This window comes from Phyllostomus discolor, chromosome 10 (genome assembly GCF_004126475.2).
Source record: "Phyllostomus discolor isolate MPI-MPIP mPhyDis1 chromosome 10, mPhyDis1.pri.v3, whole genome shotgun sequence".
Taxonomy (NCBI): Eukaryota; Metazoa; Chordata; class Mammalia; order Chiroptera; family Phyllostomidae; genus Phyllostomus; species Phyllostomus discolor.
Genome location: NC_040912.2, coordinates 76,580,175 through 76,634,548, shown reverse-complemented (window position 1 = coordinate 76,634,548; position 54,374 = coordinate 76,580,175). Strand labels below are relative to the sequence as shown.

Here is a 54,374-nt window from a genome sequence, read left to right as displayed (position 1 = left end):
CGACACAGTCACGTTGGACTTGGTGTAAATCAGGATGAAAAGCGCAGGAACGCTGCTCATTGGTTGCCGAGGGATTTGTCCTGCGCTGCTGTCGAGACCAAAACATTCTTAAGACTCTAGACCACTCACCAGAACACAGAGCAAAACAAAAACTGTCTTTCCTCGAATTCCCTTGTGGGATATAAGTGAAATCGGAGTCCTAGACTAGGAAGAAATATGTTGGTAATTTTTCTCGTTTGATTTTGGTTTCTGTCATGTTGTATAGGGGTTATGGATTCTGCCTTTTATGTTATCTGACTTCTTTAAGAGGGATAATTAATTTCTGTCCACCTAGATTTAAATCCACAACTCCCTTCTCGCTCTGCTCGGAGGATAATCATTAAGAACTTCTCTTTCCCCAGTTCCAAAATGTTCTCAGTGTCATTAATGTGCCTTTATTTTCTTCACAATTCTTTCCAAGAATTAACTCCCATAATACTCTTCTTTTTTTTCCAAGAAACATCAGAAACATGAATTCTGTGGTAATTCATCAGTTTAATTATGTGAGCATGATGACATGCTTACTTGCAGTTCAATTACTTTTTTGATTAACAAATATATTTTCCCTGTAAAAACAGTAAATAAGACATGCTGTGCTTCCAAAGTGTTCAGAATGCATTTCGCTAGTAACACTTTCCCACAATCGTAGTAATTATTGAAATCGTCTATTGTGGTGTTTGTTCTTAAATTGGTACACAAGTCAGCTACAGTGTGAAGTATGTAATGGAAATTTCTCAGCACTGAATTGTGACAGAGCAGGGTTCGGTGCACAGCGTCCATGCATTTACCAAATGACGTTGGTCACACCACGGTCCCCTGCCCCTGGTGGTCTGACTCTCCCATGCTGCTTCTCTCTGTTCCCGGGGCAGGAGCAGCGTCCCTGTGCTGTCCCTTTGCGTGCCGAACACCCTGAGGCCCTTGGTAAAAGGTGGGGCATACAGGGGTCCCTTACCAAATGCTCTCACCTCATGGGCTGTATTTTTCTTAATTATTTGAAATTTTATTTTGCCTATCAGCTCCTAGGGGGTGAACATCAGCAACGATATGACAGTGGCCCTTAATAAGGGTGTGTGACTAGATGGATTGAAACTGTCAAGACCGAAGTCAGGGATGGAATGCCCATCGTGGTGGCCACTCAGTGCTGGTCGGCCATTCTGGGCATCCGGAAAGCGCTTTATCTTTCATCCCCGTGGGCCTGTCCTGTTTTTGTGGGAGAGGCACTCATACCCCTGAGGGGTTTAGATCACCCTCCGCAGGGGGTGCCTGAGTGCCTTGGGGCGTGGTTGTGACCCTGCCGTTTGCATTCCCAAGGCCTGTTTCCATGTCCCGTAGGGCTGAAAGTGGCCTTCAGAATTCACCACACACGGCTCGCACACCATCCCCATCCGAGAGTGGGTTATTGCCTCTCTCTCTTGTTTGCAGTCGTGATAACAATTTCCAGATAACAATACCACCACGCATTTGGAGAGCTTCCTGTGTGTTGGGCGGTGCTTCCAGATTCTTTGTTTCATGTTCTTACTCATTTAATTCTCGCAGCAGCCCTCTGAGGTAGGCGCCCTCATTTTCAGGAAAAGAGACAGAGGGTCCAGTGGCGATTCAGCACCTCGCCCCCAGTCACTGCGCCAGGAGGTGGAGAGGCCGGGATCCGGCTCGAGGGTTATGGCCGCGCAGGAAGTTCGATCCTCCGCTCTGCTCCGCGGTTCCCACTCGTAGTGGGCGGGGCCGTGGCCTCCCTCGGGACGCCTTCAGTTCACCAGCGGAAATGTGACTCTCCCTGGCTGTTGGCTTTCCTCCTCGTCCCTGAGATGCCAGGGAAGCTGCCCTCCCCTGTCTGCACAGAAGGCGACGGAAGTGCAGGGGCTGAAACATCGGCTCCCAGGACCGTGTACGCGTACTTGCACACCTCCGCCGTCCGGACCTGGGCACCCGGCTGGAAGACCGGTGTCCCAAGGTGTCTGCGGTTTGTTTTGTTCCTCAGTGAACTCCTCCTGGGGCATCACTTAAGGAATGAGTTACAAACTTTCCAGTAGATCCTAGGGAAAAAAGTAGGCTGTTTTCCCAAGAAGTTGAACTATTCATTCAATAAACCATATTGATATGATTTGTGTCTGGTCTTTTCTCTCCTTGGTGGTGATGTTTCTGATTTAGGCCGAGACACAAATTTTGTGAATTGGCTCGCGGCCTCAGGCCCGGGTGGGAGGAAGGGCAGCAACCCCCTGCGCCTCGCGCGGGGCGCTAGCAGCGGTCTCGTTCCGCCGCGCTCGGCTGAAATGTAGCTGAGCGCCACTGCCGCGGGTAGGCGGAGGACTTTTCATTCTCCCTCTCAGTCTGGCAAGGAACACTTGGCAGTCTCAGCCTCTGGGGCTGTTAGATGATGCTCACAGTTTGAGTTCCCAATTTAATGCGGATCCTGAAAGCTTTAGGGAGCATTCCTTACCCTTTGACAGGTTTTCCGGAGTTGACACATGCTCTCAGGGGTCTTCCTTCACCTGGCCAGTTTGGATGTTGTAGTTGGTCTTGTCAGTTCCCTGAAAGTGGTATCTGGGTCTCAGTGTGTTCGCAGGGTGATGACCATCCTTAGGGGCCCCGAGCACGAGTCCGCCTGCACCTTCAAGTCCACCGAGTCCCATCACCCTCGCACACCCGCTGCTGAGATGATGCACAGCCCTGCACGGGATGAGGGACCAGTGAGGTCATAGCTGGACTGTGTTCAACCACATCTCAATTTTAACTTCAGGCCAAAGCCAGAAAGCTGGATGTGGAAGGGACCACCCAAAGGATTCTCATGGACCACCAGTGGCCCACAGGCCATATATAATGGTCTAAGAAAAAAAGTAAAATGAGTTCATTGAAAAACAAGGATTTTTTTTTAAAGCCCTGGAGGCTAGACATAGTCTCTTAGCGTAGTCAGTTCCCCAGACTGCTATGGGAACAGAGTGTGGGCAGAAAGGGCACTGGGGAATTTTCACCCGCGCTCCGGCAGAGTGCTTGGGGGTGGTCCCCCGCGGGGACATGAGTAACCCCTTCCCCGATACAAATACTGCTGCTTCCAGCCCTATCTGGAGTGTAATTTTTTCCAAAGGTAAGACAATTACATTGTTCCAAGCAATGGATGGTGAAATATAATGCCAGAGCAGGAGAAATGACAAGCGATAAAAAAGAAATTAAGATGGCTGATGTCTGGTGTTGATAATGAGTTGCTACTAAATAACTTTACCCACAGGTTATATGGCATGTTTGAAACAGCTTCGCCCCTCCTCCCGATTATTGAGGTTCACTTGAAAGAAATTCAGAAAGATATCAAGAGGAATAAAGAGGAAAATCACTGCCACTACCCTGGGCAACCGTAATTATTGCTGGGGAATACATCCTTACAGGCGGCGTGCGTGAGTGTGCGTGTTTCAGACAAAACTGAGATTCATGCTCCACATACTGTTTTGTAACCAGCTTCTTTTTTTACAATAACAGCATGGAAACGTGAACCGTCACAAAGTCCACCCATTTTAAATATGCAATGTCATGGTAAAGTTGCAGGGCTGTGCAGCCAGCGCCGCAACCCTGTGTCAGGACATAACTGCCTCGTGCAGCCAGCTTCTTCCACTGGGGATGTCGTGGCCGTGGTTCCACGTCGGCAGGCACCACCGCGGCTGCACGACGCTCCCGGGTGTGGGCGGGTCCCATCGGCACCAACGCTGGTCTCCACTTCAGTGCTCTTCCTTTCTGTTTAAATTCTGATTATAACCATGTATATGCATGGATTTGAACTCATCTGGATATTTTAAATTCTTCCAAGTGGACTTTCGGGGTCAAAGGGATAACACATTGACATTTTCATGTGCATTTCCAAACTGCCCTCCAGAAAGGCGGTATCAATTCCTCCTCTTCCTCCCCCCAAGTAGGACACGACAGGTCTCATTTCATTGTGCCCTCGCCTATCTTTTTATTCTTTGTCCATCCGATGGGAGAAAAATGATACATTTGTTTTTTTTAAATCCTCATCCGAGGATATGTTTATTGATTTTTTTCGAGAGAACCATCGATCGGTTGCCTCCTGTCCACCCACGGCCTCTTGGTGGACAGGATGACGCTTCCCCTGAACCGAGCCACTGGGGCCGGGGCCTGTTTTTCTTCAGCGAACGAAAAGATTACTCAGAGGGTCAGTATGTTTCATACATTTATTGGCTTTTTGTGTTGCTTCTTTTGGGAATTACCTGTTTTTCTTTTGAAATGTTAGTCTATTTTTCGAGCCCCTTTTACCCATAAGAGCTCTTTTTCCCCTCAAAGTTTTTCATATACGCTCCAGTACTTTCTAAAATTATTGTGTTTTTTTAGCTTCTGTTTTTATATACTAAAGTTTTTACCAATAGATTTTTAAAAATATGTATCTACAAACAAAATGTCATGCTCTTTCTACACTGAACATACAAAATAAAAGCATCAACGACTTTCATGGCAACACTGAAAAGGCATTCGCTAAGCGCCTACTGGGTGCCGAGTACCTGGCCACCCAGTGGGGATTAAGTGTTGAAGAGAACAGAGCAAAGCCCGCCCTCTGGACTCTTACTTGTTCAGAGCCTTACTTCCTAAACCACAACTTGGAGACTTCAGAATAACGTGCAAGCCTGTAATATGCAGATCACAAAATGCACGAGTTCGTCAGTAAAAACGGAGAGCATTTCTTCATTCCACAAAACACGTACTGGGTGTCTGCACTATCGATGGTTTTAGAGATTGGATGTCAAACTTCCTACCATCAGAGAATGAAGTTTATTTTAAGCTAGGTGATTTAATTACTTGAAATCATTAAGAGTATTATTTTTTACTTATCGGTCTTTAGTAAACAAAAAAGATCAATTTTTTCCTTGCCCAAATTGAGCCATTAAAATGGGTTTCAGCTTAACCTTCGTGGGTTGAAGAGAAATGCTTTTCAAAACATGACTCGAAGGAAGTGTTTTAGAATTCTTAGGTCACGTTTCTGTAGAGACTGAAGCATTGTTTTACCTCGCCTTGTGTTTATGTATACTGCGTGCATAGTCAGCCTCATTCTTTTTGTTTTTTAGAATGTTTTGTAGCAAATATATATATAAATAAAAACATATTATATATATTTTCTATATATTATATATGTATATAAAAATAAGAAATGTCAAAATGAAAGTTCCCCAAGGGTCCCTTAAAAAAACATTTGAACTTCAGCCCATTTTGTGTGGCAAAGACAAGATTTTTGAGTCAGCGGAGCTGCAGGAGTTCTAACACCCCAACCTGGCTGATGCAAGAAGAGGCTGCCATGCCCACCCCATTCCCCTCTGTCTGGGGAGCTACCAATCCACCCCCCAACTCCCCAACTCCCCAGCGTGCTCTGTGGGAACCCATCTTCGGCAGGTAGAAATTATGGCCGCGTGAAAGCGTTGGCTTTGTTTGGAACGTGGGAGTAGTTCCCTGCTCTACAGGCAGGCACATCTTAAGAGATTTGGAAGACAGGTAGATTCTTGCTTCAAAAAATGTTGAGAGACCCTAGGTATGGTTGTGCCCGCCACTAATGTAGTGTCACAGCCGTGAGACTCACCAAGCCAAAAAGGAGGGAAGACAAGTTCCAGACTCTGTGGAGGAGAGGGGAGGGGAGGGGAGGGGAGGGGAGGGGAGAGGAGAGGAGAGGAGAGGCTTAGGTGTGAGAAATTTTGTGAATGATGAGTGGTGGTGGGCGAGACAGGAGAGGGAGCAGAGACGGTGGATCAAAAGATGCTAGAAAAGGCCCTGGCTGGTGCAGCTCGGTGGACTGAGTGCCAACCTGCGAACCAAAAGGTCACTGGGTTGACTCCCAGTCAGGACACATGCCTGGGTTGTGGGCCAGGTCCCCAGTAGAGGGCGTGTGAGAGGCAACCACACCCTGATGTTTCCCTCTCTTTTTCTCCGCCCTTCCCCTCTCTCTAAAAAATAAATAAAATCTTAAAAAAAAAAAAAAGAAAGAAAGAAATATTCTAGAAAGGAGGTGCAAATATAAAGGAAACTACTTTTGTCCTCAAGGCAAAGTCTGGGTGATGCACTACAATTAATAAATGGTCCTGAAATCGGAGTTCTTCATCTTCCGAAGATGATCCCATTTACCCTCCTTGCTCTCTTCCAGTTCAAGACTGGGAGACCACGTTTGCCTTATAGAAGTTTCCTTGCCAGGCTGCAACATGTACTTGGGACCTCGGTGGCCACCACGATTACTCTGCCCCATATCAAAGCTGTTGCTGCTGTAGACAGATGGGTCCGACCAGCGAGGCCATTGTATGAGCAGAATTCCTCGCCACAGCGGGGTGCCAGGCATTTGGCTAGCAGCTGTGACTGCTGCTTGCTACTACGGTATGAACAAATCACCCCACTGACGAGCTGAGCTCAGGGTGGTCTAATTAAAACAGATGCCACTTGGATACAACTTCACAGGACCTTGGAATGCAGGGGGATTTAGGGGTCAACTGGTCGAACCGCCCACACATTTGCAGTGAGGCCTGCAGGAACTAAATCACTCCTGCCCCCGCTTGAAAAGGCAGGCGCGCCGCACGCGTTCCCACACGCATGTCCCAAGATTCTGTTCCATGTGCACTCAGACTTTATTTGGTTGTCAGGGAGGCTAAGGAGGTGGGGGCCGAAGGGCGGGTTCAATAGGGGTGATTCAGGGTGTGCTCCATGATGGTCTGGAGTGCCAGCCACGTCTCCTGGGCCGTGGGGATGATCTGGGAGGCTGGCAGCAGGAAGCCGTAGCGCCCGGTGTCCCGGAGCTCGAAGGTATAGGAGTATTTGATGCCCTGGTTGTAGGTCCAGTCAATGGTGCCTCCACTGGCTCGGTCTGGGGCAGGAACAGACACAGGAGAGCTAAGGTCAAGCACTTTGAATCGTTTGCATGGCCCAGGCCGACGGCCCAAAGCCCAGGGTCCCTGCAGTGTTGACTGGAGTAGCATCTACTCAGCCCTGCTGTTGACCGAGCGGCCTGGCTTTCTCCCGAGAAACCTCCCTGAAGGTTCCCAGCCCAAGAGGCTCGGAGAGGTGGGCCCGCAATGGTTCTCCTCTCCCTGGGGGTGCGAGAAGGTTCCTGCCATTGCCAAAGTCCCACTGAAAACTGTCTCCACCCTGCAGGAGCCGCTTTGGTCTAGCCTCCAAATACACCAGAGTTGCCCACTTGGGTCACCAGCATTTGTGTCCCGGGGCTGTGGTCTGCAAGGGACAGTGCAAAGGGCCAAAGTCAAAGCAAAAGCTCCTTGTCTGTCTTTTCAGAAGAAACTTTGTCCAGGTGTGCAGTTACCAAGCAGTTAGGGAGGCGGCTGCATATCGGAATTTAACTTGACAACACTGAATGAAGCAAAAATGTTGACTCAGGGTGGAAGGAGTTCCCAAGGAGGGCCTGGAGTCCCAAAGCAAGGCCAGCCCCGGGGGAGACTGTGGCCCGCACAAACCTGGGCGCCCCAGGAGGGAGGTATGTGAGAAGCGTGTGCTGCCCTCCCACCCCGGTCTCCGTCCCCTGCTTTTCCTGCCCCCTTGGCCAGTGGTGAACTTGGCGCATTCCCTCAGGGCCGCAAGGATCTGCCTGCACCCCACCTGTTTCTCCAATCCTGTGTTCTCTCTCAGCTGCAGCCACGAGGGGTCTGTGCCATTTCTGCTATTCCCACAACCCTGGACCAAACCACACAGTAGGGCCTTTGCTCTAGAAGCTTCCTCTGTGTGGCAGCGCCTCTCGGCTCCCTCATTGCCTTCAACACTTGTCCAGGGCCTTGCCTCTGCCTCAGCGTGCCTGTCCATTCCCAGCCCCAGGGTTCCTGAGCACCCCCCCCCCCTCCATTCTAGTTCTCCTCTCTCTCCCCAGCACTGGTCACCTGACACATGGTACCATTTACCCATGTTCATCATCAGTCTCCTTGGCTGGAATGTAAGTTTTTCAACCTGCGCTTTTTATTCCCAAGCACGTTAAAGCAAGGCCCTGTGCATAGTAGGCGCACAACAAATAGACATTTGTTGACTTGATTCCATTCTGTGTGGCAGCGTGCCCCCCCCCCCCGACCCACAGGTGTGACATGGCTGAGTAGGCTGGGGAAAGAGAGGGTAGCGTCTCCAACTGAAGGCCACGGCAGGAGAAGCAGTCTTTACGTTGAATTTCCTGGCTATCTACAAATGCCAGCAGAACACTCCACCTTCTACGTGCGGGAAGCTACACTTAACCCCGAGACATGGGGACAAGAGTTCTCAGAGGAACTGACATGTTTGCTGGGAGGTGTCAAGGCAGAGAAAGGGGACCCGGCACTGCCCCCGGGGACCAGCAGTTCTCAGGTGGGACAGGGGCCGTTCTCCCTGCGCATGTCCCCAGATCTGGGCCCTCTGGGCTACTTCCTCCAGGAGGGACACTCCCTGGGGTAGGAAAAGCCAGCTGAGCTTCCTCCCAGGCTCCCCCCCCCCCACAGAGACCGTGCACCCACTTACAAATGGCTTTGATGATGCTGCCATACTTGAACTTGGTCCCATACAGAGAGGACAAGGCCTTCACAGCAGACTCAGCCAGCTGATCCTGGAGAAAACACCGAGCAGGACCACGTGTCATGGCCAGCCACACCGGGCCCCCAGAACAGCAGGGCCGGGGAAGCCCAGGGCTGGCAGGGTGACCCCGGAACCTGTACTCTGCAGATGCAGGTCCCTAGCAGGGAACACGGGGCCTGCTGGGGCCTGCAGGGTCGGCCTCGGAGCTCCGACCCTGCAGGATGAGCAGCTGGCACTTGACTGGATGGCACTTGCCCCGCCCTTCGGCCGCACTGCAGCTCCAAGTGTGAGCTTGAGGTACCAGCTCAAAGTCCAGCCCCTCCCCTCACCCTGCCATGTGACAGAAGTGACCCAACCACTGTACGCCTCAGGTTCCCAGGCCAAAAGCAAGGCCAGTCTGTCTTGCCAATCTTCCCAAGCCATCAGGGGTCCAGGGAGGAACAGGGTGCTGGGCATTGGGCAGGCCCTTAGTGCCTTAAGCGGTTCTGACGGGTGAAACCCTATGCCGGCCCAACGCGGCCTCCGGGACAGAGGGCACTGGGGGTCAGCGCGTACCAGCTCAGCCTGGTCGGCAGCTGACTCTGTCGTGTAGCCATAGGGATAGAGGAGGAGCTGGGAGTAGCTGTGGATGGAGATGAAGGCCTTGATGTTCCCATGGTTCTTCACAAAATCCACGATGGACTTGACCTCCACTTCGGAATTGGCAAACTTGCCGTGGTAAGTCTCCGAGCAGGGGTTGCTGCTGGCTCCGGCCACTGCGGGAGGAGAGGAGGGGTAGTTGGCTTCCTTACAGCGAAGCGGAGTGTCCTTGCACAGTCGGGGGTGAGGTGGGGTGCTGGAGGGCTCACCCCCACCCCTGGATTAAGGAGAGACCAGAGGCCTTTTACAGCCTGGGTGTCCCGCCTCCCTCCAGCCAGGCTTGGGCAGACAGGACAGACCTGCCCAGGGAGGTGCAAAGGGAGCCTCAAGCCAGACTTCACTTGCAGTGAAGCGGCCACAGAGGGAAGGAGCTGAAAACCCCTGGGCAGGCGTCAGACCTTAGATCCATTGGGAGGCATTTTCTTGTCACAGACAAGGGACAGCAAGCCTCAGAGTGCCACCTTCCTCACTGGGAGCCCCAGAGGCAGGGCTGACATTCCTGCCACTCCCCCACCCCCCAAGCCCTCCCTGCTAGGGCAGGACTAGGACGCAGGTTGGGGGAGGGGGCAACAGGACAAAGCAGGGTCAGAAGGCATTCCCGGGGGCCCCATCCCTGCTCCTCGGACCACACTGGGTCTTACACCCAAAGCCGGCATCCCAGTTCCGGTTGGGGTCCACGCCGACACAGGAGGAGCCTGCTGTGATGGAGCGAGTCTTGCGCCACAGGCGGTTCTGAGGAAGGAAGGAGACACGTCACCATCCCCGCCCTGGCCCGGGGTTCAGAGCCCGCAGGGAAGCGTGTGGGCTGCAGAGCCTCAGTCAACACACGGCACCCCATCCGGAGCTTGGGTGGGGACGCAGCGTGGGGTCAGCGAGCACTTTGGGCTAGTTGTTAGGGAGGGAGGGGGATCTGTGAAGGGGGCTCTTGGTGACAGGAGGGTGGAGGAGACCATGGATGGCATTTGGCCAGAGGTTTCTACTGGCAGAAGGTGAAAAGGGCACTCGGTGCGCCCGCCCCATGCACACTGGATTGACGGCATGCTGTGCCTACCTTCAAGGTAAAAGCAGGAAGGAAGGGCTGGGGCAGTGGGTCTCCCCTGGGGACAGTTTTGTACCCCCCACACCCAGACATTGGTCATGTCTGAGGACATTTTGGGTGGTCTCAACTGGTGGGCTGCTGCTGGCCTCCGGTGAGTGCCCGTCAGGGTGCGCTAAACACCCCGCATGCGCAGGACAGGCCCCACCGAGAAGTACCTGCCCGAGATGCCGAGACCGCCGGAGCTGTGAACCCTGGTCTAGGGGGACGGGTCTGTTTGCCCTTCCCTTGACTTCTGGGGATTGAGAATGGGGGTGAGGACCTTGTCGGGCTCCGAGGCCAGAGGCCCACCCCGCTTTCCCCAAGAACAGGAGAAGGCGCACGGCGCACCTTGCTGTGGGTGAAGGCAAATCCGTCAGGGTTGGTGACGATCTCCAGGAAGATGTCCATGTTGTCCAGAATGGAGGTGAAAGCTGGGTCTTGGCCATAGTCCTGTGTGATCTGCAGTGCGGGTGGGGGGCAGAGAGGCAGAGCAGGCCAGGTTGGGCATCGGCCGTGCTGGGGAGCAATGTGCAGACAGCCACCCTCGGCCTCCCTGTGCTGGCACTGTCCCCGGGTGCAAAGGGCCTCTGTGGGCCTTGGACACCCATGCCCCCTCGACTCCCCAGGCTTACCTTCTTTGCAAACCAGACCCCACTGGCCTGCGTGACCCACTCGCGGGAATGGATGCCCGTGTCGATCCAGATGGCGGGACGGTTGTTTCCTCCGGTACTAAACTGGATGAGAGGGGCAGACAAATGGGCCGGCTGGGCCTGGTCCCGCCTCCTAGAAGGGAAATGCGCCCCGGGCCAGAGGCCACCTGCTCTCTGGGTATCAGGCTGAGGCTCTGTGTGTGGGGCCCCCACTCAGGTGGGAGGCTGGGGGCTGGACAGGGGCCCTGCAGAACTGGGCCTTCTGCCCTCAGCCTAAGGTCGGGGCAAATATAACTCAGCCCGGCTTCCAGGCCCCGCCCTGTTCTTCTGTTGCAGTTCACAAATAAAACCTTTTATCTGGGTTACCCCAGCCCAGGATACTTCCCACAGTGTGACACCGGATTGGAAACACTTGGGTAACTTGAAAGTTTAAACACCAGATCACACGAGACAATGGCCAGAGCTGTGCAGGGGGGCACACGCCTACACCAGCATGGAGACTCAGACCTCCCCAAACGTCGGCACGGGGAGCCGGTAAACAGCGTGCTCCCAGCGGCCATGGGCTCAGCCGGCACACAGACGTGGGTGTCCATTCTTGCACGCGTGCCCGTGTACACCCATACGTAAGGCACCCATTACCTTCAGCACGTAGATGGGACGGCCTTCGTAGGTGTTGCCGATCTGGAGCTTGCTGACAAGCTGTGGGTGCTCGGCCACCAGCAGGTCCATGAAGCCGTAAATCTGGGGAGGGAGAGGACGGCAGGACGGCTCTAATGGTTTCCAGGCGCCCAGATGCCTATCTTAACTGCTCCCTTAGCGGGCCAGCTGTGAGCCCTGCAGTGTGGACCAGCCACATCCCAGAGCCCCTAGGCCATGTGGAGACAGAGCCGGTGTCACGTACACCCTGGCCGAATTCTGCCGGCCTGTTGCGGGGGCCTGTGGACGTGGTCACAGAGGCCCCTCACCTCCTCCAGGGTGTGGTAGGTGGCGTAGTTGAAGGTGTCGGTGGAGGCGGCCCGGGCCTGGAAGGCGAACATCTGCTCCCGCTCCTCATCCAGCAGCGACTGCACGTCCTCAATCATGATCGTGTACTCAATGCCATGGGCCTCCAGGAAGACTTTGACAGCCTGGATGCTGGGGAAGGGCACTCGGACATCGATGGGGGAGCCGGGCTGGGCAGGGCCGCGCCAGAAGTCCAGCTGGGGAGGACAAGAACCGGCACCGTCACAGCGGGCTGGGGAGGGGCCGGCCTGGGAGCAGGTGCTGGTGCCAGAACTTCCCACATAACTGGGGACATTAGGGGCAGAGGACAAAGGGAACCCCCAGACCCAGGACAAAGACCAGTATGGTCAGAGACATGGCCCAGGAAGCAGAGTGGGGTGGGGAGACTTTGAGACAGCAAGGGAGGGAAAAGTACCAGAACAGGGGTGCCCCAACCTTTGCTCAGATGTTCAAGTGCACCGAGATTCAGGAACTGGGGCGGGGGCAAGGTTAATTAATCCCTTCCTAAAAGGGATCGGTCCCATGTCTCCCTTCTGGGGGGCTCGGGAGAGAGAGCCCAGGCTCCGGGGGGGTGGTGAGGGCCCAGGGTGAGCCCAGCTGGCCTGAGAGGTGCCCTGGAGCCTCAGGGAGGGCTCCTTTGTCCTCTGACCTGCAGGTGCTCCAGCTCCTCCAGCTCCGTCACCTTCTGGACCTGGGCTTCATCGGCCACAGAGATTCGGAGCACCTGGTGCCTGGACGGGGGCAGGGGAAGCTGAGGGTCTGAGAAGGCCCTACTGGCCACTCACACTCCCAGGTGGGAGGAGGGCGGGAGGCAGCCTGGGAACCCCAGGCTGGGCCTCGGTCCTCTGGGCTGAGCAGCGGGCAGCATGAGGTGTCTGAGCAATAGAGGGTCTGGGCTCTTCAGAGCCTTCTGGCCACCGCTGCTGCCGCCCCCAGGCCCAGTCCAGACCCCGTCTCTCTCCAAAGCCCGCCAGGCCTCCTCCCACCTCCTTTCCTGGAACTTCCTCCCCAGAGCTCAGATTCTCCAGGGCTCAGGAGGCTGCCCTGAGAGACGGACCCCTTCGCAGCCCTGGTCCCCAGTCAGCCCGCCTCCCGGGGCGCAGGCTAGCCTGCTCCTCGCTGGCCACCTTCCTGCATGTCTGTCTGCTCGTCTCCTCCGGGCAGTGGCCTGAGGCCGAGTCCTCCCAGGCTCCCCTATGGGCACCGCCTGCCCCTCTCCACACCCTTACCCCACAAAGTCCTCGCTGGCGAGGACAGCCCCCAGCAGGACACTCAAAATCAGCAGCCCCTTCATGCTGCACCCAGTTGGGAAGGTCAACTGAGACTGGGAAAATGTCCTGGGGCCTTTTAAGCTCTCCCAGGACAGAAGTCGCCTAGCTGTGCCCAAGAGTTGTCCTCCCCCCTTGCACCTGGGCGCTGTCCCACGGGGAGGGCGGGGTGGGGGTTCTAAACTCTGACACCTTCTCGCCCTTTCTGATAAGGTGGCGGGAAACAGGGCAGCTGGAAAAATAAGCTGGGTCTCCATCCCTTGGCCATGAAGGACAGGCCTGGGCCTGGAGGTCAGCGGGGGCTTAAGGCCTCCCAGCTGGAACCCTGCTCCCCCACAGAGCTGCAGCCCACAGCCCGGGGCACCCACCGCTGGCCTGGGAGGCGGAGAAGAAACCAGGCTCTGGAGTAACCACACCGGCTGGGGCCTCTTGCGAAGCATCTCCTTCTCCCATGTCCCTGGGCGCCAGCTATTTTGTCCTTGTGACGGAGCAAGCCGGGACCGCTGCTCCATCCAGCCTCTGTACCTGCTGGCTCGTCACACTGGCTTCATCCAAGGCTCTCCATACCCTGGGCCCCACCCTGGGGTACGGCCTTTTGAAGGGCACTTCCCAGCCCCATTCCTAGCAGCCTCAGTGGCTTTGTGGGAGTCGGCAGAGACAGGCGCCTAGTTTTTGCCAGCATTTCCCTCCACCCCTGCCGGCCGGTACCAGGCTCCAGGGTCAGGATTGGCCTTGGTGGGAAATGTAGACTGATGTCACTGGAGTAGACAGTGTGGTGGCGGGAGCAGGCCCAGGCCCCTCTGGGACTGCACAGAGCACCAGAGAAACTGGAACTTGCCCAGGGGAGTTCACTGTGGCTCTGGATGCCGACCTCCTGGTGGAGACATCGATGAAAATCTGCCCTGACTCATGGGGGCGCCCCAGGGCTTCCTGGCACCATCTGGGGCCCTGCTCTGGGTCAGAGCCTCAGGCTTGGGTGCAGAGGACAGCTGAGGAGGCCCTTTCTGGTTCCCATCTGCTTGCTCTGCCTCCCTGCCCCACCCCATGCCGAGGCAGGGTGACCCCAACATAGGCACCCACAGCTCTCCCCTGACCCCAGCTCTGGGAAGACAGTAAAACACTAAGTCCATCCTCCACAGATGCCGAGCCTCTGCGAAGACTATTGTTTTCCACGCCGGCAGCCTCCAGGCCAGGCAAGGCTCACTTGCCCCCTGAAGCTTCCTCTGGTCTCTCTCTCTCACTTATCTGCCCCTTCTCTCAAGTCTCATCCCTTCGTTCACTCGTGCTGCTGGGCCAGGAGCTGTGCTCCACTCGGGGACGATGCCCAGCACACACTGGTCCCCGATCTCAGAGAGCTCACCGTCTAGCAGGAAGACAGAAGCACCCAACCCACCCTGTTCTCTCGGGTCCTCCAAGAAGCTGTCACCAAGACAAGATCAGACATGCAGGAGACTCACAGGGAGAAATGCCCGGGAAGGGTACAGAGCAGGGATCGGGCGAAGGCAGGAGAGCCTTCACCAGGTGCCAGATCTCACACCTGGGAACGGAGCGGGGAAGGAAGGAGGGTGGGCAGGAAGAACTCAGACAGCAGCGCCGCTCTGAGAACATTCCGGCAGGGCCGACACGCAGTCTCTGAGCCAACACCGTAATCAGGGTGTTGATTCCGCACGAACATGGGCCCCAGTGTGTGCTATGCTCGGTCGCCAGCTGGGAGCAGCCCGTGGGAAGTGCGGCCTCATCACAACGTGGCGATGGGACAGACCGTCAGTCAATGGTGCTCCCGCCACCAACCCCCGCTGACTGGTCCTTGATCTCAGAGAGCTTGTGGTCTGGTGGGAAAGACAGAAGGAACCAACTAGCCTGCTGGTTCTCTGACAGGTGTCACCAGACACTGTCACCAGAATGGAATTAGACGCGCAAAAGACTTGCCGGGGCTGCTCTCCTTGACGCAGAGGACCTGAGCGGTGTGTCTTCTGTGCTGTGGCATCACAGGTACCAGTAGGACAAGCATCCTGGCTCAGTTGGTTGGAGCGTGGTCCCGTACACCAAAAGGTCGCGGGTTCAATCCCCAGTCAGGGCACATACCTAGGATGTAGGTTCTATCCCCCGCAGGGGCTTATATGGGAGGCAACCGGTGTGTGTGTGTGTGTGTGTGTGTGTGTGTGATCAATAAACATATTATTGGGTAAGGATTAATAAAAAACAAAAGCAGTACCAGTAGGGCTATGGACTCAGCACTATGGGTCCATACAGGAGGTTCCAGGGAAGACTTTACCGAGAAGGTGACATTTCATCTGTGGCTGTATGACAGGATTTTGCCAGGTAGGGAAATGAAGGGGTCCTTGCCACACTATTCAGTGCTTGACCACAAAGTCACACCTATATCTCCTTAATCGTTGCTGGAGTCCTTTTCCTGTCCCCAGGGGACCATACTCTTCCTCAGATCAACAACCGGCTTCCCCATTCCTCACAGTCCTGCGGGCTTCCCAAGCTTTCTAATCTGCCCCCTCCCCATCCCCCCCCAGCCAGTAAAGTTGGTTTTGCAGAGCCCTTCTTCAGTCTGCATTACAAAAACAAGATTTATTTTTCTATGTCTAAATCTGAAGCTGTCCTACAATCTGGACTCTGTCCCACGTACAGTACACATGTTCGGGGTGGTGGCTCATTCTTGGGCCTTCTACGAATTCCAGAAAAGACGAGCCCATGGGAAAGGGGGATGGGTGGGAAAGGCGCAGCCCCCGAAACAGGGCCCCTTGCAGCCTCAGCCAGCAGTCTGCGCTATCCAAGAGTCTCAAAAAGTTAGAAGAGATGAATTTCATGCTGTAAACTGAAATGAGAGCCTGCACTGGCAGGAAGCGGGGAAACTGGATCCCAGGTGGACGCTAAACCTAGTTCCCCAGGTTTTTTCCCAAAGCACCCCCGGAAGCTGGGTGTTGCCTCCTGATAAAGACCAGTTTGCTAGAACGGAGCCCGGGGCAGAGTGCCACAGCTCTGCCCTCCCGCCCCTGCACGTGGGTCCAAGGCAAGGGGGAAGGTGGAGGCCATGAGGCTGAAAGCTGGGGAACAGGCAGGGAACCAAGATCTAGGAGCATGAGAAAGAAACCACCAGGCTGCGGTCTGGGTTCAAGGACAGGTGACCGGGCAAGTGCTCGAAGGCAAACAGACAGAGAGGCCTGCTGGAGCCACACTGACTCAGGTCACAGTGTCCCTCCCTCCCCCCACCTCCTTCCATCCCTCCCTCCCTCCCTCCCTCCCCTGACCAAACCCAGGTTGCCTGCAAGAACGTTACCCCATTCCCAGCTCAGGGGCTACGTCTAAGAGCAGCCTCAGACAACTGAGGAATCCCATTCTCTTTTGCAAGTGATTGGTTTAGGGAGGGCATGTGACCCAGTTTCGCCAATGAGATGTGAGGGGAAGCCAGGGAGGAAGTTTCTGGAAAACGTTTCCTCACTCTTGAGAAGGAGGCATCTTTCTCTGGATATTGTCGAGTCTGTTGCCCCTCCTTTGGGCTATATAATACAAAAGAATATACCTTTCCTTTGTACAAATTGGGATTTCTGTTGTTGCTGTAGAAAGCATTCCAACTGATGCACTTATTAAGCTTTTAAGTGCTTGTATTGTCAGAAGACGACACAATTTTAAGCCTAGAGAAACTGTATGTGCAATGGGGAAAGGGGCCCCTCCCCCTCTGGGGAGAGGTAGTCCCGCCTCCTCTCAGCGGAGGCCTCTGTTCCGGGCACAACCTGGACCATTACCCATGACAGCCCTGCTGCCAGAGAATGCCGAGCGTGGGGACAGAGGGCCTACGACACTCAGAGACCCTCCAAGCAAAACCTAGAGAATAAATAGGTTGTTACAGAGGCAGAAGAAGAACCAGTGCGTCCAGATTAAGGATCAAAAAAGACAGTGGACGAGACCCCCGCGGAGAGCACAAACGGGCCCACGCAGAATGGCTGGCCCCGCAGCTGGCGGCCCTTAGAGGCCTCCCTTGGCCAGTGTGCGTAAGCCTATGTGTGCACAGCTGTGTGTGTGGTGGGGGGGAGTCTATGAGGATGTGCGGCAGCCGAAAGGTGGGCTGTAGCAGACCCCACACCTCCCGCTCTGGCATTCGCCTCCACCCTCAGCAGCACCTCCTCCGTCCGAGGACGAAGCTGGATGATTCAGGTGGACCTATCCATCCCGCCCATCCCAGCTCCAGGAATGAGCCAACAAATTCCTTTTTTTTTTTGCTTTAGGCCTTTTCAAGTTGGTTTTCTGCCACATGTGACTGGAAAGAAATTGCACAACTAACTCAAAGACATTGTCTAACTTCAGAAGAGAGCAAAATGGAAGAAGGGGTGCCTTCTAAAAGTGGATGGCCACAAACGCATTCTATGATTTCGGGCAGGGCCCTGCGGAACCTGGGCCTCAGCTTCTCCGTCTGTGAAATGACGAAGTTGGTCAGAATGATCTCCATGGTCCCTTCCAGCTGTGACACTTTAGATTCCAGGACACTTGTACTTTCTACCCTGCCCCCCACACCCAGGCCCCTCAAACTCACAGCAGTGGCGACCAGTCGGGGCAGGGCGGAGAGAGGCATTCCACATTTGGGGGAGATAGGGGAGATCCATGGGGCCCCACTTGCTTGCAGGATAAGTGTTCCCAGGGTCGTGGAGGTCAAGGGGGGCCACATCCCGCTGAGGGTCAGTGGGGAGGTCACCAGGCTTGGGGGGGGCGCAGCTTGGAAGGCTGGAAGGAGGAAGTTCTGACCGTTTTGCTTTCACGGCGGCCGGGGGGCCCAGAGCCTGTTTGCATGTTTGCTGTGAAGCTACAGGGCTGCCACTTTGACGCCGCCAGGGGTGCTGTTTGCGGGGGGGGGGGGGGCAACGTTTTTCCATGGGGGGGCAGCCACCCAAAGAGAGAAGCGCTCCTCTGGTGGGTCTTTAGGAATTTTCAGGTCAGAGCCCAGATCCCAGGACAGAGATGTGGAAGAGAGAGGACCTGAGCAGGAGTGTCCCACACTGTAAAGGGAAGAATGGGGGGGTGGGGGGAGGTTTGCTGCTTACTGCGCCTGAGAGAGACACTGGGGAGGGATGGTTCTGGAAGGAGGGGGAGAGGGGCGGGGGAGCCGGCTGAGGGTCCAGCAGAGTGAAAGCGGGTCGGAGGGCTTGCCGCACGAAAGGTCAGGAACCAGTTCCAACGCCAGTGTCTAATTCAGGCATTTTATTTTCTACGTTGTCTTTCCCTTCTGTATTCCCAAGCAAAAGTTTCTGGAATGTTACCCTGTGGTTGTAGCTACGATTTGGGGGATCCAGGGAGGGGAGCCACAGGGCTTGGCGGAGCTGGTCAGGGAGGAGCCAGAGGCCAACTCCAGACCCTGGGCCAGAGGCCAAGGAAGGAGGAGCAGAAAGAATGATCTGCAAACGCGTCCTCACTCCCGAGGACTGTCCCAAGTACTCGGGGAAGGAGCACCTCCCGAGGCCCAAAGGCTGGAGCGGTCCTTCAGAACACCCCCCCCACCACCACCACATACACACAGAAGACAATTATTTGCCCCCCAAGCTCGAGGCGTGCTGTGGCTCCACCAGCCCGTGAGGCATCGATGACCGTGTTCACTGCCTTCTCTCCCAGCTTGCATGTGCTAAATGGCTGGCTGGGCCTTCTTGTGTTTCTAAAGACGCTTTTTTTAGAAGCTTTTTTAAATTAAAAAAAGTTTTTTGGTAAAGTCATTTTCTCCCTGGCCGCCCCCGCCCCACCCCCGGGGCCATCAGCGGGGAGACAGGAGAGTGGGGGGCGCCCCTCACGGGACTCGCGGCCCCGCCCCGCGCCCATGGCCCTGGGCCCCCGCGCCCGCCCGCCCGCACACAGGACTCTCACATTCCAAGCCCCGGCCGGGTTTGTTTTTCTAAGAAAGCAATAACCGCAGCACATTCACTGTGGTTCTTTATGACTTTCCATATGTATAATCGCTCTTTCTCTCTTCAGTTTTTCCAGTGTTTTTTTTTCTTTTAAATAAATGCTCATAAATTTTACTGGTGAAAAGGATGAAAAAAAAAACCTAAAAAGAGCAGCCTGTTGGGAGAAAAAAATAAAAATAAAAACTAAACTGAATGTAGAAAAACTGAACTCCTGTTTAGCATTGTATACCTGAGAAGTAAATTGTGTTCAGGTTAAGGTTCTATGAAAAAGAGATTATTCTGTAATATTTCTCAAACGTGAGTGTCTAAGACCTGAGCTTTTATTTGATGAATTTAACCGCCCAGCCACCCCCTCCCTTGGCGCGCTGAGGAGACCCCTCAGTCCTAGGAGGAAGACCCCTGGCTTGAGTGCTCTCAGCCATTCACTTCATGTCGGCCCTGCAGTAAGCTGGCCCCTGGTCTTTATAACCGCAAAACGAGGGGGCTGGACTAGAAGCTTTTAAAGGACCCTTTCATCTGGAGAGTTCAACGGCTTTATAATCAAGTCGGTCACCTGATAAACTAGAGCAAAAAACTGATTTGGAGACTCCTTCAGAGAGGCGGCAGCAGACTCCGAGGGCTGCCTTCCCCACAGCCATTGTCCCCTTCCTGCTGACCAATGGGAACCCCGATTTTTATTGGGGGCAGCTGGGTGCCCAACTAGGAACGATCTGCCAGCCTCCCTTGCACCTGGGTGTGGCCACCCCAGGCAGCCCCAGCCAATGAGATGCAGGTTTAAAGCCTCGCAGGGGCCAACGCAGCTGGCTCCCATTTTTTGCCCCTTGCCTTGCTGCCTGGAATTCAGTCCTACAGTGGAGGTAGGCTAGGGGTCAAAAGGTCGGCAGAGGGGCAGAACAGAGCAGGCCAGACAGGTCTGGGTCCCAGTGCTGAAGGAGTCACTGAACAGGCCTAGGACTGCCCCACCTCTGACAACTTCTCGTCCTCTGACAAAAGTAACCCCTCGATCTGGTTAACCCACTGTAAAGTGGGTTTCTGTCACATAATGCTAAACCTGGTCCTAGTCTGTACCAGGCTGAGGAGAAACAACCCTTCAACAGATATTGAGTGCCTACTGTGTGCCTGACAGACCTGAGGGTGAATAACCCCGACATGCTCCCTGACCTGCTAGAGGTCTCAACAAGTGGTGGAGACAAACAGTACACATAATCAAAGACATCGATTAATTATTATCATTGCTATCGAGGAAACAAGGCAGGCCTTGGAAAAGAGAATAATAGATCTGCTTCCAGTGGGTGGGCCTGGAAGGACGAGTGAGGAAATGGTATTGGAGGCAAATTTAAGGAGTGGGCTGTTTGAAGGAAGAATGAGAAGAAAGAATATTCTGGACCAGAAAAACAGCTGGGAAGGAGTGGAAGGAACCGAGAGGAAGCCGGTGAGTTGGGAGCTGGTGAACGAGGGATTGAAACAAGACAGAGAGAGGTGGGCAGGGCGGGCCATGCAGTCCCTGGGGCGGGTTTTATTTTAAGTCATTGAAAGATCTTTAAAGAGAAAGCTGCACTCATCTGAAAAGCAATTTCAGCCCCAACTTTTGTGGGCTACCGGCTGCACGAGATCTTGCCAACATGGCCCACCGTCCTCAGGGGCTTTGGCTGTAGGGAGTGGGGTTGACCTGGAGGCCGGTCCCAGGCTTGCCGCACAGTAGGTGCGAGCCCTTTCAGGACTATCCCCTCTCGGCTTCCTCGTCTCAACACAAGGACGGTGACAGTCCTACCCCTAAGAGGAAGCAATGTGTTGAGTCCTGTGATGCGTTCAGAACCATGCCTGGCACATAGTAAGTTGCCAGAACAGGGTTTATTATTTTCACAGTTACTCAGAAACCCACTGGGGTCCAGATTCTCCTGCCTCTAGGGCAGTGCTTCTACAATGTAGCATTAGCGTCACCTGGTCCCATCCCCAAAGGCTCTGATTCAGCAGGTCTGGGGTGTCCCAAGACTTTGCATTTCCAACAAGCTTCCAGGGGATGCTGATGCCCGTGGCCTGAAGACCACACTGCAAAGTCCAGCCCTTTGGGGACATTTTGGAGGAGGATAACTACGCGCACACGCTGTAGCCATCTTCGGCCCTGGTGGACCAGGCCAGAGGGTGGGAGACCCAGAGCCCAACTGCCCCTGGAAGACTCAAACGCGTTCCCGCTGGGAGTCAGGACAGCAGAGTCCAGTGGTCCTCGGTCTTTCGGGGACCTCAGAACTCCGGGGGCAGATGGTAAAAATGCAGATCTGAGGAGTCCACCCCAGAGACTCTGTTTCAGCCGGGGTGGTGGAGCCCCAAAATATTCATGTTAAATGACTCTCCATGAATTCTGCTGCAGGGGTGGCCCAGTGGCGGTTTTAGGACAGTGGTTTTGCTTTTAGACAAACCCAAGTTCAAATGTCCTTCAACAGCTTTCCATCCACCCGTGTGGCCTTGTGTGGCTTTTAAAACCTCTCCAAGTTGGGCTTTCCTTATCTGAAAAATGAGCTTATTAATACCAATCATATCCCCCCATGAGGATGAAATAACAATATTTATGCAGAGGGCAAAAAAGTTATAATCACAGACTCCAGTGTGCACAGGTATAACTTGCTTTATTTATCTATAGTTTCTATTAACTTAGCTCCTGACCTCATATTTCCTGCTAATAGCAGAAAACTAGCTTTGGAATACTAGATCACTCACACAACTTCTAGCTTAAAAAAGAAATCTCAAGTCTCTTTCGGGAAGCCACAGCCCGCATTGGGTTTCTCTCCTCCTCTGTTGCCGGCTCACACTCTGGAGATGATCTGGGTTCTTCAGGGGCTCATCGCCCTCACTTCCTCAGGCCTCCCCCCATGGCCCCACTGGTCCTGGGCGCGGGCATCACCTCCCCTGGTCTCCGTACCTGGGTGCTTCTCATTTCTTTGCTCAGAGCCCTCACAGCTGCTCCGCTGAGCTGGACCCAACCCCGCAGCTGCCTCTGGTCACCAGCGCAGACGCCTTGCTCAACCATTGTTAGACTGCCGCTCAGACGCCATGTTGGAATGGGCCTCACCTAGAGTTTCCATCGCTGCTGATCACCTCCGTCCATTAACTGGTCCAACATCTATGTTCTTTTTACAGGTCGGGTGGAAAGCAGGGCTTGTTCTGGTTTCACCCTGCTTTCCTCTTCGTGATTTATAGTAAAACCCTGGGCTTTGCGTCCTGCAGGGGTCGACTCACAGGTACCCACAATCCTTTTCATTTACAGCAGCAACAACAAAAGTCTGGCACCTGTGAGTACTAGTCCTGCTTTCTGCCACAGGCTTACCCAAATCCGTCAGACCTCCAGTTGACCTCTTGCTTCTTGGGGGTAACTGCCCTCCCCCAAGCAGGAGGCAGATCGACCCATGACCCTGCTCCCCGGTGGTAGGGGAAGTCAAAAGGTACAAAGAGGCCTGAGGATGGGGGAAGACACCTCATTTGTATCTCAAAACACTAGCCCTTTCTCTCCCCTAGACGAAGTGCTTACTGAGCACACAGCGCAGCCTGAACTAACTGCTCAGTGTGTGACCGCCACGATGACTTGGGTGAGGAAGAGGAGCAAGAGGATTCCCCCCCGCCCCCCCCCCCCCCGCCCTGGACTGTGTGCTGCTTCGCTGAGCTGGCTCTGCCTGCCTGTGACTCTGTGCTCCCAGACTAGGGGAGCCTGTGAGGGTGCCCAGGAGGAGCAGGTCCCAACGGGTGACTTGTTCACTTTCACTTCCAGGGCGGGGGGGGGGGGGGTCCTGCTGACTGGGGCCTCGGAAATGCGCCGTGGGAAGTGAAGCAAGAAGGGAAGGAGGCTGCCCCTCTCTGCCCACCTGTCCCTCGAGGCGCTGGAGATGCCACTACGGGAGTTCCACTCCTAGATCAAACAGTGTCCCCACCAGAGTCATCTTCAAGATGGGAGCACCACCAAGGATCGGTGTATGTGTATGTTAATGGTTCCCGGGGGCGCGTTGTCTGCTCCAGGCCCTGAGAACACTGCAAGGGTGAGGCCCGGCGGCCCCTCATCCTCCTGAATACCCGGGGAGAGAAGGGGCATTGGGAACTGCCTCTGTCCCCTCCTCAAGGCTGAGCTCAAGGGGGTGGCCGCCAGTGCCAGGGGCCACCAAGCCTGTTCAAACTTGCTTTTATTTTCTAAGGAGTCAGGACAGGGGTTTGAGGAAGGAGGGGGCATCTGACTCTGGGTTCAGGAGGAGGCCCAGGCCTTGCGGAAGAGGATGAGCGCTCCTGCTCTGCACGCGGCCGTGCTGCTAGTAGGGGTGATTCAGGGTGTGCTCCATGATGGTCCGGATGGCCATCCACGTCTCCTGGGCTGTGGGGATGATCTGGGAGGCCGGCAGCAGGAAGCCGTAGTGCCCGGTGTCCCGGAGCTCGAAGCTGAAGGAGTACTTGATGCCGCTGTCGTAGGCCCAGTCCAGGGTGATCCCACTGGCCACGTCTGCACACAAAGGGCAAAGAAATGCCCCTGAGTGGAAAGTGGGCCCCGGAGGCCAAACCCCCACTCACCCCAGACCACACCAAGCCTCCCAACCCAGGCCTTAACCTGGGCCACTGCCCGCCCACTCAGCCCATTCTCTGCCCCAGCAAAAGGAAGGCTCCTTGAGGCCACTAGGTGGAGGATCTTTGCCCTCTAGAAATGCCACCGAAAGCTGGGCACTGGGACCTGGGAGCTATGAACACTGTGAAGCAACAGCTACCTAGTGAAGACATCGGCCCTGGCCCAGCCCAGCCGGACCTAGGGCACTGCCCTGTGGCCAGCCGGGCCTGCCAGGCAGCAGAGAACCTGCACCCGCCCCTCTCCAGGTGGCTGTGGTGCCCGAAGAAGCAGCCAGGGGAAGGCTCACTCACAGAGGGTGGTGCTGATGCTGCCATAAATGTACTTGATCCCGTGGACCTTGTACAGGGCCTGCACCGCTCTCTTGGCCAGACTGTGCTGCAAGATGACATCCAGAGGGTGAGAGGCCAGGGCTCTCCAACCCCGCACACCCTCACCAGCTGCCGAGAAGGAGGAGCTAGGAGTCTTGGACGCTGACTATGTAGATGGCTCTCATGAGAAGGGAACACAGCACCTCCAACTTTGGACTTAATCACACATGAAACCAAGCTCCCCCTCCTCCCCACCCTGGCATGGCTGGGTCCAGACTCTTGTTTCAGACTGAGGGCCTGAACCCCCTAGGAGTCTGCCAGATGCCTCCCCCAAGCCCTATGTGGCCAATCTCACCAACTCCTCCTGGTCTGCAACGGGCTCCAGCGAGTGGCCGTACGGGTACATGAGCATCTGAGAGTAGCTGTGGATGGAGATCAGAGCCTTGACGTTCCCATGGGCTGTGATGAAGTCCGCAGTGGCAGCCACCTCTGGCTCGGAGTGAGGGTAGGGCCCACGATAAGTCTCTGAGCATGGGTTGTCATTCGAACCGTTTCCTGGAAATAAAATAAAACCATCTAAAGGGTTCAAGTTCCCAGGCTTGGGAAAGACACTTAATGCTCACAAAACAGCCATGTATGCCTCTCTACATTTCCCAGCTTCCTTTGCAGTTTGGTTGAGGCCATGTGACTACTCCTGACCAATGAGACTGTGTGCAGTAATGACGTGTCCCCTCTAGTTTGAGGCTGTAAGAGCAAGCACGATGTCTCCACACTCTCTTCTGTCTGTGTGGTTGGAAGAAAAAAACTTTAGATGGAGGAAATATCCTGGGTCCTTCCATCACCAGGGATCCTTCCGTCACCATTGGGAGAGCCCTGCCAAGGGCAGCCACCTGCCCACATTGGACTTTGTGTGCATGAAAAACAAAGTTTTATTGTGTTGAGCCACTGAGATGAGGAGGGGTATTTGTTACTGCCGCATACCCTAGTCTAATACATCAGAGGGGTGTAGCCGCACTGGGACTCAGCAACTCTGTGGGCCTGTAAGGAGCTCCCTGGGCTTGTCCTTTGGTTAAGTCCTGACTGTGGCTCCATTACAGAGGTGGGTCTGCCTCGGCAGTTGCCTCCAGAAGAAACTCTAGGTCTCCAACCCCAGCTTCCCCTATGAGCAGCGACCCCTTCGAGCTGACCCTTCATAGCCGATCCCCCGCTGCCATGGGGAAGGCTTGGGTCAGCAGAATGCTCCAACTCTGTGTCTGCTCAAACCGTGCCGCAGCCACCACCCCAGGAGCAGCACGGATGGGGGTGTGGAGCGCCAGGAAAAGAGGGAGTAGAGCTCGTGGTTGCCCAAGCCTGGTCTGGAAACCGCAGATGTATCAAGTCTCTGGAAATTCTTTTTGGGAACTTGAACTGGGGGAGGGAGTAAAGAGGAGCTGTGTCTCTGTTTTGGTCACAAATTGAATTCGTTCCCATCTCCTCCTAGATCCTTTGCTCCCCATCTCTTTCCCTCCTGTTCCGTTTTCCTCCCTCCCCACGGGCCACGTTGCAGAGGCCTGGGCTGGGCTGGTCAAGGTTTGTGGGTTAGGGACACACTTGGAAAGAGTCGTGCCAGCCCCTCCTCTCGCTCCTCCTCCCTCCAATGACCACACACCAGGCTGCCCCAGAGGCCAGGGATCGCCTGATTCCTGAAGCCTCCTGCGGGTGCCACAGCACCCCTCACCCCCCAGGGCAGTGGGCTGGCTGGAGAGCTGGGCATGGGCCCATGGCCCAGTTCACACGATGCCCTGGGGTTTCGGCAAACTGCTCCGCCCCACGAATGCAGGTGAGGGCTGCGTGGGTGGGAGGGACAACAGACAGATGACTCATTACGCAGCAATTAAATTAAGGCAATAATAAAACCATAAACAAAACCTTCCTGCCTGAGTCACCAACCTCCACACTCCTTGTTATTCCTGGCCAGAGGCACTTCTGTCACCCGGAAGCACCTCCCCTCTGGATCTGCAGGTCCTCACCTGGGGTGGGGACCCAGGTTGGAAGGGGATGTGCCCGCAGGGAACCGAGGGGTGCAGGGGTGCAGTGGGGAGCAGTCCCGAGGGAGGGAGTCAGCCCAGCTAACAGTGGCCCGGGTTGTTGTGTCTGCCAGGAGCTTCTGCACCTGCTACACTTGATGAATGACAAATAGCAACAGCCGAGCAGAGCAGGGGAGGCTGAAAGCTTTGTCCGCGTTTACAGCCCGCGCTTAGAAAGTGGTTCCCCTGCCAACGGCCAGGTGGCTTTGCCCAAATATGGAGGAACACTTCAGGCCATTAGTTCTGGTTTGAGCTAAGCAGAATAAACTAATCTCCCCCGACCAAATGGGAATTAGCTGCCTGCCTCTCTCCGCCCGTTCACAAAGTCCTCTGAGCCTGCCTGCTTCACGAGTACCTGCTAATGGATTCATTAGCTATTTATTTTTCCTCCTCTAAAAATGTAATTTGTAGCAAGGGGAAATCTCTGGAAGGGCATGGTAAATTATTAAAAGCAGTAATCTTTGGGTAGTGGGATTATGGGAGCTTTTTGTCCCCGCTGGGCTTTTTCCCCCATATATATTTTTTACATTGTTTGTATACTGACTCTTTTTTTTTCTTGCAGTGAAACCACAAACGTTATTTTCTTTGAGAAGTAATTTGTCTTTCTGCTAGCCAGCCCATCTCCGGGTCTGTGGGCACTCACTTCAGCCAGGTCTGAGGGGCCCGCTTGGATGGCCACTTGGGGCCGGTGTCTGGCCATTTGGAGGTGGAAATGTCTCCTTTTACACAGTTGTGTTTCTTTACACAAGCAATTACACACGCAGCCTCCAACTCTCAGGAAGCCCCCACACTGTGGCCTGGTGGGCTTCTCTCCGGGTGCTTCTGAACTGTCCTTGTTTTTCAATGAGAAAAAACAAGGGGACTGAAAAGAGCCTGAATTTCAAAGCAACAGGCAACCAGATCTAGAATGTTCCACCTCTTTGGTTTAGCCGCCCATCTGTGGATCTGCTTTTCAGCAGCAACAGCACCGTGTCCTGTGGAGCCAAAGCTCGATGCCCCGGCACCCAGTGGGTGCTGCATCCGGGGATCAAGGATGGCGCTCATGCAGCCCTCTCCTCTGGACACTGCGCTGTCTGGACCCAGCATCCCACCCATTAAAGTGCCAAGTTCCCAGGTGCATATACACATCTCTGGGCTTTTGGGGGGCCTCAGTTTCCTCATCTAATAATCCCCATGACCCTGGGGTGGTAAAGGAGACGATTTGGAAAGACACCAAGGAACTTGGGAGGAAGCTGCCCACCCCTCCCCGGAATCATACAGCCTGGCAGATAGCCAACCCCCACCCAGCAGCCCAGGGTTACAAAGTAATTAGTCAAAACTAAAAACTAGGCTCAAGGGGTACTGATGATAAGGAATCAACTTATTGATAATATTTGAAGTATTGTTCTGGCCTCCCCAGAGGGCAAACAGCAGGTCCCAGGTCTCAGGAAATGAGTTTGGAGGCCTTTCCTTGTGGCCTGCCCCCTTCCAGGGGGGGCTGGGGGGTTACTGCAGACCCCGGACTGTCAACAACCAGCAGGATCACCTTGCACCTCCGCCAGCCCTCCTCTGCCCTGTTTCGGATTTCACCCTTGCAGTCAGTCCCCACGCAAGATGCTGTTTCCATGTTTCCTCTGAAGGCTTAGCGTACGTCTACATCCCACACACATGTGCAACCTGTCCCCACCTCCCAGTCCTAGGCACACGCGTGCCTGCCCCTGGCCACGACTTGCAGAACTAACTACGTCGCCTCCCAAGTTATGAGTCCACACAATGGGCCTGTGGGAGACGTGTCCAGGACCAAGTCCTTCTCCCGCCCCGCCCTCGGGCCCAGCAGACCGCCATACCTCCAAAGCCTGACCTCCAGTTCCTGTTAAGATCCACACCGATGCAGGAGATCCCGGGTCTGCTGGACTTGTTCTTCCGCCACAAGCGGTTCTAAGAAAGCCGAGGACAGAGGACCTTGGGACTGGGCCCATTTCCAGGGCTGGGAACCCCTGACTTCCTAGCCTAGGAAGGGGGCTCTCGTGGGACAAGCAGGGGCAAAGGGAAGGAATCTCCAGGGCAGGATGTGGCTGGCGTGGAACTGGACCAAGGCTGCAGATCAGACTCTGTGGTGAAAGCTGGGGTGTGGGCAAGGGCCCAAGCACAGGCTGCCAGCAGTGGCCTTCCTTGGGCAGCAAGAGGGAGGTCAGAGGACAAGAGCCACAGCTTCAGGACTGAACAGCCTCCCTGCCTCAGTGAGACTCGGCAAGGAACCCGAGGGACGAGCTTCCCAAAGCCGAAGTGACCTTTCCTCCACCCCCCCGGAGCTGACCCCTGGCCCCTGACCCCTGACCCCTTCCTTCCCGGGGCCCTCACCATGCTGTGGGTAAAAGCAAACCCATCGGGGTTGGAGACGATCTCCAGGAAGATGTCCATGTCATTCAGTATGTTCGTCAGGGTGCCGTCTTTGCCATATTCATTGACAATCTGCAAGAAAGGACAGAGCGGGGACGGGGTGAGGGACAGGAGGCCCTAGTGGGCCCTCCTCCGGGGCTGAACAGGACATCTGCACAGCCAGTGGCCGCAGGCAGAGGCCATTAGGCACATCCTTTGTGCAAAACCAAAAGCTTGGATTTTAAGCAATTAGAAGGCAGAGGCCAGATGTGCGCTCTGTGCTGCGAAAGGCCAGCTGGCAGCTGTTCCAGAGGGCAGGAGGGTAGAAGCACCCTGAGTTTAAAAAACCAAGTGTAATGTTTCAACTGGAGGCTCCCTGAAACAGCCAAGCAGCCCCCTCCCCTGCCCCAGCCCCCATCGCCCATGCTGACCTGCTTGGCGGTCCAGATGCCTGTGGCGTGGGTGATCCACTCCCGGGAGTGAATTCCAGAGTCAATCCAGATGGCCCGGCGCTGAGAGCCTCCAGTGCTGAACTGGGGAAAAGCCCCCGGACCCAGACAAGTTTGAACCAAGATGGCTACAGCACTGTCGCTAGGCTGCCTGGAAGGAGGCCCCGGGTGTATCCTCACTGCCCGGGGCGGCCCTAGGTGCCCAGGAGGGGGGCTGTATGCACAGGTACCTATGCATGAGCCCACAATGTGCACACGTGTCGGGGCCCTGGAGAGCAAAGTGATCCAGCCAGACACAGAACTTCCCAGGTCTGAAAGTATCTCAGATGCTTCTCGTGCCTCTCAAACTTTAAAGGGCACGAGACCCTCTGGAGAGCCTACTGAAATGCAGATTCTGATTCAGTAGGTCTGAGGAGGGCGCCGAGGCTGGGCATTGCTAACAGGCTCCTGGGGATGCTGCTCCTGCGGGCGCGTGAGGACCGCGCTCTGAGCGGCAAGATCTCAGACCACATTCAAGCACGCAGACGGCCCTGGGGAAAACTGCCGCAGGGGCGAGTGAATTCAGGTCCAGAGTCCGCTGAGACCCCTTGGCCCTTCCGAAGAGCCCCCCAGGGAACTTCAGAGAGCAGCGGTGCCTGTCTTCTCTGCCGGCTGGATGCCCTGCGTGGCCCACACTCCTGAGTGCCCTTTGTTTGTTTGCCAGTGAGCCCCACGCTCTGCTCTATCCTGCCTCCTTCATGACCAAGGGCGCTGCCACTGCCATGTTTGCGCAAACTCTGTTTGCAGTGGGCCTGTGAAGGGCTGGGGAGTCCCCCGTAGACTCGGGTGCCTCTGTGGGGCTGCCTGAGCCAGATGACCTCAGTCACCTGTGAATGAGGCCTCCATGCACCTCTCTCCCACTTCACAGATGAAGCAACCGAGGAAACAGGAAGCAGGCGGAGTCACCCACGCTCACACCCCGAGTCCAGGGTGACGGCTGCCACTCTATTATTCCATCTCCGTAGCAACCCTCCCACCTACTTCCTGACCCAGGACATGCCAAGCCAACACACTATCACCTGTCCATGCCTACAAGGGTGTGTCCCTGATGACCACAATCCCAAAGTTTACGGGTCACCTCAGGACAGGCGTGTGCACCTCTTCCCTTCCTTTAAAATTCCCACCAGCCGCGACCGTGCAAGAGCTCAACCTTATGCCGGAGGCCTCGCCACAGAGCCAGTGATCCCCACCGCTCGCTTTTACCTTCAGGATAAGCATGGACCGATTTTCAAAGCTGTCGCCAATCCAGATTTTTGAGACAATATCTGCATTCTCCATTACAAAGCTGTCGATCCAGTTATAGATCTGAAAGGAGTGGAGTTTATCAGACAGGCAGTGAACCCCAGGACCTCTCCGAATAGTCCCCTCCCCCCGTCCTCCCCTCCTTAAGGACTTCCCACCTTCCGTGAGGATCTGAAGGAACCCAGATCACAGACTACAAGACGACGACCTCCAGGTTGTAGGAAGCAAGCTGTGGTCGGCCTGGGTCCCCAGGCTCCTCGCCACCATGCAGAGCTAGGCCTTGGCCTGGAGGAATAGCAGGTGCTGAGCCTGCCCAGCGCCCGGGGTCAGCCTGCAAAGCTGTCTGTCTCAGGATGGAAGCTTCTCTTACTTCCATTCAATACATTTGACAGATTTCATAGCCCTCGCAGTGTTTGTTTTGGTCTTTCTCCTTTTAGATTGTTCTTTAAAAAATATATTTTATTTATTTTTTGAGGGGAAAAGAGGAAGGAGAAGGAGAGAAACATCAGTGTGTGAGAGAAACATCAATCAGCTGCCTCTCACATGGCTCCACCCAGGGACCTGGCCCACAGCCCAGGCGCGTGCCCTGACTGGGAATCGAACCAGTGACCTTTTGGTTCGCAGGCCGGCACTCAGTCCACTGAGCCACACCAGCCAGGGGCTCTTTTGAGTTCTAAGGCACCTGAAAGCAGGGTCATTGATCTCTGACATCAGTGAGTGCTAACAGGCTATATTCAGTCATTTTCTTATTCTTTCAATACATATCACTGAATTAACAATTATATGGAAGAAAACGGACCCTTGGAAGGAGGAGAGTGGAGATAACAACAGAGTGGGCAACACCAGGGACGTCACGCCCTCCCCAGGGGTGGGAGCTGTGCCTTGAGCTTCTTTCTGGACGGGTGTCTCTCTGCTGCCCTTGCGCCTTTATAAACGAGCCACAGTCGGTCACGGCTGCCCTAACCGGCTGTGCCTGTGATCACGAACTTTCTCCAACTGAAGGCGGCTCCATTTCTTCTGCAAAATGGCTCTCCAGTGTGCCTGGCTTCCTGCACTTTCTACATTCTAGTGCCCATGGCTGGGGCCACTTCACCCCAGGGGCGGTCGTGGAGAGGCCAAGACCCCCAGATCCACAGCCAGAGAGTTAGAAACGAAGGTGCGTCCACCTGCTCCGTTCTGGCAGGTCCCGCCTTAGTGTCCCACCTACTGGACTCATTTCTGCGCCACAGACCTTCACCCAACATCTGCTCCACAGTCCCCCAGTGTCAGATCACGGTCCCCCGCAGACCCCAGAGTCCTTCACTAGCCTCTGCCTGAGTCTGGAGACCCTGCGGTCACAGACGGAAGACAGAGGCCGGAGCTCCACCGAGCAGACCTACCTCCTCCAGGGTGTGGTAAGAGGAGTAACTGAAGCTGCCGGCGCTGCGCTCCAGCCGGCGGGACTTCGCCATGGTCTCTCTCTCCTCGTCCAGCAGCACCTGGGCGACAGGGGCACCGGTCGGCAGGGGAGCGGGAAGCAGCAGGCTGGGACGGGCGTGTCTCCTCTGAGCCCAGCCTCAGCTGGCGGTGTGCAGACACGGCATCGACACAGTAGGATGCGCCCCCGTGAGTGTGAGCTGCAGAGTGCAAGGACACGCCCGGTCCCCGGCGGCTCTCCTGCTTGGCGAGCTGGCGTTTGTGGTGCCATTCCCAGATGAGCACGGGCAAGGGGTCGGAGAGCCCTGCTCTGTGTCTGCCTGACTTGCTGTACGACCCTCGCCTTCTTCCCCTCGGCTGGGAGACTGGGACGGCCATATAGGCCCTGGCCCTCTTACCGGACAAAATTCACCATAGATAGGAAGGCGTTTCTTAGAAACGGTGCTCGAGGCCTGCTGCCAACACTGCTTTTGTCCTCTGTGAGCACTCTGTTAGGGCCCAGGCTGAGCCACGGACACCGACCCTCTGGGGCAGCACAGGGCTCCCCCACCGACCCGCGACCTCCAACCTGCCCGCAGGGAGTGGCCCAGACAACTGGTATGCAAGCCACTTGGAAAGCCAGTCCAAATCCTTGTGATTAAAGTGCCAACAGACTTTCGCTCACCATCCTAACTGCCCCGTAAGCACAAGCGCAGGTGAGCCAAAGCCAGCCCTTGGGTGTCAGTTTGGAGTTGTCACTCAGTCCTCATGGGGCCCTTCCCACTGGCTCCCGAGGGGGCGGTAGAGTTGACCTCCCACATGGGCCTGGGACATTTTTTCCCACCTCGGGACTCAGGGAGATGGGCAGGTGCCCTTCCCTCCAAGCTCACACACCCTCACACTGGCATCCAGGGCCCCAGGCAGCCGAGCACTCAGCACTGACCGTGCAGTGTGGGAAGGACCGGAACCCCTCTGCCACAAAGGGTGCTGGGAAAACGGCCTCAACCCAAAGCCGCCCTGGTTGGCAGCTCACAAGTAAGTCTTGAAGAGGCCTCGCTTCAGCCGGAGCCTTTTGGCTTACTAGGCATCTTTAATCTCACTCTATCATTTGATCTGCTCATATGACCAGATAACAGAGCAAGAATCAACTCTTCGTGTTCTAGAGATAAAGAAGCAGATTAAAGAGCTAAAGGGATTTAATGAAAAAATTAACAACGGGCAGAGTTGAGATAAGAAACCACACCTCCTAGTTCACAGCCTTGGATTCCTTAAGGCTAGCTAGCTATGAAAACTAACAAGAATTATTTTGAATATTTAGCCCTTAACGGTGTGGCTCAGTTGGTTGAGTGTCATCTTGCAAAGCAAAAGGTCGCCAGTTCGATTACCAGTCAGGGCACTGGCCTGGGTTGCGGTCCCGTCCCCAGTCTGGGCAACTAATCTCTGTTTCTCTCTCACGTCGATGTTTATCTCCCACTCTTTCTCCCTCCATTCCCTACCTCCAAAAATAAATAAATAGATAAGCTTTTTAAAAGAATTATAGCTAGAGAGATGTATCTAGAGATGTAGCTATGCATAGGTATGTATGTATGTATATAGGTACATCTGTGTGACTCTGCATGTGCATGCACAGAGAGAGGGCAAGCAAGCGAATAGTAACAGTTAACAGGTGAAAAGTCCATCCTACTATTCTTGCAATTAAAAAAGTGTTTTAAAATAATGAAAGAGCAATACCCTGAGCCAAGGACAACAAGACACGAAAATTCCGAAAATATATGAAGATATTAACAATGCCTGTGAGGACAGAAGGATTATGATTTGATGCAATTTTTTTTCTTTTTTTTTTGCTTTTACATTTCGGCAACGTCCTTATACCACTCCAATCAGTAAAATCTTCTAAACAAACAACACCAAGGCAAAAACAAAACACCCTAACGGTGAAAATACAGCTGAGGAGTCTTCTGGCTGGAAGAGCGCCCTCCCACGCCCGCCCACCTTACTGCACCAGGCACCGCTGCCCCAGTCCACTCGCTCACGATAGAGCTCAAGTTCACAGGCTTTGAAATAGGACTGGAAATCCATGTTTGGGGTTGGAGTTCATCGTATTTTCGTTTTGAGCATCGACTCCAGGCTGGACCATCCTCCTTGCAGTGTTTTCGGGCGGAACTGGCCAGGCTGAGGACAGCCGCCGCACCAGGGCGAAGCCGGCTTGCTGGCTGAGTTAGAGCCGGCAGGAGGAGGCCGGACCCTCCCTGGCACAGCACCACCCTGGGAAGCTCTGACAAAAGGAATTTGTCTTCTTCCCAGGAAATCAGCGGAAATCTCAGTGCCCGCCCCCCCCCCCCCCACGCCCGGTGACCAATGTGTCTCGGAGTCGGGCAGCACCAGCTGTGGCGAGCAGCTGCGGGGGGAGAGCAGGCCGCCCAGTGCACCTGGAGGTAGGGCCCATCCACGCGGCTCTGGCCCCGCCGCAGTGACGGCAAAGGGCCGGTCGTCTAACTCCTGGGGGCAGTGGAGGGCCTGAGGTGGTGGGTGAAGGTGTCCAACAAGGAGGAGAAACTGGGGAGAAAGGAGGCCCCGTGCGCTCACCCCAGGCAGCCCAGGGACACCCACAGGAAGACAGCCCCCCCGAAAGCAGCCCTTTGCTCCGCACGGCGGCGTGGAGGCAAACGGGAAGTCGGCACCAAACTGCAAATATACTTCCAAACACCCTCCCGGCCTCGTGAATGGACGTGACACCCACTCGCAGAGCGGGAATGCTTGGCCGGCCGCGCAGCTGGGCCCCAGCTCCAGGAACATGAATCCACCCTGGCCTGGAAAAGACACAGATGTGCGCTCCCTCGCGGGCCCCGGGCCTCAGGGCCGGGGGAAGGGGAAGGGAGGACCAGGAATGCAGTCTTGCCACAGGCTCAGGAATGCCTAATTACAGCCCTGTCAGGCTCTCGGAGAAGAGAAGGAAGAAAAAAAAAAAAACCCTCAGGAGTCAGCCATTTGCCTCCCTGGAAGCCATAACCTGACAGGGAAAGTAATACCTTGGTGTGAATTAATTTATGACAGGAGTGAGGAAGCATGGGGACATTAAGCAAAGAACAGCACCTCCAGGAAGGGGGAGGGAAGGAGACCGAGGGCCCCTGAAAGAGAAGGTGACACCTGGCACCCGCACTGGGAGCAGCAAGCACAGAATATAAAACGGACGCAGCTCACAGACACCGCGGGTGGGGAGCCGGAGCCGGCTCTGACCCCCCTCCCGGCAGCCACCTCTCCACACATGTCCCCCGCCTCCTCCTCCAGGCCCGTTGGCAAGGCAGCTCCGTGGCTGGGGGCAGCCACAGTCCATGTTTACTTGGAAGGGGGGCTGCAGACCTGGGGTGTACAACGGACCCCCCCCAGGAGATCGAGGCTGAACTGGGGAGTCGCTGCACGAAAGGCAGACTGGAACCAGCATGCAAACAGCAGCGCCCGCCTCTGCGGGGGCGCACGGCGCAAGAGCAAGGGTGCCGGGCCTGGAGCCAGGCGTCTCCGATGAAACCCCGACGCTGCCACGAACCCGGGCAAATCACTAATTTCTCTGTGTCTGCAGAAAATGGGGGTCATGTAACCCCATCCTCTAGCACGTGTTCTCGTGAAAATTAGAGGGGTCAATGCATGTAAAATGCTTAGAACCTCGCCTACCATAGAGTAAATACTAGCTCTGATGATGCTGATGACAGTGCCAATGACGGGACAACAACAGTAACTCTTGGGGTGACTCTGGGACTGCGTGAGGGAACAGGCACGGGCAGGCACCACCGGCAAATCCGGACGCCTCTGGCGGGAAGTGGCGTGTGCAGGACCTGGGGTAGCAGAGTGCCTGCCTCCTGAATGGTCATGTGGGCAAGTCCATGAGCGCCCACCCCTGCCTAGGACCCTCAGAGGGGCCGGACCCCTTCTGTCCCTGTCCCCTTGGCACAGCCAGACTCGGCCTTTCCCTCGGGCTCTGCCCGTGATCCCCGCCTCCTTCCCTCGCTTTCTCCTGCTCTCACCCCTGCCTGCCCCGGCCCGGCCCGTCCTCCTCCCCAACCAGCAGCATTTCCACTCCTGAATCTCCCCCCCACCACTGTTCATTGAGCCCATACTGGGCACAAAAGAAAAGGCAGCCAACAAACAAAACCACCTGCCCTCATGGAGCTTACCATCTAGGAGGGGAGACAGACACTAAACCAGATAAATAAGAAAATGATACAGGATTTTAGGCGGCAGGTGCCAAGGAGAGAAGTGATGCAGGAGAAGGAGGGAACTGGGGGAGCGTGGAGCAGAAGGATGCAATGTAAAATAAGGTGAAAAGGTGACAGGTGAATAAGGTTGCAAAGGCAATGAGGGAATTTTCCCTGCAGATATCTGCAGAAATGGCATTCCAGCCACAGGCACCCGCCTGTGCAAAGGCCCTGAGGTGCAAATCTAGTCAATGGCCCTGAGGCAAGTTTCAGGAACAACAAGAAGGTCCAGGTGCCTGAAGCAGAGGGAGTGAGGGGAAAACACTCTTACAGCCATTGTGAGGAGTCCGGTTTTTGCTCAGAGTGCTTGGGAAGGCATGCAGGGTTTTAGGCAGAGGAGTGATAGAATCACTTAGAACCTCTCTGGCTGCTGTTTTAAGACTAGGTAATAAGGAGGCAAGGGTGGGAGCAAAGGGAACCGTTAGAAAACTCCTGGAACAGTCCAGGGGAAGGCTGATGGAGTGTTGGCCCAGGTGGTAGCACAGGGTGTGGAAAAAGAGATAGATAGATAAGTAGGGTTTTTTTTTTTTTGTAAGATACATTTTGACAGGAGAGCTGATGGGATTTGCTGATTGGATATGGGATGTGGGAAAGGAGTCAAGGAAGACTCCAGGTTTCTTGTCTGGTGTTGCCATTTCCTGAGCCGAGGAAGGCTGTGGAGGAGACTTTTGGGAGCCTGGGGAGCTCCGTGTGGCCATGGGAAGCCTGAGATGCCCACAGGCAGTAAGGTAGACGAGTCTGGAATTCAGGTCAGGTACATGACTCGGTTGCAGCTGTTAATATGGGAGCAGCAGGAGGTTGAAGGTATTCAGTGCCATGATCCTGGCTGAGGGGAGGTCAGAGGACAGAGCTGGGAAACATGCAAATAGCAGCCCGTACGATGGCATAACCCAGGAGAGTGTGGATTTCCAGGTTGGCTCTCCAGGGAAGTGAAGAAGTGGGGTGCTGGCTGGAGGGGGGTGGGGTGAGGGATCAAGAGAGGATATTTTTTTAAGGTGGGAGAAAGAACTCTATATTTGAACGCTAATGGAAGTGATTCCGCAGAGAGGGGGAAATTGGTTGAGCGATATTTACACTAAATTGTATTTTGCTCTAGATGCTCAGAGTCTGGGTGATTTTGTTTTCTCCTTTGTGCTTTTCCCCTATTTTCCAAATTACCTAACATGAATATTTATTAATTTTGTAATCAGAAAAAAAAGCCATTAAAATCCACAGAGCTGATTGCTCAAGTGAAGCTTTTCCGCGGTGACTCATCCTAGGGGAGAAAAAAAAAAACCCCGAAGGGCTGAAAAGAACGAGGAGGTGAAGAAAAATTAAATGCAAATAGAGCTCACTCGAAATCAGATAATTTCTTGCCTGGCCCACCGCAATTTCCTCGCCGCCCTCCCGCCTGTCAGCCGCTCCCTGATCCTGGCCCCGACACAACACTGTCGCCCTCAGAGAGAGATTTCTTAAATGCAAATCGGATCTTGTCAGGGACCTCCGCTGGCTCCCCCACAGTTTTTGGGATCAAATCTTGACCCCTTCCCCCAGCAGAGGATGCCCTTGGTGATCTGGACCAGCCACATCGCCAATCACCAATCACCAATGGGGGGGGGGGGGCCCTTCCCCTCCCAGGCCCCCCTCTCTGCTCTTCAGCCACACCGTAATTACTGCCTTTTCAGAGCGACTTGTGGGCCTCTTGTACTCGCTCCCATAGCAACCTGCTCCACTCCCTCTGAGCGCTCATCCACTCCATTGTAATCACTGATTCACTCCCTCTGCTCCCCGCCCCCACGCCACTCTGCTCCCCTGGATGCAAGACGGATTCCCAGCACCTTGTCCAGCACACAGCAGACCTCTCTGCCTCTGGGGGCGGGATGAATGAATGCACCTCTTCCATCTCAAGCATCCCTGTGATCATGAGAAATTCAGGGGGTGGTGCGGTGGGTGGGGGCACTTCCCTCCTCAAAACTCTCCAGTGCCTCGGGCCCAAGTGAAAGGCAGCACCAAAGCGGTTCATGCTTGTCTCGGCCTCGCACTACTGAGCGAGCACACCCTCTTCCCTTTCCTGCTCACACCCAGCTGAGCAGCGGGTCCCACAGCAGGTGCTGGGATATAAAGATGGAAACAGGGCATGATCCTGGGCCTTGAGGGGCTCAGGGAAAGAGGTGTCTCTCTGGGCATGCTCTTCCCAAACCTATCAATTGAATATTTCCGCCCAGTGGAGTAATTTTAGTGGACAGTTGCTGAGGACCCACCATGCGGAAAACACTATGCCAAAAACTGGGGCTGAGGAGATCCAGAAGACAGGGAGAAATCAGGCCTGTGTGTTAATAGCTGGCACGTCAGACTGGAGGCCAAACACCTGAGTGGTGCAAAGCCTCGCCCCTCCTGTTAGCACCTCTGAGCCTTCTTCCTCCTGGACGCCTTTCCCCATCATCGCCACAAATCAACGCAACGCAGCAGCCTCCCCCCACCAGCTCCCAAGACAAAATCTGATCTCAAATCTGACGATCAGAGCTCAATGTGTTGCAGACAGAGGGACTCGGCAAAAATCCTGCCTGCCTGCCTGGGTTAGGGCTGAGAGTCCAGGGCATTTTACTGAGAGAGAGAGTAATCGGTCTCCCCCCACCAACCCTCCACCTCCAGGGCCCCCAGCCCTGAGGACCTCAGGGGAAGACAGGCTGAAGGAACGGGGACCACCAGCCCCAAAGGAGCCGGGGAGGCTCAGGGGTGCCTCTGGAGCCATCCCTGATGTGCGGAAATCAACAGAAACTTTTTAGAGATCTCTTCCTATCTGCTCGCCAAATGCTGGGGGGCGGGGGCAGGGGCGGTGGGGGGATGTTTCAGGACAGAGCAGGAGCAGGGAAATGCAGCCTTCAACAAGCGGGCACGGGCTTCAGTGAGAACCGAGCGCCATTTCTTTTGATGTGGTGGCCTCTCTTGTCTGTGGGAGTTTCCCCATTTTTGTTTGTGGGGATTTAATTAGAGAAGTAGCCCACCCCCCACATGTGGAGCGGGAAACAGATGTGCCCGATGAGGATAAAAGTCTTTGAATGGGCCCAAGTGCCCCAGCCCTGTGCTCGCCTGGGAAAGGAATGCCGCCCGATGCGTTTATCCCCTGGCATGTGGTGTCAAGTGTGTGCGCTCCGGGAGACCGTGTTCCCACACTCTGAGCCCCGGAGGAGGTTAGCTGCAGCACAGCGTGGCAGGGAATGGACCTCAGCGGGTGCAATGCTGCAGGTACGCTACAGCATCTGCAAAGGGGCACCCCAAAAGTCACTGGGGGAAAGGAGGCTCCTGGGGATATCCTTGAAGACAAAACAATTGAAATCAAATTCCAGAGAGTTCGGAAAAGACGCTGCAAGGGGCAGCAGCCGGGGGAACAGGGAGAAGGGGTGCCCAAGGTGAAGGCGAGTATGCAGCCATGACTCCCAAAGCCATTGCTCTGGGAGCCTTCTGCCTGGGAGAGGGGCTTGGTACTGAGAGCCCTGCGCTGGAGGTCAAGCAGGGAGTCACAGCGGGGCTCACACTTGACTTCTCTGGAATGAAGGAATTCCCGTGTGTGCATGGCTGAGACGCAGCAAGGGCAGGACAGAGCAATCAGAGAGGCAAAGGCAGCCCCCCACAGCTGCCTCCACACGGTGCCCTAGAAAGCCCCCCCCCCGCCACCGTATCTCCTCCTGTCCCCCTTCTGTACTGTCTGCCTGGGACCTTGTTCCTCCACGTTGAGCCCACACCAGAAAGGCAGCGCTGGGGGGCAGGACCTCACCTGGATGTCCTTTATCATGATGCTGTAAACAAGGCCGTGAGACTCCAGGTAAGTTTTGACGTCTTTCAGTTCAGCGAAAGGAACTCTCATGTCCACAGGGAGGCTGGGCCGGGCTGGGCCGCGCCAGAAGTCCACCTCGTTTACGAAGGAAAGAAAAACGGGTGCATTTATCACGTGCCCTTACACACCGTCCCACGGGCGCCCTGGAAAACAGGTCACCTCCTCTTACAGAGACACACGGGTCCCAGTTCCATAGTGAAAACCCTCAGGCCAGGCAGAAAGATGGGCAAAAGCAAGAGAATCTCCAAGTTGCTGAGTCCCTGTCCCTTATTTCAAGCACCTGCGTCCCCCACGCTCATACTGCAACTTTGCCCAGATCCAAAGAGCCCCAGACTTGCTGAAAGCGCGACAGCTCATTATCTGGGACATGGGCACGGACACGGACACAGACACGGACATGGACATGGACAAGAGCCCTGGTCAGAAAGGGGAGATGTCGCCGTCCCCAGACCTAAAGTAGGAGAGGCCTAACTAGGATTCCTGGGTCACTTAAATGTTCCGTCCATTTTTCCATTTATAAATTGGAAAGAATTATTACGGGGTGTTACGATCCTGGTTGGCGGGGGCACTCATACGAATAGGAGCAAGGCCTTCAGGCCACATCCAGAGGCGGCAGGTTGCTTCAACCGCCCTCAAACGACGCCTTTCTATTGTGGTCGTTGAAGACAACGCCTCCCACTGTGGGACCCTTGCAGAGGACAGATGTCCTCGGAAACAATTGCTCGGGCCGACAGGGATGAGCCCAAATGCAACACAGGTTTTGCCAAGCCAAGTTCTTTCAATTGGCAGACAGATGTGGTCTGCCAAGGCTTCCCACCCAGAGACACATGTCCCCCCACCACCACCACCGCCCCGTGGCTTCAGGACATTTCAGCCGTTCTCAGGGCAGCCTCTTCGCCCCGCCCCTCCATCCAGAACAGAAAGCGGGAGCCACCCAGCCTTCTGGACACATGTCCCCGACCTTTCCTCTTCAGATCACAGTTCTGTGATCTTCGGCAGAGCCACCAGGGAGCAGGTTGGTGGTGGGCGGCGGCAGGATGGGGAGCGAAAAGTGCAAGCCACTGTGAGGGACGGGAGAATGTGTCCCCAAGCCCTGGGGAGTACTCACCTTCTGGGGCTTCAGGCTCTCCAGATCCCTGAGGAGAGAAAGCTGCTCCTCATTCTTAGCCAGGATTCGGAGAACCTGGTCTCTGGGAAGACACAGGGCGGGGAGAGGGAGCCATGAGAGGGCTTCCTGGAAGGCTGTGCCGCTTGGGGGAGGCAGCGTGGAGGAGAGACCAAGCTGAGGGGACCTGGTGGGAAGGCTGGGAGGCGCCTGGTCACGGGGAGGCTGAAGGACCCCCGGGCAGGACTTGTAGCTCTGGGCATAACACACGTCCTTCCTCCTGGGCCAGCGATCTCTCCAGCCCCAAGAACAGACGACCCCATGGACTAAATAAAACCTGCCGGTGCCACTAACAAACCCAAGAGCAAGACAGGGAGAGGAGGCTGGGGAAGGAAGGTGGGGGTGGAGGCAGGTACGGGAACAAGAGGCATGAAGGGGAGAAAGGAATAGGAACTGGGGTTACAGGGACGAACGTTGGTCCCAAACGTTCCTCATACAACATTCCCAAGACCAGGCTCTGTCCAAACCTCATGCCCCCACCTGCTTCCTCCCAAGACCCTGAGGACATGGAAGGGGAGGTCAGCCTCACTCTGATCTCACTTCTGGGGAAGCCGAGCTCCTTCCTGTCCCCCTGGAGGGAGTGGGAGGCGGTGTGCCTGAGCAGCCAGCAGGGCTGCCGCCGGGGTCTGATGCCTGGGATGGCGTGGGCTCCCTCCCCGACTGCCCGTGAGGCCGTGGGTGATGAAGAGCCTGCCCTCTATGCTGGTGTCTCTCTTCTCCTGCGGGATCTTCGGAAGGCCGAGGGAACCATCACAGCCGGCCTGGCTTATCCTACCAGTGCTTGTTGTCACTTAAATGAGTGTAATACCACATCCATCTGTGGTGGGGTACTTAGTCCTGGGGGGTTACTAACTTCTTTGAGGATCTGAGGAAAGCTATGAACCTTTCCTCCAGAAAAAGAAGTACATACACACAAAATTTATGTATGATTTCAGGGCATTCTTAGAGCCCACATTAAGAAATGTGGGTCTGGGGAGGGACAATAACACAGCTGTATGTTCTACCCGTGAGCGGGAGATCATGAGTTGGAAGTGGGCTCAGGCTGACCAGGTCCCAGGAGGAGGGCCACCCCCCTAGTGAGACACTCAGTCCCTGAGCTCCCCCCGTTAGCCCCTCCTTCTGCCATGGAGCAGCCACTCACCCTGTGAAATTCATTTGGCCCAAAGCCGATGCCAGGATAAAGCAGCAGACCAGGAGCGCCCGCCTGTCCACAGCGGACGGCCCGGGGCCCAAGCCTCCTCCGAGGGTGCCCTGCATGCTTCTTCCTCCAGGCGAGCTTCAGGGGCTGTCCCCGCGCACAGGCATGGCCCAGGCCTCAGGACAGCGCAGCACCTAAACGCCGGCAGACCCGGCCTGAGAATGGGTGTTAGGCTCTCTCTGGGGAGGCCCCAGAGATTGTGACTCCCACATGCCGGCCTGGGGAGAGCCAGGGCCGCCCCTCCGCCCTCCCGGGCCAGTCCTCTCCTGGGAAAGGCAGAGGAAAGAGGGAAAGAAGAAGACAGGGCCCTTAACTTTCTCTCCCCACCCAATCCCCCACTTTTTAATTGCATTTATTGGGGTGACACTGGTTAACGACATTGTGCAGGTTTCAGGGGAACACAGCCTCTGCACACTGTGCTGCGGGCCCTTAGCTTTCCTCCTTCCCTGGAGGCTTCCTGGGCCAGGGTCTCGTGAGCATCAAACCTGCCACCTTGGGGGACAGGTGAGAGTAACTAGAGACCCATGGAAATCCTTCAGTTCTTTCCTTCCTTCTCTCCTTCTGCCTCCCCACCCTCTCACTCTTTCCTTGGGCCACAGCCTCCTTACACATGAGGGTGTGGGCAGCATTGAAAAAACACACGCAGGGCTGAGAAAAGTGGGCGCTCACATCCGGTGTAAAAGATTTGGGGCAATTGACCTAACCTCTCAAAATCTCAGTTTACTGGTCAGTCTAATGGGGTTAATAACACCTCCCCTCCCTGCCTTCCAGTTGGGGAGGGGCGGGTTTTAGATGAGACAACTTGGGTGCATTGGCTTGGCAAAGCCTCAGAAATGGAATGGATTCTTCTTTCAAAGGCACCGACTCTGAGTGGCCACTGCATCCCAGGTCAGTATTCCAGTTGCAACAGAGAAGGGGAAGAGGAGCGAATGGAGAGGGGAACAAAGGAAACGCATTGTGTGAGGAGGGATTCAGTGAAGAGTCCCTTTTCTCTGCCTTCAGGTGGTCGCCATTATGCTGGGGGAGGCGGCGAGCGTTCTGCTGGACAGGAAGGTCCCTGCGGTCATTATTATAGTTCTCAACAGACGGCAGAGTGCATTTCTCGGTCCCGCTAAAGCCGCGCGCAGCCCCCTTTATGGTCTGGAAATAGCAGGGATAAAGCAGAGGCCGGCACACAAAGCAGTCATATTGGAAGCGGGGACTGAATGGGAACCGATGCATCTGACAGAAAAGCCGCGGGAGGCAGAGGAGAGGCAGAGACTAAATCCAACAAAGTTGTTCAGCAGAGGATGTCAACAAAAGGCCACTTAACTGTCACCGGGCGATTCTCAGAAGACCCCCTCCCCCCCGTCCGTACCTTCCCAGAATGGCCAATTAACTGGCCATGTGTGCAGAGGAGGGAGCTCTTTTATCGACACAGTGCCGCGCTCCTGCACCCCGCAGGACCTACTCCATTATTCCGTGGGTCAGCCGCTCAGGCAGGCCGCACTCCCCTAGCACCCTGGCTTCGGGGACTCCCAGACAGAAGCATTAGCCAAGGGGCTGAGGACCTCAAAAAGAAAGCAATTACGCTTTCTACCCAAGTAACATTCAGCGTTAGTAGGGATGGGAATGAAAGAATATATTAGTAAACAATCACTCCGGGGTTTCAAAGGAAAAAGTGGGGATGGTGATAATCGGCAAAAGTACCCGGCATCTTCTTGTTCAAAAGCATCGTTTTTAAGTCACTAACAATAAGACCACGATCCCTGGGCCGGGGTTGGGGGTGGGAGAGGGAGAGTGAGATCAAGCACAGAAGAGGAAGACAGAGGAGCAGTTGAGAATTCTCGAGAATTCCATGGCAGGACTTCTGAAAGAATGTTCTGTGATAATGGAAATGTTCTATGTCTTCGCTGGCCAATAGATAGCCACCAGCCACCTGAAACGTGGCTAGTGTCACTGAGGAGTTGAATTTTGAATTGCATGTAGCTTCAATTCGTTTTAACAGCCAGAGGCGGTGACTGGGCGCCGTGTGCACAGCACAGTTCTGTGGGGCTTCACCGGCCCTGACACCCTGCCTTCGACCCTGCAATGGCGGGGGTCGAAGCGGAGACACAGTGTGTGATCCAGTACCTAATATTGGCGCTCCCTTGAAATTAACTACTCATTTAATCATGTATTCGATGTCTACCGGATACCTACTATGTGCCAGGCACTTGCTAAAACCTGGGAATAAAACAGTGATACAGACCTGGCCCTTAGATTTCTAATGGGGTAAGTAGAAAGTTAAATTACAGAGCCCACAAATCAATATTAAAAAATGTAGCTGGCATTCAGGCTACAAGGAGAAGGGCCAATGCGCCATGAGGACAGGGGACGTGCATTCCATGTAGACTGAAGCAGCAACTGAGTTTCTTTCCCTAAAGAAGTTTTGTCAGAGGACTTTATCTCCTGCAGGTGGGTGGATTAGATACCTAAACACTCCCGCTCAAATGGAACGACTGAAATGCTGGGCAAAGTAGCTTAAATAACGTTTTCAATGTATCAGTTGCATGAAAGTAAGACTCTGCACATTCCAAAAAGAAGTAAAAACCAGACACCAGAGAAGTAAGCACATTTTCTCCCTAAAGTTCACTGAACCCTAGAAGGGTTTTGTTTTTGTTTTTGTTTTTTTAATTCTTTTTTTTAACCCTCTACCCTCACTGAGCATACCACGTGTATTGATTTTAGAGAGAGAGCGTAACATCAACATAAGAGAGAAACACCAACGTTGCCTCCTATACGTGCCCTGACCAGGGATCCAAGGAGCAACCTAGGCACGGCCCTGCCCGGGAACCGAACCCACCGAGTTTTGGTGTAGGGAACCACGCCCCACCCAACCCAGCCACCTGGCCCCGGCAACCCTGGAGTTCTTCATCTTCGGCCTAGAAAAATATGCCTTGTATCTAGGATCATTTGCCTTCTGCTTGAAGTCTGCCTTTGAAAATATTACTCGAATGAAGTTCTCTGTTTTTATTTGTCTGAAAGTTCTTTGTTTTTCTCGGTTTCAATTCTAGGTTGATTATTATTTTTCTTTCAGCATGTTGAAAACATCCCACTGTCTTCTGGCTTTCTTTCTTCTTTCTTCTTCTTCTTTTTTTTTTTTTCTGTTAAAAGGTAATCATCGGTCCATTTACTGTTCTTTCGTAATTTACCTGCTCTCACCCCTGGTTCCTGCGCACACCTCCTTCTCTTTGATGTGGTGCTGTTTTAGCGCCGCGTCGCCTTCAGGTACAGAGTGTGCAGGCAGCGATTTCTTGGAGTTTATTCTGCTTGAGATTTATTTGGATTCCTGTATCTGGGGCCAGTCTTTCCACTGTTTTCACAAGTTTCTCAGTCATTACGTTTTAAAACTTTCCCTCTTTTTCAGTCTCTCTAATACCGCCTGGAACTTTTGATTAGGTAGATATGTTTGGTCTTCTCATTCAGCCCTCCAAATCTCTGAATCACCCGACTTCCATTCCCTTGTTTCTCACAGCTCCATTCTGGAGAATTTATTTGTATTAAATATTTGTTTCTTTATTCCAGTTAATTGATTCTCCCATCAGCTGAGTTTAATCTGTGATTTCATCAATCTGCTAAATTTTCAATTTTAATTTCTACCATTCATTAATTCTGAAACAATTTTTTCCTCATGTTTTAATACCTCTGAAATCAGGGTGCATCTCACAGTCCGTGGCATCTTACAGTGAGGACTGGCAGCGTTCTGGAGGCGCCCAGAACTGGGGTGCAGGACTGGCAGAGCTCTGGAGGCGCGCAGAACTGGGGAGCATCTCACAGTCGGCTGTGTTTCACCATCAACACAGCATGGTGTTCGTTTTTACCAGTTTCACCCGGTTCTTTTTCAAGCCAAGTGACTCCAATTTCTTCTCTACGTCAGAGCTCCTTGTTCGTTTCCTTAAGTTTATAAAATATAATTATTTTATATTCTATGTCAGATCATTGCAATGTCTGAAGACTTTGTATGTCTCTTTTTGTTGCGTATTGTTTCTGCTGGTTCTCCCTCGTGGTGTGCTGTTTTCTTGTGCCTTTCTCTGTGAGCCAATCATTTTCTTTGGACCTCTGTCGTAGAAATCCTTGAGGCCTGGGTTGAAGTTGAGTTCTTCCAGACAGGACTTGCATTTACTTTTGTGAGTTGTTGGAGGCAGGGGGGTGGGCTACCAACCAGAGACCAGTCTAAATTAAATGATTTGCCTGTGGAGGTTTTTTGGTGGGGGGAGGGCACAGTATCACTAGCACAAATTCAGATCACAAACGCATGCCAGGTCCCAGGGGATAGCTTCTTCCCGGTCACCTGACACCAAGATTGTAAATCCTGGACAATAACAGTGTATTATTTGCAAGTAGGTATCAGCATGTTTTCAGGTCCTGAAATTGTTGGGAGAAAAGACAGATACTGATCATTTTCTAGACTTTGGAGAGTTTGCAATGTTCAAATGGCTAAACTAGGAACTAGAAGACTCCAAACAGGTAGGAAGGGTGAAGATGGCATGAGAAAGCCAGAGGAAAATAAAGCAAAAGAAAATGAGAAAGGGAGGTTTCAAAAAGGAAATTTTAAACGTAGAACAAGTAGAAAGGACATAAAAAGAAGAAACCCACTTAAATCTATTTTCAATCATATCAAATGTAAAAGGGTTTAGCTCTCCAGTGAGAGACAAAAATGATCAGAATGGGTTTTTTTAAAACCTAGCTATATGTATTTACAAGAGCTATGCTTAAAGAATAAGAACAAAGAGGAACTTAAAGTCAAAGATAGAAAAAATATATCCCAGGTAAATGCTTACCAAAAGAAAGCATCCATAGGTTATTAATATAAAACAAACTTTAAGCCAAAAAGCATGATCAGAAGTAAGAGTGTCATACATAACTTTACAGCTTTCAATTTCCCAAGAATATTTAACATGGAAAAATATTCTGGAATAACTCTAACAAATAATGTGCAATCCTTCCAGGAGACGATTATAACACTTTATTGAAAAACGCTAAGGTCCTAAGCAAATCGAAAGATATTCCATTTTTTTTTTGGATGAGAAAACTCAATGTCATCAAATTATCCATTTTCCCCAACTAGAGACAGAGATTCAGTCTAATGCCAGCCAACAGGGCCACAAAACGTCACAAGCTGATAAAAACGTAGACGCGGACATAAAGACCCTGAGAAGCGTCAGGACGACACTGAGGAACAACTAAGTGAGAGCGCTTTCTCTCCCGGACGCTAGGACGTATTACAAAGCGATGGTCACGGAGACGGCAGCAGCATGGGGGCACAGACAGACAGGCAGAGCCCGGCACAGACACGGACCCAGGCCTGCTGGAAACTTTATTTTGTGCAGACTCGACACAGCAGGCCATTGTGGAGCAGAGAGACGATTCAATGAGTGTTGCCAGGACGACTGTAGATCTGTCTGGAAAAAATGGAGTTAAATCTCTATCACACCCCATACCAAAATCAATCCTAGGTAGGTTAAAATATTTCAGTGTAAAAGGCGAAAAACGGTAACACACTTAGAAGACAATATAGAGAATGCTTGTATGACACTGGGATAGGGAATATTTTTTTTTTCTAAAGAAGACACAAAAGAAGAAAGAAGAAAACAAAGTTTCCCATAAAGGGAGAAATGGATTAAATCAACTACATTAAAATTAAGAACTTCTGTTCTGAAGACCCCTGACAGAGAGAAGAAAGCAGACCTCAAACTGAGAGGACAGACTCACAACACATTAAACTGGTCAACAATTAATATGCATGAAGTATAAAGAACATCTGTGAATTAATTTTTTAATGGGCAGAAAAACATGAAAGGCCATTTCACAGAAGAGGACTCACAAGTGATCTATAAACGCATGAAAATTAATAACTAATAATAAGGGAGAAACAAATTCAAACTACAATGAAATTACCACATCACACCACCAAACTGGCAAACATTAAAAAGTTCGTCTATATATCCCCAGTGTCTGCAAGGATGGAGGGCAATAGAATTTCTCATCCACCCCCGTGGGGGGGCTTTATAAATTGATGAGACCACTTAGGAAAACGGTTGTTACCTAGTAAAGTTAAAAAAGGACCACACACCCTCTGCCCTGACCATTCCACTCCCAGCTGTGCGGTCCGGAGGACGCTCTGCGCATGCGCACCAAGATATCGCTGCATGAGCGAGACTGGATAAAGGGAAATGGAGTTCTGTTCGTGTCCCATGTAACAGAGGAGAGAAGGTGAACCACCCGCAGCTGCGTGCATCCGGTAAGACGGACCCCAAACCCATAATGTTGAGTGAAGGAAACACAATCAGAACAGGCATTGTATGTTTCCATTTACGTATGTTCAAACACAGGTAAGGAGAACCAATGTATTGTTTAGGAACACATGCACACGTGGTAAGTATGAGGAAAAGGGAGTTATTAGCACAGGTTAGTATCATCTGGGAAAGGGAAGGACGTGCATTTAGGGGCAGGCTTCTAAGGTTGTGTTACGTTCTTATTAAGCCGAATGGTAGGTAAGGAGGGTTCATTTTATTTTTAACAGGATACGGAAGTTTTGTACGGAAGTCTTGTGTGTTTGATACACTTCACAATAAGACATATTTTAAAGGAAATATGGGAAAGCTAAGTTCTTTTTTTTTTTTAGAGTGGAAACCCAGTAGAAAATGCCTAGACCTGTAGCAACAGAAGCACCTTATCTAGGTTTATGGCTGTGAATGTCAAGGCCGAAAGAATTCAATGTGGTTGTTGCCGGAGAGCAAGACCTAGGAGGAGAGAAGGGGAGCTGGATTCTGCGGCTTTTGGCAACATCTTGCAGAAACGTATGACTCTTTAAGTAATGTATTTACCTGTACGACTGATTAAATTAAGCGTGGAGTTCAACGGCGGCATTCGATGCCCACAGCAGCCGTAGTCAAGTGCGCAGACACAGAAAACAGAGCCGTGGGGCCCGGGGCGGGGCGGCGGGGAGAGGGGGAAGCGTGAAAGGCCATCTCACAGAGGAGGATTAGTGGTTAATGGGGCCGGCGCCTCAGTCTGGGGGGATGGAAAAGGTCGGCAGCTGAATGGCGCTGGCGGCTGTACAACGAGGCGAATGCAATTAACATCACTAAACTGTACGCTGAAGATGATTAAAGTGGTAACGTTGATGCTACATATACTTCACCGCACAAAAAAATTAAAGCTCAGAAAAAAAGAGTGACATCTGAGTGGAGTTAGGTGAAGTATGAAGTAGTTAATTAGCTGAAGCAGGGTGAGGAGGGTACGGGAAATCTGATTCTTGCCCTGAATCCCTTCTTTATTAAAGATATTAATTCCCACTGCGGGTTGGGAACCACCCCGAGGGTCTCCAGGGATTGCATGAGGTGCTCCAATATTTGCAAATAAAACTCCCAAACTAAATTACGTTTAATTTCCACTAGTCCCCTTTGGGTGCTCCACTGAAATAAATATATCAAGTGTAATCCTAAAAAAAAAAAAAAAACCAAAACAAAAAGAGGAGTGTCGTCATTCAAAGTGCAAAGGGACTCTTTGGTTAACAAGGAGATTTACCCTTTTCTTAACGTGGTCAGCTCCCACGGTACACTCCAAATGTGATTTAATTACAAAGGCACAGGCCTCTCCCACCTTCCAGAAATACGCCAAACAGGTACTTTCAAAGGAAAATAAATACTGAGTGCTCTATTGATGATTCTCTGGAGTTTCTAGATCCATGTCATCATTCAAAATCGTCCTTCAAAAGCCCCTCCCCCCAGCAGCCCCACCAACCGGATCTCAGCTGGCCACCCTCTGCACCTCCCCCAGTCATCACACCTAATGCCTGGAAGCCGAGGGAACCAACCCTTGCTTCCCAGGCCTTCGCCTTTGCCTCTTCTACCAGGTCTGTATCACTCAGCTCAGAGCCCCCAAATCTTTGCTCTGTCCTGCTCCCCATTTTCAGTCACTGGACCTCATTCTCACGGCCCACACCCCTCACCTTGTGTCTTCTTCACCTGCAGCCTTCCCCTCCCAAGGACTGGTGTCTAATCGTGAGCCTTGGCCCAGCAGCGGATAACAGGTTCCTCGGCCACCCTCTGCCACACGGCTACCTCCCCCTAGGCACCCAGCTGGCCTCCTTCCACCTGCAGTACACCCCCCAGCCCCGCTAGTCCAGCTAAGGGGGCCCCAGCCCCAGCCCACCTGTACCAGGCTCACAGGAGAAGAGAGTCTGCCCAGTGGCATGCCCTGGCCCTCAGCCCTCAGCTCTCACTGCCCCTGTGGTAGATCTGGCTACTCAGGACCACCAGCTAATGACCTTGGTGAGGTGCCCACAACCACAACCCATGAGCCTGCTGTCCATGGGGCAGAGGGTCAGCAGCCACCCCCAAAGAGGCCACGTCCTGCTCTTTGAAAGAAGGGTGCCTACAGGCCAAGGGGGTGTCGCTGTGGCCAAGGCCAGCCCCGTGGGTGGGAGAGCCACCTGTACAGCTCTGTGAGGTGCCTACTGTGTGGACTCCAGGTGACCCAGGCACAATGGTGACCCAGGGGCCAGCAAATTTTTTCTGGAAAAGGCCAAAGAGCAAATATTTGAGGCTTTGGGTGTCCAGGAGGTAAAACAGAGTAAGCATTCTCACCAAATAGTCTATCTCACATAGAAAAATAGAAAAGCTATTCTTAGCTTTCACGCAGTAGGGAACCAGGTGCAGGCTGCAGCCCGCCTGCCTGCGGTCCAGAGAGCGCACCGTGAGTCCGAGGCCGGGCTGAAGCACTCTTCACTCCAGCCTTGCCATCTCCAGAGCAAGGGGTAGAGGAAGAAATGATCAACAGTGCTACTGTATATTTTATCTCACCCTTTTTTTAATTTCAATTTTTGTTTGTTTTTTTATAAAATACAGAATATGAGTACAATGATTTTTTTTTTAAATTTTACTTATTTATTTTCAGAGAGAGGGGAAGGGAGGGAGAAAGAGTCCATGTGAGAGACAAACATTGATCCATTGCCTCTCACACACACCCCAGCCAAGGACTGAGCCTGCAACCCAGGCATGTGCCCTGACTGGGAATCGAACTGGCGACCCTTCACTTTGCAAGATGATGCCCAACCAGCTGAGCCACACCAGTCAGGGCAGTGTACAATGATACTTATACAGAATTTATAAATACGTAATTACATGTGTTGGATGTGGTACACTAATTTTTTTTAAATTACAGGATTGAAATATGAAAAAAAAATTTGGAGAATGCTGGCCTCCTGATCTGGCACCAGTTGACTTGTTTTTAATCCTCACCCAAGGATATGTTTGTTCATTTGAGAGAGTGGGGTGCAGGGAGAGAGAGAAAGAGAGACAGACATTGGTTGCCTCTTGTACATACCCTGGCTGGGGATCAAACCCAAAACCTAAGTACGTGCCTTGACAGGGGATGGAACCTGAAACCTTTTGGTGTACGTGGGGACGACACTCCAGCCCACTGAGACACCAGGCCAGGGCCGCACCAGTTGATTTTGAAAAGCTGACACTGTCCCACCTTTGTCTAGATAAGTACCTCTTCTCTTAAGTAGTGTTGGGTAACAAAACCTGACTTTTTAAATCAAAATTGATTTAAATCAGTGTTGAGCGGTGGGGGGTGGGCGGGGGAGATACAGGAGTTCGGCCATAAGCACCGCCTTTGGGAGCTGATGTGGGGTTGGGATTTTGAAACTTTGTTGCTCCTTTATGTCACGTGGAGCCAGAACCTTCTCCCCGCTGGCAGATCTCTGAGGTCAAGAACTTTAAGACTGTATTGCTGGGTGCATGTTTACTCCAGGCTGTCCTCGACGTACCTCAGTTACACAGTAACACTACCTGCACGGCTGCACCCGGTCTCTTGTGCATCCGAGGGAGTTGCGTGAGTGCGTGGGGGCGGGGGCCGCCTGCCGGTTCGGTTCCTGACCACGCGGGGTTTCCCCCGGGCAGCAGCTCTCCTGCACATCCCCCACCTTTTGTCAAAGTGAAAAGCTGGAATCACTAGTGCCAGGGATTAAACAATTGAGATAAATGTGATGCCACGGAGATAACAATGGACGTATAACATTGTGGAAGCAAATGGGTGGCCTCACTTGGACATTCATGGGCTTACTGTAGGTAACTCCATATTGATCTGGTCTGGAAAAGAATAAATCTATAAATGATGTTGTCACCTTGGCCCGGTGGCTCTGTTGGTTGGAACGTTGTCCCATACACCAAAAGGCAACCAGTCAAAGTCTCTCTCTCTTGTCAATAAAAACATATCCTCAGAACTAAAACACAGGGATGTCAAGAACTCCGAAAAGTCGAAGATTTTACCCTGACTTCAGGCGCTGACAGACCAGCTTGCCACAGTCCCACGGGTGCCAGCAGAAGACCCAAAGCTCCTGCATCGCGGACAAAGGACTTCGCTGCTCCTGACACTGTCAGCAGCGTTCACTGCTCTTGACAATGCCGGTTCCCGGACCCCATTGCCCACAGAGGAGGCTGGGGAACCTGAAACCTTTTCTGATTTCCATCCCTTTAAATTGGCTAAGATTTTTCTTTATGGCCCAGAATGCGGTCTGCCGTGGCAAAGTTCCACGGGAGCTTGAGAAGAACGTGTGTTCTGCTGCTGCTGGACGGAGGTGCCACGAATGTCCATTGGTCAAGCCGACTGGGTGCTGTCCAGGTCAACTATATTCTCGCTGATTTTCCGACTGCTCGACCTATACATTACTAAAAGAAGGGTGTGAAAAGTCCACAGCCAGAGAGTGGATTTGTCTGTCTCTCCCTGCATTTCTGCTAGGTTTTCCCTCACGTGTTGTGACATTCTGTTGTTAAATGTGTACATGTTAAGAATTATCGTATCTTCTTAGAGAATTAAATCCTTTTTTTTTATTTTTTTTATTTCAATCATTGTTCAAGTACAGTTTTCTCCCCCCTACTCCCGTTCCAGCCCCTCCACCCAACCCTCCCCCCTTCCCCCCATTACCCCCCACCCCTGGTTTTTGTCCATGTGTCCTCCAAATTTGTTCCTGTAATCCCTACCCATTCCCCCCTGAAATTCCCTCTTCTCTCCCCTCTGGCCACTGTCAGACTATCCCCTATTTCAGTGTCTTTGGTTATATTTTGCTAGTTTTTTGTTTTGTTTTGTTTTGTTGTTTAGATTCCTGTTAAAGGTGATATCATGTGGTATTTGTCTTTCACTGCCTGGCTTGTTTCACTTAGCATAATGCTTTCCAGCTCCATCCATGCTGTTGCAAAGGGTATGAGCTCCTTCTTTCTTTCTGCTGTATAGAATTCCATTGTGTAAATGTACCATAGTTTTTTGATCCATTCATTTACTGATGGGCATCTAGGTTGCTTCCAGCACCTAGCTATTGTAAATTGTGCTGCGATGAACATCGGGGTGCAAAGGTTCTTTTGTATTGGTGTTTTAGTGTTCTTAGGATAGAGTCCCAGCAGAGAATTAAATCCTTTATTGCCTCCCTTTATCCCTAATAATTTTCCTTTTTCTGAGGTCTGCTTTATCTGAAATTAAGACAGCTACTACAATTTTCTTTCCCTACCCCCCCCTCACCCAAGGACATTTTTTCATTGCTTTTTGGACAGAGAGGGAGGGAGAGAGAGAAACAGCTATTGGCCGCCTCCCTTATGCACCTGGACCAGGGATTGAACCTGCAACCTAGGCATGTGCCCTGATCGGGAGTCAAACCCGCAACCCTTCAGCTACTGGATGGCACTCCAACCAACTGAGCTAACCAGGAGGGCTACAATTTTCTTTTTAATTAGTGTAAGCATGAAATAGCTTCCCCCGTCCCTTCACATTTAACATATCTGAATCTTTATATTTAAAGTGGGTTTCTAAACAACTTAATAGTTGGGTCTTATTTCTTTCTGAAGTCTGACAATCTCTGTCTTCTACTTGTATATTTAGACCATTTGCACCTAAGTTTATTACTGATACAGTTGGAGTACTATCCATTGTAATTTGTAGCTGTTTTCTGTTCGTTACACTTGTTCTTTGTTTCCTCCTCTTTTCCTGCCTTCTCTAATTTTAATTGAGCGTTTCCTACAATTATATTTTATCTTCTCTCTTGCCATATCAAGCATATTTCCTTTTTATTTTAAGATTTTATTTATTTATTTGTAGAGAGAGGGGAAGGGAGGGAGAAAGAGAGGGAGAGAAACATCATTCGGTTGTCTCGCAGCCACCCAGCCGGGGTCCTGGCCCGCAACCCAGGCACGTGCCCTGGCTGGGACTGAGCTAGCGACGCTGCAGGTTCACAGGCCGGCGCTCAACCCACTGAGCCGCACCAGCCTACTTCTTGTAAAAGTTATTTTATTGTCCTAGAGTTTGCAACGTACACTTTTAACTATATCCACCTTCAAATAACATCTACCCCTTCACAGGTAGTTTTATAAGAGTAGTCCCAATTACTTCTGCC

The 54,374-nt window shown here is 53.2% G+C and overlaps 2 protein-coding genes across 3 annotated transcripts; both read right to left on the bottom strand.

The window, feature by feature from the left end:
• Nucleotides 1-5,974: 5,974 nt before the first annotated feature.
• On the bottom strand, nucleotides 5,975-13,468 carry CPA1 (carboxypeptidase A1). The gene is made up of 10 exons (XM_028525935.2): nucleotides 13,146-13,468; nucleotides 12,566-12,647; nucleotides 11,880-12,113; nucleotides 11,554-11,655; nucleotides 10,897-10,998; nucleotides 10,613-10,723; nucleotides 9,828-9,918; nucleotides 9,103-9,302; nucleotides 8,494-8,578; nucleotides 5,975-6,871 (listed from the first exon to the last, which is right to left on the bottom strand). Exons 1-10 carry the CDS (start codon nucleotides 13,439-13,441, stop codon nucleotides 6,684-6,686), a joined length of 1,491 nt encoding a protein of 496 aa, XP_028381736.2. The 5' UTR covers nucleotides 13,442-13,468; the 3' UTR covers nucleotides 5,975-6,683.
• A 9,247-nt stretch (nucleotides 13,469-22,715) lies between these two features.
• CPA5 (carboxypeptidase A5) lies at nucleotides 22,716-42,125 on the bottom strand. 2 transcript variants are annotated; one of them, XM_028525765.2, is made up of 11 exons: nucleotides 41,906-42,123; nucleotides 40,708-40,789; nucleotides 39,540-39,674; nucleotides 31,520-31,618; nucleotides 30,102-30,203; nucleotides 28,842-28,943; nucleotides 28,393-28,503; nucleotides 27,879-27,969; nucleotides 24,342-24,541; nucleotides 23,969-24,053; nucleotides 22,716-23,558 (listed from the first exon to the last, which is right to left on the bottom strand). In XM_028525765.2, exons 1-11 carry the CDS (start codon nucleotides 42,019-42,021, stop codon nucleotides 23,371-23,373), a joined length of 1,311 nt encoding a protein of 436 aa, XP_028381566.1. In that variant the 5' UTR covers nucleotides 42,022-42,123; the 3' UTR covers nucleotides 22,716-23,370. The 2 variants fall into 2 exon arrangements, with proteins under 2 accessions (XP_028381566.1, XP_028381569.1); XM_028525768.2 differs by lacking the exon at nucleotides 23,969-24,053 and having other exon boundaries at nucleotides 41,906-42,125.
• Nucleotides 42,126-54,374: the final 12,249 nt, after the last annotated feature.

What these genes read in the sequence shown, in the direction of transcription:
- CPA1 (XM_028525935.2), bottom strand. Translation starts at nt 13,441, where the DNA reads ATGGAGACCCAGCTTATTTTTCCAGCTGCCCTGTTTCCCGCCACCTTA. An exon ending in AGGAGCTGGAGCACCTGCAG is followed by an intron (nt 12,114 to 12,565) that starts GTCAGAGGACAA and finishes TGTCCTCCCCAG; the next exon opens with CTGGACTTCTGGCGCGGCCC. An exon ending in GTCCCATCTACGTGCTGAAG is followed by an intron (nt 10,999 to 11,553) that starts GTAATGGGTGCC and finishes CCTCTCATCCAG; the next exon opens with TTTAGTACCGGAGGAAACAA.
- CPA5 (XM_028525765.2), bottom strand. Translation starts at nt 42,021, where the DNA reads ATGCAGGGCACCCTCGGAGGAGGCTTGGGCCCCGGGCCGTCCGCTGTG. An exon ending in TTGCTTTTACCCACAGCATG is followed by an intron (nt 27,970 to 28,392) that starts GTGAGGGCCCCG and finishes CGGCTTTCTTAG; the next exon opens with AACCGCTTGTGGCGGAAGAA. An exon ending in TTGCAGACCAGGAGGAGTTG is followed by an intron (nt 24,054 to 24,341) that starts GTGAGATTGGCC and finishes GTCATCTTGCAG; the next exon opens with CACAGTCTGGCCAAGAGAGC.